A 72,089-nucleotide genomic window follows, 5' to 3' on the forward strand; every position below is an offset into this window, starting at 1 on the left:
GCAGACTTCTAGTAGACTGGCCACAAGGTTTGCCATCAACCTCTGCTGCAGTAGGGTCCAGCTGAGTAGCACTACGTAGATTAAATCAATAATTTTAACATCAGATTCGAGTTATTCAGAAAATTATCTTTCGTTTGATATGCATCTCGAGTAGATTAAATTGTTATTTAAAAATTCATCATAACGAATCTATAATTGTTCGTTATCAAATGAATTTTTCCCGACGATTTGAGATCACCCCCGGCTTGCCTGCCAGCGGATTACGGACTCGTGGAGGCGGACGAATTATCTGGGTCCTTAATTAATTCTCCTTAATTAATTCTACCGTAATGCAAGATGGCGAAAACAGGCAGAGTCTAGCCAGCCATTAGTTTCGAAATCGGGCCGCGAATACTTGCCGAGGAAGGACACGAGAAAGCCCGTCGTTTTCGCGGAAGTTGCGGCCTCTTCGGCAGTCCCAAACCCTGGGCCGTGGTTTCTGACCGGTGCACAGGGGAGGTAACAGTAACAGCAGTGCTGGTTATTGACGAGAGACGCCATGATCGGGCCAGTGGTGATTATTGATCGAGCTGAAGGGAGGTGAGCAATCAACGACGGTCTTGAGTTCGGGATCGGCAGCCATCTTAGTGTCGGTGTGCATGCTTAGAGCGCCGATTGCCGCCATGGGCCGTTCTGCTCGCGAGGTTGCGCAAGGTTAACATCCAGTAGCGTTCGCTGTTATGCTGTTAATAGTTCAATACGCAATGGACCGGCCGCTAGTAAAGGTGCTACGACAACAGTTGCCCCTACCGTGGCTGCCGTTGCCTTTCATAGTAGTGAACAAAGCTCTCCATATTTTGCTCTCTTAGCATTCTCTCGTAGTTCAAGGGTCGGACCGTTTTAATTCAGCGCCTTTGATACGATTAAATGGTTTATATTTTATATTCGTGCCCTGCAGCAAGAAGCAATAGAACCTGGCTTTCATTAATTTACGGTTATACTCGTGTATCATGCTCCCTCGTCAGTTCATTATCTGGAGCAACTCTACAGTAGATTTTAGCAAAACAGAAGCATTTTCACTTGTCCGTAGCTTCCCTATGTTGTCCCATCTATTATGTTAACCAGCAAATGAACCCCCTCCTAGGTTAGTTCGATGCCAGCCACACTCGGGACAGCAACCGATGGGTAGGCGAACGACAACTTCAGCACTTACAGGGAAACACAGAAATCGTCTTCACAACTTATAATTTTGCCACTTCTCTTCTATCTGTAAGTAGGCGGGTTAGGTTTTTATGTTGGCAACGCCACGTAGCGCTCTGTATGAAAATCACTGACTGTACTGTGTGCAGTCTGTGGCTGGTTGGACTCATTGTTGGAATATTCGCTTGTGTAGTGTTGGGCAGTTGGATGTGAAGAGCGCGTAGCGTTGGGCAGTTGGAGGTGAGCCGCCAGCAGTGGTGGATGTGGGGAGAGAGATGCCAGAGTTTTTGAGAGCGGACGATCTGGACGTTTGTCCGTCAGAAAAAGGAAATTTGTAAAGATGGATGTCATGAATGATGACTTTTGAACATTATTGAGGTAAATACATTGTTTGTTCTCTATCAAAACCTTTCATTTCCTAACTATGCCTATCAATAGTTAGTGCCTTCAGTAGTTAGAATTTTTTATTTAGCTGGCAGTATTGGCGCTCGCTGTATTGCAGTAGTTCGAGTAACGAAGATTTTTGTGAGTGATTCATGAAAGGTATAGGTTATTGTTAGTCAGGGCCATTCTTTTGTATGGATTATTGAAAGTCAGATTGTGTTGCACTAAACATATTGTGTGTCAGTTTAGAGATGATCAGAATAAGTAAAGAGAAAACTGTTTGAGTACGCTGAGTTTTGCTCAGCTGTTTGAAAATCAAATAACGTAGAAGTTTACCAGCACAGTCATTCTTTAATTTTTCTAAGGGGACGTTTCAAAACTAACCTTCATTAGTATAGACGCCATCGTCTACAGCAGCCAACAACCGCTTCAACACGAACGTGATTCTCCGAAGCTGTCGCCCGACTTCATTTTTCAGCAAAAATGGAGCACCGCCACACTGGGATAACATCGTACGTAGTCCACTCAGCGGACGTGTTACACAGTGCTGAATGAGTTGGGCAGAGTCTAATGGTGTGCCGTTCTTGTTGTGAGCCCACCCTCCTCCCCCCTGCCCACAGGTCGCCTGAACTTACGGCATCGGCTTTTTCTTTTGGGAGAGTGAGAAGAACATCGTTTACGTATCTACATTTCCGCAGGACTTATAGCTGCTAAGGCACCGGATGCTCCGCGCTGGTTACTTCACTGATCGGACTACGTTGGAACGGGCGTGGCAGGAAATGTAGTGCCGGAGAGACATCTGTCGTGTCACAAATGGGGCCCACATGGAACATCTGTGACTGTCCATAGCAACTGCGAGAGTTAACCTTTCAGTCTATAAGTGTATTTCTGAAATAGTCATTACTGTAGTCGCCGACATTCTTTCTTTTTGCCCCATTCATTTGGAATTATCCTGTACTTTATTGTTATTCATCTACATCTACATATACATGGATACTCGGCAAATCACATTTAAGGGCCTGGCAGAGGGTTCATCGAACCACCTTCACAATTCGCGATTGTTCCAATCACGTATAGCGCGGAAAGAATGAACACCTATATCTTTCCGTACGAGCTCTGATTTCCCTTATTTTATCTTGGTGATCGTTCCTCCCTATGTAAGTAGGTGTCAACAAAATATTTTCTCATTTGGAGGAGAAAGTTGGTGATTGGAATTTCGTGAGAAGATTCCGTCGCAACAAAAAACGCCTTTCTTTTAATGATATCCAGCCCAAATCCTGTATCATTTCTGTGACACTCTCTCCCATATTTCGCGATAATACAAAACGTGTTGCCTTTCTTTGAACTTATTCGACGCACTCCGTCAGTTCTATCTGGTAAGGATCCCACACCTCGCAGCAGTATCCTAAAAGAGGACGGACAAGCATAGTGTAGGCAGTCTCCTTAGTAGGTCTGTTACATTTTCTAAGTGTCCTGCCAATAAAACGCAGTCTTTGGTTAGCCTTTCCCACAACATTTTCTATGTGTTCCTTCTAATTGAAGTAGTTCGCAAATGTAATACCCAGGTATTTAGTTGAATTTACGGCTTTTAGATTAGACTGATTTATCGTGTAACCGAAGTTTAACGAGTTCCTTTTAGCAATCATGAGGATGACCTCACACTTTTCGTTATTTAAGGTCAGCTGCCACTTTTCGCACCATTCCGATATTTCTTCTAAATCGTTTTGCAGTTTGTTTTGATCTTCTAATGACTTTATTAGTCGTTAAACGACAGCGTCATCTGCAAACAAACGAAGACGAGTACTGAGATTGTCTCCCAAATCGTTTATATAGATAAGGAACAGCAAAGGGCCTATAAAACTACCTTGGGGAACGCCTGAAATCACTGAGTACTCAGATTGTCTCCCAAATCGTTTATATAGATAAGGAACAGCAAAGGGCCTAAAAAACTACCTTGGGGAACGCCTGAAATCACTTCTGTTTTACTCGATTACTTTCCGTCAATTACTACGAACTGTGACCTCTCTGACAGGAAGTCACAGATCCAGTCACGTAACTGAGACGATATTCGATAAGCAGGCAATTTCACTAAGAGCTGCTTGTGTGCTACAGTGTCAAAAGCCTTCCGGAAAATGCGGAATCGATCTGAAATCCCTTGTCAATAGCACTCAGCTCTTCATGTGAATAAACAGCTAGTTGTGTATTAACGTGGTGGGCATCTAATCTGGAAATTAGAGTGACAGCAAGGAGGGGAGGGGGGAGATTTATAGTGAGAAAGAATGAGCCCCCCCACCCCCCCAGAACTGAAACCTACATTCTTGCTATATTCGAGTGGCAGAAAAATGTGATTATGCCTTTCCTGCTGCTTAGTTCGTTCCACATGCGCAGTTTCTCTTTGATTCCCGTCTTGTAGGTGCCTCAGCTGGGAGCGTTCGGCGTCGCCTGCTGGAATTTGGCGGCGGGCCGGCATGGCGGCGCGGATGTCCTGGGGGCGTGGCCGCCGCCCCCGCACCCACCCCCGCCGCCAGGCCGCCACTGGCCGCGCCCGGGGCCGGCGGTTGGCCGTAGCCCGCGGCCAAACACACGGCCCGGGCCACGCGGCACGCACGCACGGCTGGCGAGGGAAGGGCACTCCGTCACCGCAGTCACAGCCTCCTTTGTTCTCTGCGCCGGACGTCGCTCCCTACACACGGAGAGCGCGCAGACCGTGGCGCCACGTCGGACATACTGTAGGTAAAGGACGCAGTTCGACAACAGCTTCCTCCTTACGAGGAACATGCCGAATATTCGTAATCTGTAACTTGCGGGGCTCGCGTAATAAGGGGATCTGTTACGATTGTTTTTTGTTTTTTCCATTTTAAAGTATGTTTTTCACCAGAAGCGCTTCGCTTTAATTTATAAAGCATCCTCTATGACCGTTATGTAAATATGGATACATTATACCGGGTAATCAAAAAGTCAGTATAAATTTGAAAACTGAATAAATCACGGAATAATGTACAAGGGGTACAAATTGACACACATGCTTGGAATGACATGGGGTTTTATTAGAACCAAAAAAGGATGTCCGACAGATGGCGCTTCATCTGATCAGAGTAGCAGTAATTAGCATAACAAAGTAAGACAAAGCAAAGATGATGTTCTTTACGGGAAATGCTCAATATGTCGACCATCATTCCTCCACAATAGCTGTAGTCGAGGAATAATGTTGTGAACAACACTGTAAAGCATGTCCGGAGTTATGGTGAGGCATTGGCGTCGGATGTTGTCTTTCAGCATCCATAGAGATGTTGGTCGATCACGATACACTTGCGACTTCAGGGAACCCCAAAGCCAATAATCGCACGGACTGAGGTCTGGGGACCTGGGAGGCCAAGCACGACGAAAGTGGCGGCTGAGCGCACGGTCATCACCAAACGACGCGCGCAAGAGATCTTTCACGCGTCTAGCAATATCGGGTGGAGCGCTATCCTGCATAAACATCGTACGTTCCAGCAGGTGTTTATCAGCCAGGCTGGGGATGATGCGATTCTGTAACATATCGGCGTACCTCTCACCCGTCACAGTAGTAGTTTTGCTGTCCAGCGCCATCTGTCGGACATTTTGTGAACTGTTTTTTGTTCTAATAAAACTCCATGTCATTCAAAGCATGTGTGTCAATTTTTACCTCTCTATCTACATTATTCCGTGGTTTATTAAGTTTTCAAATTTATACTGACTTTTTGATCACCCTATATATCTGTACATTTAGATTTTTACAGATTAAAAACACTATTTTCTTATACACCGTCCAGCGACATTAATGTGACCACCTGTCCAAAGCCAGAATAACCACCTTCAGCAACGCACGAACACTGTCAGTGAGACTCTGGAAGGTACCGATAGGTATGTGGAGCCATTCCGACTGCAGTGGCCGGCCTTTGTGGCCTAGCGGTTCTAGGCGCTTCAGTCTGGAACCGCGCTGCTGATACGGTCGCAGGTTCGAATCCTGCCTCGGGCACGGATGTGTGCGATGTCTTTATGTTAGATAGGTTTAAGTAGTTCTAAGTTCTAAGGGACTGATGACCTCAGATGTTAAGTCGCATAATGCTGAGAGCCATTTGAACCGACTCCAGTGCTGTGGTCAGCTGCGCCAGGTTTCTCGGCTGAGGATCCACGGCGCGAACAGCCCGATCGCAGTGGTCCCACAGATTCTCGATTGAGTTTAAATCTCCGAGTACGGTAACTCATCCTGGTGTTCTTCGAAACATACACAAAGAAACTAAATGACATCTTGTATGGTCCTGCTGGAAGATGCCATCGTGCTAAGGAAAAACTAACTGCATGTAGGGGTGGATGTGGTCCCCAAGGGTAGATGCGTACAGTTTGCATGAAAATGCTGTGAGACGACGGGGCCATCTGGATGCACTTTTAACAGCTTTACTTATGTCTTGACCACAATTTTATTTTTCATTAACCTTACGTGTTTCGACTTTCCGTCGTTTTCAAAAGCATTCCTAAGTGAGTCATTTAAAACATTAGATACATTATATGCAGGGTTTATTTCAATAGTGGTACAAGTTCATTACCTCCACTTCTCTGATTATCGTGCTTCTGACATTAATGATCCAAACAAACAGAAAGAAAGGTTCATATCCAGCAAGAAGCCATATGCTTGAATATTTCTGGTATCTCTACTGCACATTTTTCAGCGCTCATTTAACTTTAGTACTCTGCATCTTAAAATGAACAAAAATGGACCTGTACCACTACTGAAATAAGCCCTTCATATCACGTCAACATTTAGAGAAGAGACAAGTGCAAACTGTTGATGTGATATAATATATCTAATGTTTTAATATGGCTGACGTAGCAATGCCTTTGAAAACGACGGAAAGTCGAAACGCGTAAGACTGATGAAAAATAAAGGTGTGGTGAAGTCATAAGTAATGTTATTAAAAGATAGATGCATACTTGTGTTGATCCATTGTGCCTTCCTAAATGACGAGATCATCCAAAGAATGCGCAAAAACATTCCCCAGACCATAATGCTCCCTCCTCCAGCTTTTTTGTTTACTTTCAGACGTTTCACGCCGTACACGCCAAAGGCTATCTGTCCGATGGAGCATAAAATGTGATTCCTCTGAACTGGCCATCTGTTGCCACTCACTGGACGTCCAGTTACGATACTGGCGAGCAAATTCCAACCTTCGTCGCCTATGAAACACAGTCTACAAGGGTGCTTGGACAAGGCACCTCTACTGAGGATTATACTCATCAACGTTTGGTGAACGGTCGTTGAGGAGACACTGTTGGTAATCCTGTGGTTCATCTGGGTGGTCAGTTCCTCAACAGCTGCACGTCTACTCACCAATACACGTATCTGCTGCGGTCGTACAAAAAAAAAAAAAAAAAAAAATGGTTCAAATGGTACTGAGCACTATGGGCCTTAACATCTGAGGTCATCAGTCCCCTAGAATTAGAACTACTTAAACCTAACTAACCTAGGACATCACACACATCCATGCCCGAGGCAGGATTCGGACCTGCGACCTTAGCAGCAGCGCGGTACCGGACTGAAGCGCCTAGAACTGCTCGGCCACAGTGGCCAGCTGCCGTCGTTCACCTCTGTCATTTATGGCTCGTGGTGCACCATAACTGCCACGCCGACAGCTTTGGATAGAGCCATTTTGTCACGCTTGGTATACTGTTAGCTCGGCAGTACCCTGTCAGTTTACAGACTCATCAGTTTCAGAAATGCTTTCACACTTGGTCCGAAAGCCAATGAGCACGCCCTTTCGTACGTTAGACAATTTGCTCCGTTTATGCACTTCGACAACGACTGCATTGGCGTCAGCGTCGACCCAGTCTCCCCTACACCTACCCAACACAGTTTCTATGCCCTCCACTGATAATGCTCACATCTCCAGTCTATGAATGGTTATTGCATGGTGCCATCTCATTAGTGGGCTGTACTGTATGAAATTAGCATACTATTTTCTTATGGTGTTTTTGTTTACATTCTGCAAACCGCTACGTCTTTCTTCGTTGTTAGCGTACGTTGAAGTCGAAAGAAACTTGGTTGCACATCCACTTTCTCAATATTCCACCCTTTATGAACCAACATTTTCTTACATTGCATTGGTCGTTTTTCCTCTTCACCTGACTTTTATCAAACTTGATAAGAGAAATACTACTGTAGTTTGAAATGTTCCACTCTCTGTACTCTGTTTATGTTTATTCATTTGTTCTTGTGTACTACGTGAGTTTTGTCAACCTGTGATGAGTGCAAATTAGTGCAGATGTGTTACAAATTCAGCAGAGAAGTGAGTGAGGATAGGACGGGGCCCAGAAAAGTCGTTAGATGCTGTTTGGTGGGGACAGTAGTTATAGGGAAAGCAACAGGGAGGAGATAGTTGTGGTGAATCGGAAGTAAGTGCGTGTTATGGCTTTATAAACGTAGTAGTTTTCTTGTAAGATGAGAAGATGTTTTCGGTTGTTAAACATCGTTATTTAGTTGTCTGTGTGCCTGGTGGTAAATTCATGCTGGAACGGTGTAAATGTTTGGCAAAACTTTTATGATCTGTGCTGTACTTCCATGCTTTTACAAGTCCTTTTTACCCAGTGTCAGACATTTTCCAGATCTGACCTATATATATTTCAACATATGTATTACGTTTTACTTGATGTATTTCTTACATAGATCTGTTTTTTTTTGTAATGCTTTTCGAAACGACTTTTTGAATTGAAATATGGGTGTGGTGATCTATTTTTATACCCTGTTTCCTGAAAATGTTAGACATTCAGGGTGTGTGTGTGTTTGTGTGTCACTGAAAACCATCTTCTGCTATCGTTCTCTTTCTCAATCTAATCTGTGTTGTTCCTGTTCTTGTGTCTTGTATGTTTTCCTTTGCGTGTGCGCCTTGTGTTTTTGCCAGCTGCGTGTTTGCTCTTTCCTGTTTCTCCACTCCACTGTTCAGCTTTGTTGCTAAGTTCTCTCTGTAATATGTACTTTTTTATCACCGGAAATATCGAACTTATTGAAATATGACGTGCAGCTATGCAGTGATCGGATCAATTTCATACAGAAGCCCAACATTTCGTCCCTTTTTCTGGAGAATATCTTGAAAGGGCGTTGCAATTTCTTTGAAGGTCCGATGCACACCCTGGCTCACTACTAACTGGATTGGAATTCGGTGAGAAGAAACGTTTTGAATACTCGAGCACAACTGACCGTTGTCGTTTGCTGTCAACCACCAGGGAGTGAAAGACGTGCGTTTGTTTCGCACCCTTCTCACATTTCAAGTCACTGGCCATCCCGTCTCGTTCAGGCTGTCTGCTAAAACAGCGACTAGCGTTCACGGCTCTCCTGCTCATGCTGACTGGCTGGTGGAGTGGGTGCCACCTTCCTGGAGGTCAACTTCGCTGGAGAGTTGTGTTCCAGCCTTTGGTTGGTAACCATGTGTGTTCCTAGTGGACACGAAGTTAGATTAATAAGCGACACGTTTAGTGAATTACAAAGTTAATGAAATCGAAAGCATCAGCGCTTTATCGCTCCCCTTTAAATATTTCCGTATTTTTATATTTATTGCCCCTCCCTCCGGAGGTTCGAGTCCTCCCTCGGGCATGTGCGTGTGTGTGTGTGTGTGTGTGTGTGTGTGTGTGTGTGTGTGTGTGTGTTGTCCGTAGCATAAGTTAGTTTAAGTAGTATGTAAGTCTAGGGACCGATTAAATGGTTCAAATGGCTCTGAGCACTATGGGACTTAACATCTGAGGTCATCAGTCCCCTAGAACTTAGAACTACTTAAACCTAACTAATCTAAGGACATCACAAACATCCATGCCCGAGGCAGCATTCGAACCTGCGACCGTAGCGGTCGCGCCGTTCCAGACTGAAGCGCCTAGAACCGCTCGGCCACAGCGGCCGGCGGGGAGCGATTACCTCAGCAGTTTGGTCCCTTAATAATTCACACACATTTAAACACTTTTGTATTTATTGTGTGTGAAGTTAACTGTACCGTATCAGCCTTTGTGTCTGTTAGTTTTCATGCATGTGGATTCACTTGGTTCCCACGTTATGTAACGCCTCTCGCACGAAATTTGCTTTTGCCCCTATCGATTTTCCATCCTGTTCTGTAATCCGTGTGCCAATTGAGTGTATTTGGGTAAGTAATTTCATGAGACAAAATCTTGTCGCTTTATGTGTGAGATGTTAAGACTGCGTCGCGAGTAGTTGACTTTATACTATACTGGAATTAATATTCATGCTCGCGATAATACTAAGTTTTGCTTCTAAATAATTCAAGAACAGTGTAATAAATGTTCTCGAAACTTACGTAAGATGCATAAGGGAGGCCATTTTGTTTTTTTTACCGCCCCGTATTGAGTTATTCCTCAGTGCATCTCCTATCAGTGTGGTGTGCAGTCTAACAGTTACCATCTCTTTGTAATCACTAGCATGATTTTAATTCCGAAACTTTCTTTTCCCGCCTAATCATTTTATCTGATTCTTTATTATGATATGCTACTGCTGAGATGTGTGTTAAACCCTGTTATAATAGGTTAAATTGTGAGAGAGTAGAGTGAATTTCATAAACTGGATTATTTATGCTTTCTGTATTTGAAAGTGAGGCACTTTAAATTGATCTGATGCAGTTTTCTTTTAATGAGGCACCACCCCTCAAGAATTAGTTTAATGTAGAATAATTTGGAAAGCACCTGTAAAGAATTCCAGAAACAGTGGTAAAGGGAATAATGTAATTGGCATTCTGGGTTCATATGGTCGGTCGGATCTTGCTTTTCCTTTGGGTTGTTGCTTTGCTGAATTAGATTCAGATGCCTGTGCTTAACTTTTCTCTGATCAATCACGATTCTTGCACACACGATAGACAGCATCTAGATGAATTATTTGTTCATTCTTCCATTCACAGAAAGTACCATGTCTCATTATTTGGCACTAAACGAAAATCCACTTGATGTGGTAAAAGAGGATTCTTTATTAGGAAGGGTACAATGAAATACATCTTAATTTAAATCATCCTAGGCATTTTCCTTGCTCTTTTCCCGTAAATCCTATACCCTTTCTGATCGAGCAGCATTATTAAGTGAATGTAACCTGTCCTAGAAATCCCATAATCCTACTTCCCACTACTAGGGAACTTTATGGTGATAACAATATCAGGCCAGCAGACAGTGGCCAATTGCCCTCGAGTATTCAAAACATATATCACGGAATTTTATTTCAGTTAGTAGCGAGCCATGGTGTGCATCGGGCCTTCAAAGACTCTACAACCTATTCTTGAAGATTTACTCGACAGATGGGGACGAAACGTTGGATTTCAATAACAAATTCATCCATCCACAGCATAATATCCCAGAATATTTTAATAAGTGTAAGTTTCCTTTGTATCCATTGCTTGTGGCTATTTGTACTGTGGTATTCATTTCTATTTGGCAGTTGTCTGTTTCTAATGATAAGCTATTATGTTTAGTCAGTGGAATATGTAGCTAAGTAGTGCTTCTTTGCGTGAGTTTGGGTGACTTTATGTTTGGTGTATTACTGAAAGAGGCAAAAACATCGTAAGTAAATATTATGGAAATTTTATGAGTAAGTACTGTTTTCAGTGCACAAATACCAAAATGTAGAGACATAACCTGCATCCACATTTACAGAATGACCATAGAGGATGATTTACAAATAAAAGCGAAACGCTTCTGATGGGACATACTCTTTAATTGCAGCCAATGCCAGCCGTGGAAGATAGCCATGCAAACTGACGTATCAGTCCGGGGTATTCAAAACGTTGAACCCACTTCAATAATTTTATCTTCATGGAATACAAATTGCATATGAATAATCTATATGCCGTTGGAAAGAAGAGAATCCAAAGCTTGGATAAACACCGTTGCAACGATAGTAACTGCACAGACGAACGGTATAGTACCGCGCCAACAGACAGCCGGTTATTCAGTTGAGTGTGAAGGTACTTTCCCACCTGGGGTGGCACACTAGCGTGAGCCACGTTTCCGTGGGCTTCAGTACAGCCCTTGTGTACGAAGCGTGTGGGAAGTCCTATGACATCAGAGGTAAGCGTGAGGATTCGCTCCGCGTATCAAACCTCTATGAATTTCAGTCGTGAATTTGGCCTTCGATATGTCAACAGGTCGAGTGATAAAATTACAAGAGAGTGAATCTCCGCTGTTTCTGGAACTGTGTGCAAGTGACTCAGGAACAGAGACATGAGAATGGCAGCGACAAAGGGCATTCGCAATATGGTCGCAGTTCCTTGTCTTGGACCAAAAGAGTGGGTTGCAAACTTTCAATTCTGTAGAATAATTATTGTCAGAAATAGAAGATATATAATCGATCGGTCAGGCGTCTCCACTGATGAAATTTTAGTACCAAATATCTTCGATAAAATGAGTCCTTACTTTCGTCCGTTTGTTCAGCAACGATCTACACAATCTAATTTAGTAGGCAAAAGAAACGTACTTATGTGTATACAAATTCTTTAAGTTCCTTTCTAATAGCTAGGCAGGTATCCAACACGAATTTACTTATTGTAGTTTTTAGACGACGAAGTAAATATTCGAGACTCTGTAAGCTGTGTACTTCTTTTTTTTTTAACTCAACTGAGTACTCATACAATAAAATTTCGTGTGCGAGTACCCCTTCTTTACAACATTTTGATCCAATAAATAATTTATAACGCTATCTGACCACGGGTTATAAACATAATCAAGAGTAGTAGATGCTTACAATGTGCAACAGGAAGAAGTTGTGGCCGGCCGAAGTGGCCGTGCGGTTAAAGGCGCTGCAGTCTGGAACCGCAAGACCGCTACGGTCGCAGGTTCGAATCCTGCCTCGGGCATTGATGTTTGTGATGTCCTTAGGTTAGTTAGGTTTAACTAGTTCTAAGTTCTAGGGGACTAATGACCTCAGCAGTTGAGTCCCATAGTGCTCAGAGCCATTTTGAAGAAGTTGTGGCGTTTATGAGCATCTGGATTGATTTAAAATAACAATTACTTCTACAACTTTCATAGCGTGATTTGGTGAGCGTGTAATGGATCTTACTTGTGGGTAGACGAAGTGCTATGAGGATGAGTGCTTCCGTCCGACAACCTAACGCCTGTCCGCACAGCGTGAAACATACTAGTCACGTCGAAAATAATCTGATAAACATTAAGTAGTCTCAGAGTCACAGCACGACCACTTGAGCCGTAAAGGCACGCAAACACATTGAAAAGAAACTTCTGCTAGTTGCGGGTTGACTTCGCATTGATTAATATTTTTGCTTAAATTATCTTTCACTGTTTCACAGTAAAGTTCGCACCCATAGTAAATGGAGAATGAGAGTGAAATAGACAATCGCGTGGGCTTTCGAATTTCAACATATATTTCAAGTGTCTTGCAATTACAATAAAAATCATAGGTATTCTACTTAGATTCGTGATTACTGAGATTCATTTAAAGCGCAATAACACATGAATCATTACACTTGCGCATGAAGATGGTGCACGTGGTATACAGGGCCACGGTAAATGAAAAGCTGAACATTGAGGAATTCTAGGCACATCAGCAAATCCTGAACACATTTTAATTAACGAGAGTGTGAAACAGTTAGTACGCCTATCGTACGGATGAACAAGTGGAAAACCGATACTGTACCAAGTGCTCGCTTGTAATGGAGTTTCTGGCGACTGAAATCTCTTCTGTAGGAAGCAACATGGGTTCCGAAAACAAAGATCGTCTGAAACCCAGCTTGCTCTGTCCGTCCACGAGAGCCAGAAAGCGGTAGGTATACGAGCGCTCAGGTAGGTGCCGTGTCCCGTGTCGTCCAGAAGCCATCGCTACAGTTCCGCACTGCCGCCCAATGAACTAAACGTGAACGTGCGGAATATGAAACCAGCTGTGTAACAGGGCTGAAGACTTCCTAGCAAAGAGAGCACAGTATGTCATTCTGAACAGGGAAAAGTCTTCAGACGTAAACGTAACGTCTGGCGTGCCGCAGAGAAGCGTTTAGGACTATTCCTTTCCACTGTATACAGAAATGACGTCTAAGATAAAGCAGGAAGATCCATGAGACTCTTATCCGATGATGCTGTTGCATATGAAGAGGTCGCGACGCTGAAAACTTACAGTGAAATGCAGGAAGACCTGCAGAGGATCGACTGTTGGTGTAGAGTGGCAACTGACCCTCAGTATAAACAAACATAATGTATTGCGAATACACAGACAGAAATACCCTTTATTTACGTTTACCCAAAGGTAGGACAATCAGTGGAGGCTGCTACTTCCACAAAATATCTAGAAGTATGCGTGCGGAGCGATTTAAAGTTCAACAATCACGTAAAATTAATCGTGACTATGACAGATACCAGAATGAGATTCACTGGAAGAATTACCAGAAATTGTAGTCCATCAACAAAGGAAGTAGCTAATGAAAAACTCGTTCGACAAATACTTGAAAATTCCTCGTTAGTGTGGGATCTATACCAGAGCAGCACGTTTCGTTACAGGTTCACTTGGCAAGCGCAAAAGCGTCAAGGAGATGCTGAGACACCTCCTGTGGCAGATGCTGCAAGAGAGGCGTTCTGAATCGTGGTGCGGTCTACTGCTAAAGCTCCGAGAGAGCGCATTTCTAAAAGAATCAATTATATTGAGTCTTAATACGTAAACTGGAGGCGGGAGAAAAGAAAGGGAAGGGCTGTTGATGTCAACTGCATCGGGACTTAATGCGGAATCAGCGGCGACCAGTTAAAAAGTGTGTGCCGGTCCGCCCTTCGATCCCAGGATCTCCTACTAGGAAGTTGCGTTAACCACTGCGCCATCTGGAGGCAATGTTAATCGAAAATGCAGTGACTGTCTCGGCATTGTCCCCAGCCGACACACATTTCCTCCTAACGCCAACTATCCACAGTCCTCGGGCATGTCCTCCAAGTTTGCTAATGTTAGATTCCCCCTGGAAGCCGAACGATATTGTGCTTCTGTGGTGAAGGTTGTGGAATCATTGCCCATCGAGGCGAATCAGTTATATGAATGCTTTCTGTCTGTTATTTCGGACATGTCCGAAAAACCAGGCATCACGCATTCATATAACATAATGAGTCAATTACATTGCTTCCTCCTACGTATACCTGGCGAAAAGACGATCTTGATTTAAATTAGAGAGATTCGAGCCCACACGGAGGCTTTCTTGGTGCGAACACCGAAAAGTGGGAAGTGACACTGTTAGCCAAACATTTCAGTAGGCAATAGGGCGGATACTGGGGTGTTTTTGAGCAAAATAGAAGTAAAAAAGTGTTTGAACCACACCCAGAAGAGAATTGGAATAACAAGAAGCAGCATAAAATTTGCTTTCAATGATGTAACTGTATACTGACTGTGACTTAAAAATGTATTACGCCAACTGAAGCTGGTTGAAAGCTCTAAACGCGTGTTAAATAAAACTGCATAACAAAGTTGCTGATTGCTGTATTTAATAAAATAATAAGTTGAGTACTGATATTTATATTTCAGAAATAGAAAAGTAACTTTATTACACAATGTTTCCTTGTCATTTCGTACTAAAATAAATGGATATAAGAATCGTAACTACACTGCGCAGGCCAGAAAAAGCATCACATTTTCGAAACCCCGTAAATGACTCCCAATGTGACGTATAAATCTGAAATTCGGATCAACGGAGCCTGGAACATTACGCTGTAATGTTGCAAAACCCTGGCAACTTGCGAGGTAGCCCTCGGGATCGGCGACGCTTCGAAGAGTAAGGTTTCAGAAATACGAAAAGCAGTCCAAAGCTCAGAAGTTCATGTGAGCTGGAAGGCAGGTTAATGATGTCACATTGGCACCAAATTTCATCGCAGTTCTGCCCAATGCCACCGTGGTTGTGTCCTATGGCAGTCAGGCAGTCTGACCCCCTCTTACCCATATTTCACCCCTTCTTTTGAAGCATCTACGAAGAAGGGCAGAATAGTAAAATCCCTCGGTTTTCTTGTGAGCAGCCGAGGAAAACATGTGACATAAATCGCCGCTCAGAATCGACACGGAAAGGCCACAGGGGATGGCATAAAAGGCATCAATTAAATCACCCCTTTCCTTGGGGCTTTCATTCTCACACATTTCGCGGTCGGAAACGACAGTTCGCAGTGCGATGAACAGCAGGATTATGCCCTCGACAACCTCTGATGCCGATGATGGTCCTGGACGTTTCAACCCTTTTCTAAGGACATTGTCGGGTAGCATCCCAATGGAACGAGATCACACCATTTTGGAGAGCAGAGCGAACGCACTTTTGGCTCTCCTGTACAGGTTGGAACCACTATGGACCGTTCAAAATCATTAGACGAAATTTGAAGGTGATCGGAAACACCAAAGGGTGCTTATGCTTTTTCGGCCCTCTTGTTCCACGCCATCCTGTGGCATTATCACGGAGACGCACAACACTGATACAAGAGTGAATAAAACAGCAAAAGGTCCCTCTAAGTTCCTCTCTCCCTCTATTCTTTAACTGCCACCCTCGGCGGCATAGTCCATATTTATTGAGAATTTTTGCCTTTATAGAGAAAACTTGCGGAGTAATCCTAGACGCCTATAGGCTGGCAACTAGGATTGGGGGGGGATCAGAATGAAAACTTTAATGACTTCATCTTTTAAAATTCACTTTAGGAAACTTTTCAGAGAAGAAGGAAGTTAGTTATTCTTTCCAGATTGAACTGACTTTGGTCTTGAGGAACTGAGCAAATGAGTTTAATCAAGCACTGTTACAATTCGATCCGTCAACGAAGTTGAGTGTCTCCACTTTCTTACGTATATGAAGCACAGAAATATAGCCTTAAATGCAGTTACTTTTCCACTTAACAAATAATTTTTAGGTAGGATATATTATTATTTTTCATTACTTTTATTAATTGAGAATTTCCTCTATACATAGGTTTTTCTCCAACATAACAAATATCCAGAAGTTATCACATCTTTTACATAAGATCTTAATTTATCTCAGGATGTCCGTCCGGGTGTTTCGGTGTTGTATATCTTCTTCCTCTGCCCCAAGTCTTCTCATTGTTAATCACACATTTTGGAGCCAGGTGGTCATAGGGTGTTCTCTTCTCTTCTTTCCCTCTGGCTCCCATTCCAGGATCATTTTCGAAATTCTGGCTTCTACCATTCTTCTTACATGCCCGTACCATTGTAACTTCCTTCTATCCACCAAGTCATGTGTTCTTTGTCTTACTTCCATTCTCTTTATTATTTCGTCGTTTCTTATTTTTTCTTCTCTAGAAATTCTTGCTGATCTTCTCCAGAAGTCCATTTCTACTGTTCGTAGTTCTTTTAGGTGTTACAGATTTGTTGCCCAAGTCTTCACTCCACACGTAACTACGGTCTCTAGTATCGATTTATATATGAGTTTTTTGATTCGGTTTATTACATTGCTGCTCCATAAGACTGAGATGAGCATCCCAATGACCTTCCTTCCACTGCAAATTCTTTTATTAATTCCTTCCTCTGATTCTCCCTGCAACTCTAAAATGGATCTCAAATAACAGAATGTATTGGCCTTCTCAGTTTTGTTTACATCTATATATAAGTAATCTGGAACATTAGTAAGGTATTCTGTTTTCTAGTAATTAATTTTCAATTCCCAGTTTCTGTATTCCTTTGCTAATTCATTACACATATAATTTGCATCCTCTATGTCTTGTGCTATAACTACTCGATCATCAGAAAATAGTAGTTGATGTAAATAAACTCCATCTTTAATTTCTAGCCCTATCCCATTACATTTACGAGACCATGTCTTAAGACTGTATCTATGTAGATTTTAAATAATGTTGGTGACACGAGGCAGCCTTTGTTACAGACCCTTGCTTGTTCTAAATTTCTGTGAAAATGTACTACCAATTTTCACTTGACATATGTTATCTTTACATGTTTCTTGTATTATTTTAATTAAAGAACCCTTTATGTTTGCCAAATGTAATGCTCTCCAAAGTATTTTTCTCGGAACAGTATCATACGCTTTTTCTGAATGTATGAAAACTGATCCTAAGCTTCTTTGATTTTTCCCTATGTTTCTCTAAGATATGTCGTAATGTGAAAATACGGTCTACGCATGATCTAGCAGCTGTGAAGCCACATTGTTCTTCCTGGGTTTTTGAATGTTTATTTCCAGCTTATTTTTCCCAAAAATTCTCATCAATGTGTTTATAAGACAAATTCCTCCGTAGTACGAGCAGCTTTTGCGATACCCCTTCTTAAATAAAGTATTAATATAGTCCAGTTTCATTTCCTTGGGCATTGATTCTCCATGTAACATTCTATTGAATAACCGTGTTATTAGTCTCACAATTTTTCACCATCATATTTTAAGAGCTCCAGATTGATATTCCCTGGTCCCGGTGATTTACCATTCTTCCCTGTTCTTAATACGTTACTGACCTCTCTTTCTAAAACTTAGGTTCCTCCCCTACCTGCTCCATTTCTTCCACTGTTCCTTCCTCCAATTACTCTCCTCTATCCTCATTTAAACATTTCCGGAAATATTCTTCGCATTGTTTTGGTGTTATCAGTTGAAGATTGGTTTTGGATTTTGTCTCCTGTCGAAGTCTTTTTCATAGTGCCCACGCTTGTTTCGCTCTCCAAAATCCTAGTTTGCCACTGACATTGGCACATGTCCTTTCCCATGCTTCATTCTTTGCTATCCTCATTTTTTTATCACTTCATTCTTCTTTTCCTTAAAAACTGTTCTTGTTACTTCCTATTTATCATTCAGCCATCGGTTGAATGCGTTCCTCTCTTCTTTAATTGCCACCTCCATTTCCTCCGACCACCATTCTGCTGTAAGGCTGTGGTTGTTTCCCCTAATGCCCATCACCTCTGTTGCTATACTTATAACATTGGATTTTATGTAATCATACATTTCCTCTGTACTTCCTTCAAATGACTTTACCAGTGTTTCTTCCATTCTGGCAGCAAAGAACGTTCGTATACTTTCATCTTGTAAGCTGTCAATACTGAAGTATAGAGTTTGAGCTTTGTCAGCACAATTTGTTTTAATGTTCTTTGCATTCTTCAATCCATACTGTCTAACTTTTGTAACTATTCTGGAAGTAAGATGGTGATTTCAACGCTGGATGTTGCGATTTTCACTTTCATCGTAAAGCCGTCAAAAGAAGGCGTGAAATGTGGGTAAGAGGGGGCTGTGACGGTGTTCTCATCCTGTGACACATTCACGGTGGCTTTGGAGAGAATTGTGGTGAAATAATTTGGTGCTATTGTGATATCATTAACCTACCTTACAGCTCACATGAGCTTCCTAGCTCTGCTCTGGCATTTTCTCCGCATTGTTGGCACCTTGCTGTTTGAAGCGTCGCCGAGCCCAAGGTTCATATCACAGGGCGCCATTCTTTTGAACCATTACAGAGGAAGGTGGCAAGCACCTTTGAGCCAGATTTCGATCTTATCCTTCGCAATGGAGTCAATTAAGGGGTTTCGAAAAAGGGATCGTTTAATTCTGTCGTGCAGTGTAGAAAAAGGAATGAAATCTATCTATTGCTTGAAAACAACTAGACTTTCTTACGTATTATTGAAAGTACTATTTTAATGTAGACCTTACGGTGTGAAATCTTTTACTAATTCGTTGCAACTGTAACACTAACGCTAAGAGTAATTGTAATGCAAATTCAACACAAAACGTGCCTGGATATTTTGAGTTTCCCTGCAGGTGAAAGATAAATAAAGTCTTGCATGAAACAGCTCTGGAGCAAGCAAAGTAGTCATAGGGAGAAACATGGCAGTTCCAATACACTCCATAGTACTTAATAGACTGTAACCGTGATTTACTAATTTTCATCCATGATTATGATTCTTAATGAAAAATGCAGTCTCTTAACGTTAAAAGAGAGACATCCGTCTGATATCGACTATTTCATCCTTTCCTGTTAAGACTGCCCCTTCATTTGAATTGTCCAGCACCTTCTCTACGTACAGTCTTGGTAATTTGAGGATCCGTAGTGAAATAATTGGGTTCAAAAATGGCTCCGAGCACTATGGGACTTAACTTCTGAGGTCATCAGCCCCCAAGAACTTAGAACTACTTAAACCTAACTAACCTAAGGACGTGACACACATCCATGCCCGAGGCAGGATTCGAACCTGTGACCGTAGCGATCGCACAGTTCCAGACTGCAGCGCCTAGAAATAATTGGGGATCCCACTTTAAGCAAAGGGTCATTTGATGGCAACAGGATGAAGGGGAATTTTTTTTCTGTTGTAGTTCCATCTTCCACTACTATTCCCTCTCTCTAAAAGTTCCCTGACGTCTATTGACGTCCTACTGTAATGGGCGCTCCCAGCTACTGTTTCACGGATAATTGGACTTCAAATACGTTTACTTTACTATTATTCAACAGAGATTGCATAACTTATTCCATATGGAGCTCATACGCAATTAGAGGCTGTGTGGAGTTTTCTTGAGGAATGGTATGAACGCTGTTGACTCTGTATTCCTTTGGGATCCAAAGTTTATTGATATTAGCGTTTATATACGAGACCGTTCGGGTTGTCTGCACCAGCTATTACGAAAGTCTGCTATTGGCTATTCCTTTTGCCTTTCTGACTGGCATCCGCTCATATTTTACTTTAAACGTTCAAATCAGCCTTCTCGCAGTGTTCACCATTTGCGAGCTTTCGGAAGTATTTCCTTACTTGGTCATCTAGAGACGACACAGCACTAATTGGCTTATACTCCAGAACATAGTGCAATACATCACCACCGAAAATATGACATTTTTTCATTCACTAAATGAAACATAATCGTAACATATTTCTTCACGTAATTAATAAATAACGGACGGGAATATGCTCAGGACACCTAACAGAACCTTTACGTTCATATTTCAAAAATAACAGAACACTACTTCTTATCCAATAGACAAATCAAGGGTCTCTGACTGATTTACAGATAATGGTTAAGGCATTCTTTCACAATAGTGTGTGGATCTTTTTCTCCAAAAGCAGTACACCATTACTAAGTTTTTTGATTTTCTGTTATAAATTGAATCCATTTTGCCCAAAAGTCATAACTTACCCAAACAAGATCACGCTCACAAATTTTTCAAATCTGAGAGTACTCCTTTTCCAAAAAAAGGACTTACCATTACTTAAAACTATAAAAGTGCTTAGCGCAATCTAGACGCAGAGTATCAGAAAAAGCCAGGTATTAACTAAAATTAAGAAGACGGAAAGCTGCGTATTGATTACAGCCCAGAAAATTAGTCGGTATGGTGTTAATTAAACATAGAAGAACTGAAAAATAAATATTAATTAAACCTGAGAATGAATAGAAAAGCTAGGTATTTAGGTATTAATTAAGATCAAACATCCACACCCACTTAAAAAATTACTTCCTGCTAGTCGGAGTTTTCTTCCATAAGGTCTCATTGTTAAATAATGACAAATAATTTTATCTCTGTCACATTGGGATCTGCACGACAGTTATACAGTTGGACCAAAGTTTTGTGTGGTGTACAACATAGTCTATGTACTATTAGTTTAATTATTTTTCATCCCATTACACTGCTACCTCTACCTGCCCACTGGGTAATCTTTAGCTTTCATTTATCCTATTTGATTTCGAGAGTAATTTAAACAGCTTCGAGAAGGTATTGTTAAATATTACAATGCACAGAAACAGTCTCAGGCTAAAGAAATAAATGCATGACTTGGAGTATAGTAGACATCGTACGAAACACTACTTACCTATGAACACTTCACAGTCTCCCTTAACAAAACAAAACACTCAGGTCATTCTTTGACCAAATCTCGGAATGCTTACTGCAAATTAAAGTTGCCATACCTTCATACTTTATTTTAGCTTAGCCATTTTAACTACTGTTCCCTGTGGAGGGATTACTTTAAGTATCGGTGTTTTGGACTCCTAAGATTCAGATTGTCGACTATTCTGTCGCTTTTAGATCTGTACATTTAATCTCGACTGGTTTCTAGTACTAGTTCACACTGCTTTTGGTGTGGTTCTCCCATTATTCACGTTAACGTTTGTTTACATCGATGTTTGTTAATAACTATCTATTCAATGGCTATTTTCCATGGATATCACTGCAATTGTTACCAACTGTATAATTTCCACCAAATATACGTTCTGAAAGGTATCCTCTGCGATTATTTTTTCTTTGTCTTGTGGAAACTCAACTACTCTTTTTAACCTTATTTTACCTCTGCAGATCATATCCTCTTTTGATTATCTTCCGATATCCTCAGGGATTCGGTTTTCGTTACTCGGTATTTACCTGTCCCTTTTTTACGTGTTATTCCTCTTTTCTCTTCTTCTTCTTCTTTCGAATTATTCGAACTTCCTCTCTAACTCTCACTATCCTCCCTTCGTATCTCTTGTTCTCCTCAATAACTCCTTTTTTCACGTTTCATTACCACATGTTTATTGGTTAAGTTCCTTTGACTTTTCCCATAACAAACTTTTTTCTTCCTAAGACTGACGTTAATGTGCATTTTCACCTTTATTTTCCTTTAACATTTGTTTTGTGAGTAAGGTTCCCCATTTATCTTTTCTTACCAAGTTACAACACCTTTTCTGATTTACATCACGCAGCCATTATCTAACTTCTTTCTTGCATTTTCTGTGAGACCTTTCCCCTCCGCCTTCCCCCCCCCCCCCCCCACTCTAGTCCAGAAGTTATCGACTTTATTTTTTCCTCTGTTAATTCATAGTCGATCCTTTATTACTCTTATTCTCCTCCAAGTTACTATTATGACAATTCTTGGGATAGTTTCTATAATAGCAGTGGAGTCAAGAGACTGCAGTTCGGAAAACTACAATGAAGGATATCTGCAAACAGCCTGGGAAGGCACGTGTCCTCCACACGTGTTCACTTATGTGGTGAACCCTCTTACCCCATATTTCTCTTATTCTCATTAGATGACTCATCAGCAACTAATGCTGCTCTCAACTTTTTATCTGGTGGCTTTTTCCTCTTTCCCTTAATTACATCTGCTTCAGTATCCTTCCTTTCGCGATAATATTCTGTATATCCCACCACATCACGCTTTCCAGTCATCTTCATCACAATCCTCATCCGAATATAGCTCACGTAACTCATTTCTGCTGTAATAATTACTGTCTTCCTCTTTTTCCTCTGTTTCTGTTTCTTTTGCCAATGTCTTATTATAACATCTTTCCTTTTAATATTTCCACCTGATCGTCGTTTTCTGGTCTAATAACAGTATCAAAATCTGCTTTGTTTATCTGCCACTCCAACTCAGTTGATGTATCAACGTATTCATCAAACTTGTTTTTAGTTTGTCTCTCCCAGTTAACACCATCCTTTAACCTAATCTGTTCTCATTTTGTTTACGCACACCTTGAAAGAATTAAAACAAGCATTAATAAACTTCACTACGTCTGCTCTCAGAGAACTGCTGTCTGATTTTATTTGTGACATCATAGACTTATAATTTTATCTCAAGGAACCTATTTCTGATTTCTACTCTCCTATCAGACTCGTTGTTTAACCTTAGCTCTGATTTCGAAAATTTCTTTCTGATTCCAAAGACTATGTTGTTGCTTTCCAAGATTCTGAAAGTGCTTTCATTTCTGATTTCAAAGATGCTTTCACTTCTAGTTAGAAGACCCTGTGTTTACTTTCATTCACAATTTCTGAGCTGCTGTGTTTGCTTTCATTGCTGATTTCAAAGCTTCTTTCTTTGCTTTCACTGCTTATAAGCATGATTGGAAAAACGTTGACACCCATTTTTGATTCTTAGTTCTCTTTTGACATCAGAATTATACTCAACTTAAATTTTAGTAAGTCTCTTGCAGTCACTCAAGATCATTAAATACGTGTCACTTACTGGTGATGTCTAGTTTAAGCAGGAAAATTTCTATAGGTAAGCAGTAGATTGCCCTGTCACCTGGTCACCACATGGAACAATCGCTGCCAGCTACTCTTTCACATCTAATCCAACTTCAAACATTAACTTTACTATCATACAACCGAGATTCTGTCACTCTTCCCACCTGAACCTCGTACGTAATTATAGATCGCGTAGAGATGTAAATGGTGCTGCTCTAGTACAGGATATCCTTTCTTACATGCAGATGAATTATATATAATCACTGTCTCTAATTTTTTCCATTTTCATATCTAAGACAACTTAAATACTCAAATCAACCTGTTTGCTTTATGGGCCACTCAGAGGGGTATTTAGAACATCTCCTTACTTGGTTATCCAGCGGAGGACACAGCACTGCTACGCTTAGATGACACTGCATGGAGCAACACTTAGCCATCACAGCTAAAAATACATTTCTTTTCATGCACTGAATGAAGCACAATCGTTACACTATAATCCTTTTCCATCTTCTGCTTAGTGTCTTGCACCTATCCGTTCCTCACTCATTCTGCGTACGGCCTCCTCATTTGTTATCTTAGCATATCAGTTAATTTTAAGCACTGTTGTATAATACCACATCTCAAACACTTCGAATCTTTTCTTTTATGGTTTTCTCATACGCCATGAGTCATTTCTCTAAAATGGGCTCCAGGCAGTTTTTTTTCCAAACTGAGGCCTCTGTTTGATACCAGTAGACTTCTCTTAGCGAAAAATGTTATGTTCGTGCTTGCTAGTGTGTTTCTTGTATCCTCCTTGCTTCGTCCGTTATGGGTTGTTTTCCTTCAAAGGTAGCACAATTCATTCAGTTCGTCTACTACGCCTTCCTTAATATAGATTTCAGTTTTATTGCTAATGTCATTTATACTACTACTCATTACTTTCGTCTTTCCTTGGCATACTCTCCCTACACATTCTGCTAATTAAACAGTAAATTCTATTTAACAGTTCATGTAATTCTGCTTCTTTCACTGAGGGTAACATAATGTATTTTCACACAGAATTTCTACCCCACTCTTGAGTTTTCCTTTTACTTCCTTCAATGGTTTTTCGATGTACGAGTATACACTGAACAATAGCAGAGAAATTCTGTATCCCTATCTTACATCCTTGTTTATTCGAATACTTCGTTCTTTGTCTTCCAGTCTTATTATTCTCTTCTTTCCCCATGGCTAACATATAATTTCCTCCGAATTTCAAACATCTTGCCCCATATTACGTATCAGAATGCTTTTTCTTGGTCGACAAATGCTATGAAAGTGTCCCTATTTTTCTTAAGTCTTGGCTCTATCATCAAGTGCTATGTCGGAACTGCCTCTCTGGTAATTTCACCTTTTCTGAAGCGAAATATGTTGATATCTAACTGATCCTCAATATTCTTTTCCAGTTTCCTCTATTTTATTCTTGTCAGTAACATTTAAGCTGTTAAGCATTTATCTGTCTTTGGTATCTTCGGTATTGTGTGGATGATATTCTTTTGTAAGTCGTATGGTATGTCTCCAGTCTCTTAGATATAGCTTATTAACTAGAGTGGTGTTCTAGTTGCGACTTCATCCAATGATTTTTGAAATTCCAAAGGAATGTTATTTTAAGTTCTACTATAATTACAAGTCTTCGTAAGCTCTTTCAGACTCTATGTCTTCCAAGCCGACACTCATTTAATTTTCTATCAAGTTGGGAGATAGTTCCTCCCCTCGTAGAGAACCTCATTGTACTTTTTCCACCTATTCCTTTTGCACTGTTGTACCTTGCTTTTCATTTCATCGATAGTTATTTTGGCTTCTTTATGGACAGAATCTATTCTTCCTATGACTTTCCTTTTCAGTTTGTTTATATTTTTCTTCGCAGTCATTCAGCATTTTCTTCGCTGCGGTATTGATTTCATTCCTAAGTGACATATATTACTGCATTTCTTCTTTTTCCTCGATATTTTTGTGTATTCATGTTTCGTATATCAGTTGAAGTGTTTCTTGGTCATCCTAGATTTCTTAGCACTTAACTTCCATGTACCACATTTGTCTGTTCAACATTTACCATCGCCCTTTTTAATGATGTCGACGGCGCTTCGACTGAACTGTCTTCTGTAATACTGACTGATGATCGGAGCATCAGCATTGATCAATTTTTATGTGTTTTTTTATTGATAAATGATAAACCGCAACAGCTGTTAAATGACCCTTTATTGAAACGACCGGTTCCGCAGCTTGTAGCTGCATCCTCATGAATTGATTATGTATACCTGAGGATGCAGCCATAAGCTGCAAAACCGGCCGTCTCAAGACAGGATCATTTACCAGCTGTTGCGGTACTTCACTATCAAGATATATTTCCACAGCTTGCCTGGCCGGAGTATAAATTGTTTCATATTTTCATATTTATTTATTTGGGGCAACACGAGAGTGTGTCCAGAGTGTTACATATCGTCTCAGCAAGCAAGGTACTGAAATATTCGTGCACTGGCGCGCAATGTTGCTTTAACTGTGATAATTGTTCTTAAATGGGATGAATTAACAAAAATGTAGCAGTGAGCTTAAGTCTACGGGTTTTTCTGACTCTACTGATATGTTACGTTTGGCAAAAATTTCGTTCTCAGTTTAATAATTACGATTTTTACAAATCGTGTATGAGAACCTGATTAACTGGGTGCTAGTTATACAACGAAGTAGGTATGCAAACAACTGCTTCAGCATCACATTCATACTGAAATAATAACTTCGCTTTGCGTAAATTTTCCTATAATCATTTAAAAACATCAAAATTCCAGTAACGATCACATGACCATTTTCGTGTTAAATTTTATAGTGCAGAATATGCAGCTTTTCCGGCAAGATTTAAAATACTACTTTTGTATACGTATTGTGGACTGAATTAAGATCATTTCACAAATACTAAAATATTTTTTTAAAAATGCTTATAAAGTTTGTATAGTCAGAGATTTCGAAGGCTGGCAGTACATGATCGACAAGCACTACGAATGCGAGAAAGACATAAAATACCACCGTAGTCAAATAAAGAAATGAAGAAGCTTCAACGAGGAATCGTTATAAGGAATAATTAGCTGTTTCTTTTCAAACTATTATTCTGAAACACACAAAAGCAAAAATATTTTATGTGTTATTTAAGCTTTAAATATTACTGCGAAAATTACAAAATTAAAAATATTTTTAAACTTAATTTAGCAATTTTTATGATAAAAGTATGTTAAGGACTTACAAGCTGTAACCAATCGTCTGTTAATGAAATGAGCAAAGATTGTAAGCTAGTGCACGATATGTGAATTTTGTTGTTTGGAATTGCAATGTAAAAATTAGATTTGCGTAATGGCTACGAATGGCCAAGTACACTAAAACAGAAGATTGCTCCAAAAAGATAAGTAATATTACGTGACATCGTTTTGAATTTCGAGGAAATGTTTTTTTGACAGGACTCATTAAATTGTTCACAAGTGTAAGAAGACTAATAACGTATTAGTTGGAAAGTCGTGATGTGTATGTAGTGACAACTCATCCACTCGTGTCACATGACACTTGTTACAACCTTACTTGTCTAGCATCCGAAACAAAATTCCAAGATCACGACTGGGCCAGGTGTTGCATTGGTTACCACATTAGACTAGCATCGGTGCTGAGCAGGGATCACGTCAATGTAAATCCATTCTGATACAGGTTTTCGCTGGTTTTCCTAACTCACGTGGGGTGAATGTTACGAGTATAATGCCCCTTGGCTCCAAACGATTTCCTTCCTTAACGTAGTTGACATTTATTCCGCCTTTCAAGATTGCATTCCTCTGCAGGAAACTAGCAACGCAATAGAACTGGATAAGTAAGCACTGGACACTTCTGGTAGAACGCAGTGATTTACGCAGTATGAATATAGATGCAGACATTCATGCATAGCAACTGCTAATGTATGAGGCACGCACACATAAAAATGTATGTTCGATCATATTTTAGAGAAATGTCAATGAGCCTGGAAAACGAAGACGAAATGCGCATTTAAGAGTTGCTCAGATCGTTCATATGAATGAAACATTCTTCAGCTCAGTGTTCACACGAGTGGCGGGAAGTGTAAGCACCAAATACGGCTACAGCAACTCTTAACTCTTTCCGTACGCTCTGCATGCTCGACAGGAAAATTATAAGCTTGTAATTAATATTCAGCGTTTAGTTTATTACTTAAATTACCCGCCATTCCTCGACGATACGTTCACTTTCATCAACATTCTGTTATATCAGCATGCGGCGTAAAAGAATTTTCGCGTATAGACACCTCAAGAGGCTACTGAATGATCTCAACCGGTAATGGTATTAAATATCAGTCATAAATCAGCAGTGACAGACTACAATTAATTAACAATTACTATTGAATATCGCTGTTGAGATACAACATCTGTGTATCACTGTGTACCGCTACGGCTCCAGTCCGGACACCGTCTCAAGTATACTTACGGTGAACTCAACGAATGTGACGAAAAGAGTGTAAGAAGATCTTACCGCCTAACTTTACTGATATTTACGCCTGGCAAGAGCGTGAATAGAGCACTTACTTGGCCGAGCAGACACAAGAAAGAATGATGATGATATGGGGGACCGGAATCAATAATTTCGTAAAATAATTCTCTGAGCTCCAGTTACTTAACAGCGCGCGTCTCACAGCCTTGTTAATATAGGATTGCGTAAGATGCTTTTAGAATTTGTTAAAACTGATGTCTACGTGGAGCGTTCATACTGACAAAAAAACGTAAACATAATCTCAGGGATTGTATTTCGTGTCATTAAAATATTGCTGCAGGATATCTTTGCTGTATAGAAATTTAGCTGAAAGAAACCTTTGAATTAAAGTAAGTTCTTCCCTCTTTGAAACGAAAGCGGCCAATATCTGAACTGAACTGAATGTTCTTAGTTTTTACCTTAATACGACGAAAATTAATATATTCACTTTCTTTTACTTAATAATTATGGTGTGAGTCTATTAAAGCGTCCGTTGATGATTGATCCTGATCTATATTAACGACATAGGAGACAATCTGAGTAGCCGTCTTAGATTGTTTGCAGATGATGCTGTCATTTACCGTCTTGTAGTCATCAGATGATCAAAACGACTAGCAACATGATTTAGATAAGATATCTGTATGGTGCGAAAAGTGGCAATTGACCCTGAATAAAGAAAAGTGCGCAGTTATTCACATGAGTGCTAAAAGAAATCAGCTAAATTTCGATTACGCGATAAGTCATACAAATCTGAGGGCTGTAAATTCAATTAAATACTTAAGGATTACAATTACAAATAACCTAAATTGGAACGATCACATAGATAATATTGTGGGTAGAGCAAACCAAAGACTGCGAAACATTGGCAGAACACTTGGAAGGTGCAACAGGTCTACCAAAGAGTGCTTACACTACGCTTGTCCGCCCAGTTTTGGAGTATTGCTGTGCGGTGTGGGATCCGCATCAGGTGGGACTGTCGGATGACATCGAAAAAGTACAAAGAAGGGCCGCTCGTTTTGTATTATCGCGAAATAGGGGAGATAGTGTGACAGACATGATACGTGAATTGGAGTGGCAATCATTAAAACAAAGGCGTTTTCGTTGCGACGGGATCTTCTCATGAAATTTCAATCACCAGTTTTCTCCTCCGATTGAGAAAACATTCTGTTGGCACCCACCTACATAGGGAGAAATGATCATCACGATAAATAAGAGAAATCAGGGCTCGCACGGAAAAATTTAAGTGCTCGTTTTTCCCGCGTGCCGTTCGAGAGTGGAACGGTAGAGAGACAGCATGAAGGTGGTTCATTGAACCCTCTGCCAGGCACTTCATTGTGAACAACAGAGTAAGCACGTAGATGAAGATGTAGAACGCAATGAAAATATAATGAAATTATTCCTACGCAAGATGTCTGCCAAGAATGGTCGATTGTTCGAGCATTCTTGGTGTTAATCCCACGTGCTGAAAACCTTACAAAAATAATTTTACTTCTGCTTGGAGGTCACTAGGCATATGAAAGAAAAATGCACAATAGCACAAATTACCATATATTATTTAAAATTCAGAACTTACAATGCGAAATGGCCGTCGTAGCGTGCGCTATCTTCAAGACTAGAAGAGAGAGTGAGTAATTACGCTGGTCTGTTTAGTTTCTTTTGCTAGCGAGTAAAATAACAATTAATTACCAAAAAGATCCTATACGGTTATCTTATAGAGTCTGTTTGTACCATTATTATTTTACTTCATTATAAATTACCGTTATAACAGCTAATTGCACGCGCATTTTCAGAGTTCTTTTTTTACCATTTTCATTTTACTTTGTTTTGTGTCCGACTTGGCGTCGCACGATTTACTATTTTGTACCGTGTATCGGTACAACTGTATAAGAACCACATTAGCCAATAACAAAATGAAAAGGACACCGTAAAGGCCATTTGATGGTCGGCGCTGTATTCGGCTTGCAACAGACAATCTAAGGGCGCCAACAGTATGATTTTGGGAAGACACATTGCACTCAACGGACATACAAAATCATTCGTTAGAATTGTAGGACAAAATTTGTAGGAAATACTTTCTGAAAAGCGCCTTAAGCTATATCATGGAAGATATAAAAATAAGTACAAATGCTCCGCAAGTTTAATCGACAACAACATTGACACGTTGTATACTGACGAGATGTTTCGAGCACCGGCAGCAGAAGTACCCTTTGAGATTCAGCTTAGTCATCAGAAAACCCTCTTACTTGCAGTTGACGAAGACGTTTTTGTCACTACGAGACATTCACCTGCTAAACAAAATTTCTGTAAGATGTAATCACAAAACGTCCAAAAAAATAAGAAAAAAGGTTTGGAATTTTGAGGGATAAGCTCTATACTACAGTATTAAAAATCTATATCAACAATACGATATTCGAAAACTTCAAATATCTAGAAAGTAATAACACGCAAAAGTATGACATTCACTGAAGATACCGTTTGTGATTTTCTCTAAAAGTGTGGCACAATATCTAGGGCTCTGGTAAACTACTGCAGAAAAAAACACAAGGAAATTTCTATGAAACAGAAGCTGGCTGGGATCGAGAAATGGGTGATAAAACGGGGAGATGAATCCCAGATCCAAGCAGCAGAAATGAGATGCTATGTGGTCCTAACGCCTGGTATAAAAAGAAACCGAGCAACAATGGAGAGTACCAGGAAGAATTGCATATTTCTTCCGTCCGTAGAGGCCAAAACTAATAAGTATATAAATAAACAGTTCGAACCTGAAATGAGAATGGATGAAAATCATGTACAACAGTTATCGCTACTTAATAACCCTTCAACAAGACGAGTATGTGACTTCCCAGACAGAGATGGACTGTTAAACCGTAAAAGGTAAGAGGTCCTGCCCCCTCAGGTTGATGATGAGATGATGATGACGATGATCATGATCATGATCATGAAAACGACGACGGAAATGAAAAAGAAGAAGAAGTTGATGATGATGATCTCTGACTTATGATATTCTGGGATACTTTGTAATTTTCTTTCGTTTTCATGAATTACAATCACCGCGTCCGCTTGTTCCCTCGTGACGTTAACATAATTTAGCTATTTCAGTTTTGAGAAAACTAGTATACGCAGCCCTGACATGCGTGTATTCTGATAGGAGTCATTAATGTACCTTTCGGGGACTCTCAACTCATCTTAAGCTAAGTTATGAGGAACTCAAAATTGCATGAAAGATACTCATTAATGAGTAAAAGTCAGTCAGTGAAGGGAAGAAATAAAAACAAAATTTTAACTGAGTGAAAATTTGATTTCGAATCTCATCACTTTTCCTTTTTTTTTTTACAAAAAAAGAAAAAAATAGAGCAAAGACATATGAAAGTTATATGGGTCAGGTTTCTTTTGATAAGTTAGTATTTCATGTACTTAATTACTTCGTCGTTTGTGTTACTTTTCTTTTAATGATATGATACCGATAGTGCAGACATAATTTTCAGGACTTCTATTTACTTTGTGACTGCCAAGTGCCACCATTATGGCACTCTTGTCAAAATTACATAATAAATGTGCAATAATTATTTCATTGCGTGCTCTTCATCCATTTACAATGTTCGCAGTTTACCTCAGATTAGCAAATGAGTAACCAGTAAGACAGGTACGTGTTTCAGTTTGTCTCAAATTATGTTCGTGAGAGCTTCCTGAATTTGTGTTCATGCAAAGAGTTACTTGTTCCCCATTAGTAAGCAAAAGTTAAGAGATGTCTCCATTTCGCCTCAGGATTGACTGCAACAGGTGAAAATGTAGCTTTTTTTTCCTAAAGTGAATACTAGTAATAGATTTTACGAGATGTCATTTTAACGAATGTGACGGAAATTCAGAAGTATCGATCCTTAATGTACGCCTACGTTTGTGTCCCACGAGTCACCGTGCATTGTTTAGGGGAGGGAACATTTTCGAGGTTCTACCCGAAATTTCCGAGAATCTTAATATTGCGTCCAAATAATCAGCGGTACAAACTTTCGCCGTTTCTCGCCTCTAGTTGTGTCTTTCAGCAGCCAGTCTACCATGTGGCATCATTATGAGCTCGCTGACGTGAATGTTGTCGATTTCACTGTGTTCTACTGTGTCTACGAATTTAGAAATGGCCGACTTGAATGAACTTTCTTTCAAGCTTCGCAAAACTGTAGCTGAAACCCAAAACATGCAAAGGAAGACTTTTGCTAAGCAAGCTTTCAAGAAGGCAAGAATATCTGTGTGGTTGAAATGATTTCAACATGCCCGGAAGATTCTGTGGAGGATGGAAAACACTCTGACAGGCCGCTATCATGCACTGCTCTGAAAACGATCGCCAAAGTGAGAGAATTCACAAGAGCAGTCTGCAGACAATCCATGTTGTCTGTGATATCGATGGAATTTCATACGGAACATACCAGTGTATTCTCGCTGATGAGTTAAACATGAGACGAATTGCAGCGAGGTTTGTTCCTGATCTTCTGACCACCGAACAATGAGATTGTCAAAAGTTCAGGTGTGCACTGAACTACAAAACAACGATCCGAGATTGCTCAAATTTTATGTACAGGGAAACAGCTGCCGATGAATTATGACTGTACTGTTAAGATATTAGGTCAATAGAAAAACAGTGAACACGATTCAGCCAGCAGACTTCACTACAGCTCCAAAAACGTGCATTACATAGAACACGAATAGCTGGGGCTGCGTGGAGTGGACTGGGCAATCTTTCGGTTGGAGGGTCTGGGAAAAGAGCGAAGTGAGGGGTACATTCTCAAAGGGTTCAGGTCAAACACAAGACAAGGATAGACCTACCAACTATAAGTATTGTAGTAAACAGTCGTAGCTCTGTTGGGAAAGAACCAGAGCTTCAAGCGCTGATAGAAAGCACTGAAGCACAAATCGTTAGAGGCACTGAAAGCTGCTAAACCCGGGGATAAGTTCAGGGGTGATTTTTTTCAAAGGACGGAACGGTAACCCGAATGGATGGATTAAATACAGTTGGTGGCGGCGCTTTTGTTGCTGTTAGAAGTAGTTTATTTTGTAGCGAAACTGAGGTAGATAGTTCCAGTGAATTACTATGGGTAGAGGTTGTACTCGATAACTTTTACCGACCCCCTCAGTCAGATGACATAACAGCTGAAAGACTCAAAGAAAACTTAAATATTATCTCAAATAAGTAGCCCTCTTCAACAGTTATAGCTGATGGCCTACTCTGGCGATAATACAGGTACAAAGCCAGTTGTAGCCATAATACGTCGTCCGAAATTGTAATAAATGCTTTACCCGAAAATTATTTAGAGCAATTAGTTCAGGAGCCCATTCGAAATGTAAATGGTTGAGAAAATATACCCACGTATATTTTAGCCATAAATAAATAATAAATTTTAGCCATAAATAATCCAGAGGAAATAGGGAGCATCATCATGGGTAAAGGGATTAGTGAGAACAAGGTCGTCAATAAAATACCAAAAATAAACGCAAAATATATCTATTAGAAAAAAACAGATAATAATTCACTTAATGTCTTCCAGAGAGACAGTTTCCATTCCTTCCGAACTAATTATGCGAGTGATGACTAGATGTGGCTTAAATTCAGAGGATAGCGAGTGAGAGATTTATATCAAAAAATCATAAGAGACGGAACTTATACCCCATGGTACATAAAACAGGCCACAACACTGTTGCAGAAGCAAGGAAAAACGCATGCCAAATTTAATAGAACGAAAAATCGCTAACATTGGTGGTGGTTTACAGAAGCTCGAAGTGTGGCACGGACTTCAGTATGAGATTTTTTTAATAGATCCCACAAAGAAACTCCGTCTCGAAATCTGGTAGAAAATCCAAAGAGATTCTGGTAGAATGTAAAGTATATCAGCCGCAAGACACAATCAATATCTTCACTGCGGAACAGCGACGGTAATGTTATTGATGACAGTGGTACTAAAGATAGTTTATAAATACTAAATATCGACAGGGGATCGCAAATTGATTCCATGTTTCTAGACATCCAGAAGACTTCTGATACCGTTCCTCCCAAGCGACTTGTAATCAAACTGGGTGCCTATGGAATATTGTCTCAATTGTGCGACTGCATTCTTGATATTCTGTCATAAAGATAACAGCTCATAGTAACGGCGGAAAGTCATCGAGTAAAACAGAAGTGATGTGTGACATCCCACAAGCAAGTGTTATGGACCCTCTATATAAATAATTTAGTAGCACCAATCTGAACAGCCATCTTACATTATTTATAGGTGCTGCTGTCATTTCCCACACAGTAAAGTCATCAGAAGCTCAAAATCAATTGCAAAATTATTTTTACAAGATAAGTGTATGGTGTGAAAAGTGGAAATTCATCCCAGTCATCCACGTGGCTGCTCAAAGAAATCTGTTAAATTTCAGTTACAAAGGCCGAATAAAAAGTAATAGCAGTACCATTATCGTTCATACGATATTTTATAAACAGGCGTTTACCTGTAAGTGTACTGTCATACCGCTGGTGTAGTTGTGGAGTATCTTTGCGGGCAACCGCGTCTAGAGAGTCGAGCGCGGGACACTGAACTGTTATGTTGTGTAGTGTGTAGCTCTGCATGTGAGAGGCATTGTTAGTGTGGTGTCACCGCCAGACACCACACTTGCTAGGTGGTAGCCTTTAAATCGGCCACGGTCCGTTAGTATACGTCGGACCCGCGTGTCGCCACTATCAGTGATTGCTGACCGAGCGCCGCCACACGGCAGGTCTAGAGAGACTTCCTAGCACTCGCCCCAGTTGTACAACCGACTTTGCTAGCGATGGTTCACTGACAAAATACGCTCTCATTTGCCGAGACGATAGTTAGCATAGCCTTCAGCTACGTCATTTGCTACGACCTAGCAAGGCGCCATTACCAGTTACTATTGAGATTATGAATAATGTACCGTCAAGAGCGATGTTCACCACTTATGGATTAAAGTTAAGTATTCTACCAGCTACGTCCGTTTTTTCTAAAGTCTAATTTCCTTGTCCTGTTCCAGACCTCACGCCAGCCTGCATGAGCTAAAACGCGTGCCTTTCGGCTTCCTCTAGTAAACCGGTGTTGGCTCTCCTGCCAACCCACAACAGTTAGCATGGAAGTTGAAGTGTTGCTACAAGTGCTATTACAGTAAAGTGATAAAATAAGTAAATAATTCAGAGGAAAGTGCGTCAGGAAGTAATTTAAAAATGAGTAGGGCTGCTGATAACGTATTTGTGTATCCTCTCGTTGCGTGTCGTACCGTACAGTATCAGTCAGTCGCCCAGTGTTCGGTCTCCCGGAAGGAACTAATGTGAATCAGTAGAAATTAGTTACCCTGAAAGAGTGCAGTCAAGTGCCCGTGTCTTGTAGCGAGCGTGACAACGTGCTTTCGGTCATTGAGTTTCTGCATTATCAATAATCAGCCGCGCCGCGACGGTTACGCGCACGCTCGTACAAGTGAGAACTGAGAACTGAAAAACTAACTTTACGAACAGTGTGAAAATGTCATTACTACTGTCAAGGAGGACTGGTACCAAATATCTGTGTATGCGTGACGAGCGTAAGAACTTTCGTGCTATCGTTCGGCTTCCGCATCATCAACAATTACCCGCGTCGGGTCGGTTTCGCGTACGCTCGTCCGAATGATGTTGTGCACTGTTAATCATCCATTAACTGGGATAACACTTCTGAGTTAGAATGTAAACAGTGCAACCTGTGAGTTTCGTTTACGTCTCAGAATATAGTTGTTCATACCAGATGTCGAACAGTGTTGTGTTTTAACACTGAGTGGCTCCCCTAAGCCCGCTTGCATAATTCGACAGATAATTTCAGGCAAGCCAGCAGCATTGTGGAGCAGAACAGTACGACCGCCGCGGGATTATAAGGTACGTGATGTGGAGAGGGAGCGCGGTCAAGAAACGGTCACGAAACGACAACAGTTTAAAAAGTACCATCCCACCCATTCGTACTCAACGGGCGTGTTACACACCGTATTATATACCGTCAATATGATTGTCCCGCATCTCGATCACCTTCTTCCACAAACAAGGAAGGCGTCGTACGCCGTCAGCGCGACCATCTCTGTCAACATCTCGTAAGGTCCGCCGTACGCCATGTACCATGTCTTCTCTTGTGTTTTAGCATATACCATGAGGAGGGTCCTCCATTTTGGCGAACAGTTCGTAGTCTCACGGAATCACGTCGGGTGAACACTGTGATGTTACAGTCTCTCTCACACCAGGAGATCCTGCACGACGTTCATGTGGAATCGTGTATTGTCGTAAGGATGATCAGATGCAGTGTAAGAAGGTCCCGTCGCTTTCTTCTCAGTGCGGAAAGAACGTGATGTCACAAGAAATTGCAGTATTATGGTGCAGTGATCGTCTGCCCCTGCGGTACAATGTGATGGAGGTAAGCCACAATAACCGTCGCTTTGGTACCATCTGGTTCACGGCACGTTCTGGATGGGGAGGACCAGGGCGTTCCCGTTGGTTGTGCCGGTCTTGAATGACATTCCTGCCATCCCGAAACATTTTCATCCACCCCGCCGCCGTACGACATGGCGATGCTGCATTACCACACGCCTCATGCAGTCGCTGAAAACACTACTGCGCACTCAGACCACGTGTCAATTCAGTCTTGATCCAGACGCGGTTTTCGCGTTTCCTAAACATACTGTTAGGGCGCTTGAACTGGTCTCCCACACTTTCAGCCAGTACACACCGCAAATGGCTCAAACACAGCCGTTGCCGCACATTGCAGTGCTTCAACTGACCTGTTATCAGCTACACATAGTGTGCATGCTACTGGACGCACATTTTTCATATTACGGCAGTGTTGACACTACTACTTACCCAACCACAGTTCACGATAAATCACACAAATCTACAAGCTGTCAATGCAACTAAATACCTATGGATTACATTTATGAACAAACTAAGGTGAAACGATCACACAGATAAGGTTATGGGGAAGGCATACGAAAGATTGCGTTGTACTGGCAGGACACTTAGAAGATTCAACAGGATGCATTAAAGAGAATGACAAAAGTATGCTTGTCCGTCCTCTGCTAGAGCATTCCTTTGCGGTATGTGACCCTTACCAGACTTGCAGAAAGTTCAGAGAAGGGCAGCTCGTTTTATGTTACCGTGAAATAGGGAAGAGAGTGTCAGAGATATGATACGCGAGTCGGGGTGGCAATCATTAAAGCAAAGGCTTTTTCCGTCACAGCGAGATCTGTTCATGCAATTTCAGTCTCCAGTTTTCTTCTTCGAATACGAAAGTATTTTGTTGACGTCTATCTACGTGGGGCGAAACGATCATCGTAATAAAATAAGAGGCCCCAGAACCTGCACGAGAAGATCTAAGTATTCCATTTTTTTCCCCCACGCAGTTTGAGAGTGGAACGGCAGAGAAATAATGAGAAAGTGGTTCGATGAACCCTCTACTAGCCACGTAAGTGTGAATGTGCGGAAGCCATGTAAATATAAATAGAAACGCGAAGGGACTACTTTGAAGACGACGGTGGAAATTAAGATCTAAGGTAAGCAGCACCAGGTACAGCAGAATTATTTTCTCCTTTCGCAATCAGTCTACAGATGTTACCTGCGTACAAGGATTGTTGGGATACCTCCGTGTGAGGTATAATTTTTAGAATTTTACTATCATAGTCACCGCTGGAGATTTATGTCGTAAATAATAAAGTGTTTAGCATCACAGCAATGTGCCTCCTAAAATTCTTTGTCCCGGCAGTGAAACAAGTGAGTTCGCTACGATATTGGAATACCTGTGCGCTTGTCCGAAGGAACATTGCGTCGTATTTCTTAACAACACAGGCACTGCAAGGTCGTATTTACCTGCTGATACGAGACAGCGACTTTCAGTTGAAACGTTCTATCCCTGTACGGGAATTACATAATGTGCACGAGTGCAGGTTGAGACGCATGAACGACGACGTACGGAGGTTTGGGTCTGGCCGTGACTTATGCACGGATAACCAAAGCGGTTAAGGCGACCGCTTTGTAAAGCGGTAAATCCGGGTTCGAGTATCGGTCCGGCACAAATTTCCATTTTCGGCATTCCATTATTCAGCTGATGGTTGTATTCGCAACTGCGAATGCATGTCACGTAAGTAAGGAAGTAACTGGGACTTACAAGTTTTGCAACCCCCCCCCCCCTCCCCCCTTACCACGGTTGTGATTAGCCAGCCAGGGAGGGCGCACCTATTTGTCGCAGAGCGCTGTTAATGAAGTACCCACTTCTGGTATCGATGTCGGCCGGCCTAATAACCATCCCCGAGCCAAGAGCGAGAGCTGTGCCTGCCAAACATTGGCGACAGCTGCGGTCGCTGCGTGACTAATGGTGCGTCTCTGCTGTCGCCAGGGATGGGACGGCCACGGGCTCCTAATTGGCCAGCGATTGTCTTCCAACACAGGACGCTATCGACTCTCCGCTTGAACCAGCTATTGCTGCGCTGCGAAGCTATTTGTTCACTCATGTCGCATTCAGAGCTCATCACCTCAGTTAATATGGGCGCCCGTCATTCCACGCACCATGGAAAACCATTGTGTAGATCGTCACAGGCCGCTGTTGTCATTTTCTTCCCCAAACTGGGCTGGTGCTATGAAACTAAACTTTTGGAGCCTTCTCCATTGACAGAAATAGACTTATACATTCACAAAACATTCGAAAATATCCCACTTAAAAGTTGTTTTCACCTTTACCTTTACACATGCAGTTAAAAAAGTTTCAAAAGTTGCTACAACGATGTCACATGGAAAGCTATTTTGTGGAATGCACCCGCAAAATATCCAAATTCACAAGATTCAGATTAGAGACCCAGCCTCGATCTGCGCAGTTAATTGATCTTACATGTACGAGTGATCATTATTTGCAAGAGTACAAAAAAGGACTTGCACGCTCTTGGGTAATAAGGAAATGTTTTGATGCAAACTGGGCATACGCCAGTAAACCCAACGCAGGGACAGCCAGGCGGCTGGTTCTGCTTCTTCTGAGAAGCGACGGTGGGGTAGTGGTCACGTAATTGCCGAAGGCCGCTAGAGATTTCTCTGATGCTCTGCGTCCCAGCCGTGCAAAAGGGAGAGCTTCCTGCAGCGACCACTTGCGAGAACGCTTTACGAAGGGAGTCAGTAGGAACCCTACCAGAAAGCGTTATTTTCAGCCGAACGTAGACAAGATTTGTGGGAAGGGCACGTGCAAAGAAAGCCCTCAATCTCTGAAAACTGTGAGGTGCTGCTGAATGCGAAGCTCATACACAAGAAACTTAGTTTAGGAACATAAGTAGGATGTTGGTTCATCTGGAACTTTTCCCAGAGTGACCGAGAGCATAGCAATGATCCTTTAGCTCCTTTGTGGCTGCAGGAAGAGACAGAAAGAGCGAGGAACGGCTTTTTTCCCCTACGAAAATTTTAGGAAGAATTTAACTGGTTCACGAAATTAAACAGGGCATAGGGAAGGGAACCAGAACTCTCAGAGATGCGTTTCTAGCAATCAGACATCGCAAGAAAAAGAATTCCGCCAGTCAGGTCCAAACGGTTCCAAGCTTCCTACTTTCAGTTCTTTAATGAAAATTACAAACGTAATGTTAATCAGAACACTGGGAGGAGTTGTGGTCTAAATAGCAATAGATTTATTCATTCTTAACATCACAAGACAAAAAAAAATGGCTAGAGAAAAGGCACACAAACATTTTTTTACTGGACAAACGCTTTCAGTGATATGCGGTCTATGATGAACAAAGTGATCAGCTGAGGATCAACACACGACACTAACCAGAACACTAATCGCTTTACCTGACTTCATACATTTGAATCCGTGGTACAGCCCAAAACCTACGCTACTATCAAGCATCTTTACTCTTTTTTTTTTGGTCATCAGTCTACTGACTGGTTTGATGCGGCCCGCCACAAATTCCTTTCCTGTGCTAACCTCTTCGTCTCAGAGTAGCACTTGCAACCTACGTCCTCAATTATTTGCTTGACGTATTCCAATCTCTGTCTTCCTCTACAGTTTTTGCCCTCTACAGCTCCCTCTAGTACCATGGAAGTCATTCCCTCATGTCTTAGCAGATGTCCTATCATCCTGTCCCTTCTCCTTGTCAGTGTTTTCCACATATTCCTTTCCTCTCCGATTCTGCGCAGAACCTCCTCATTCCTTACCTTATCAGTCCACCTAATTTTCAACATTCGTCTATAGCACCACATCTCAAATGCTTCGATTCTCTTCTGTTCCGGTTTTCCCACAGTCCATGTTTCACTACCATACAATGCTGTACTCCAGACGTACATCCTCAGAAGTTTCTTCCTCAAATTAAGGCCGGTATTTGATATTAGTAGACTTCTCTTGGCCAGAAATGCCTTTTTGCCATAGCGAGTCTGCTTTTGATGTCCTCTTTGCTCCGTCCGTCATTGGTTATTTTACTGCCTAGGTAGCAGAATTCCTTAACTTCATTAACTTCGTGATCATCAATCCTGATGTTAAGTTTTTCGCTGTTCTCATTACCTTCGTCTTTCTCCGATTTACTCTCAAACCATACTGTGTACTCATTAGACTGTTCATTCCGTTCAGCAGATCACTTAATTCTTCTTCACTTTCACTCAGGATAGCAATGTCATCAGCGAATCGTATCATTGATATCCTTTCACCTTGTATTTTAATTCCACTCCTGAACCTTTCTTTTATTTCCATCACTGCTTCCTCGATGTACAGATTGAAGAGTAGGGGCGAAAGGCTACAGCCTTGTCTTACACCCTTCTTAATACGAGCACTTCGTTCTTGATCGTCCACTCTTATTATTCCCTCTTGGTTGTTGTACATATTGTATATGACACGTCTCTCCCTATAGCTTACCCCTACATTTTTCAGAATCTCGAACAGCTTCCACCATTTTATATTGTCGAACGCTTTTTCCAGTTCGACAAATCCTACGAAAGTGTCTTGATTTTTCTGTAGCCTTGCTTCCATTATTAGCCGTAACGTCAGAATTGCCTCTCTCGTCCCTTTACTTTTCCTAAAGCCAAACTGATCGTCACCTAGCGCATTCTCAATTTTCCTTTCCATTCTTCTGTATATTATTCTTGTAAGCAGCTTCGATGCTTGAGCTGTTAAGCTGATTGTGCGATAATTCTCGCACTTGTCAGCTCTTGCCGTCTTCGGAATTGTGTGGATGATGCTTTTCCGAAAGTCAGATGGTATATCGCCAGACTCATATATTCTACACACCAACGTGAATAGTCGTTTTGTTGCCACTTCCCCCAATGATTTTAGAAATTCTGATGGAATGTTATCTATCCCTTCTGCCTTATTTGACCGTAAGTCCTCCAAAGCTCTTTTAAATTCCGATTCTACTACTGGATCCCCTATCTCTTCTAAATCGACTCCTGTTTCTTCTTCTATCACATCAGACAAATCTTCACCCTCGTAGAGGCTTTCAATGTATTCTTTCCACCTATCTGCTCTCTCCTCTGCATTTAACAGTGGAATTCCCGTTGCACTCTTAATGTTACCACCGTTGCTTTTAATGTCACCAAAGGTTGTTTTGACTTTCCTGGATGCTGTGTCTGTCCTTCCGACAATCATATCTTTTTCGATGTCTTCACATTTTTCCTGCAGCCATTTCGTCTCAGCTTCCCTGCACTTCCTATTTATTTCACTCCTCAGCGACTTGTATTTCTGTATTCCTGATTTTCCCGGAACATGTTTGTACTTCCTCCTTTCATCAATCAACTGAAGTATTTCTTCTGTTACCTATGGTTTCTTCGCAGCTACCTGCTTTGTACCTACGTTTTCCTTCCCAACTTCTGTGATGGCCCTTTTTAGAGATGTCCATTCCTCTTCAACTGTACTGCCTACTGCGCTATTCCTTATTGCTGTATCTATAGCGTTAGAGAACTTCAAACGTATCTCGTCATTCCTTAGTACTTCCGTATCCCACTTCTTTGCATTTTGATTCTTCTTGACTAATGTCTTGAACTTCAGCCTACTCTTCATCACTACTATATTGTGATCTGAGTTTATATCTGCTCCTGGGTACGCCTTACAATCCAGTATCTGATTTCGGGATCTCTGTCTGACCATGATGTAATCTAATTGAAATCTTCCCGTATCTCCGGCCTTTTCCAAGTATACCTCCTCCTCTTGTGATTCTTGAACAGGGTATTCGCTATTACTAGCTGAAATTCGTAGCAGCGAACACTTTACCATCCTACTGCAGGGCAGCACACCATGAGGCGTTCGGCGACTGAAGTCATGGACGGCAGCAAACTGTTATTAAAGGCACGCCCAAAAAAATGCAAGTACGCAGTCTTACGTTCGGCTAATTCGGAATGTAGGTATTTCCCTATGACCCTCTGAAACCCATGTGCATTCCAGTGTGCAGGTGGACCCGTTTGCTAGTCTGCCAAACCAATTTGACACCGTGTCACAACTATGCATAGCAGAATATGTCAAATGTTTAGACAGCGGGCTCAAGATAAATAAGTACACCCACACATCACTCGTTGTGTGTGTGATACTAGAAGCAGTACCTCTGATGGTTCAGATGGTGACTGGCACAGGCTGTAAGTGGCACACTGGCAAAGGACACAAGTCTCACCGTTTAGGTAAAGACATGCAGTTCTTTACTAGTGAAACGCCAGTACAAGAGTGTCCTCTTCTCTTCCTCTCAGCATTCCCCGCCTGCTCGGTAGCCTAGCACATTTACATTTTATGCTGCTCCCAGCACTAGCCAATCACAATCTGGAGCGCAGCATTCAAAGCTGGGAGACCACCCCCTGCTCTGCATACACAGATTTGACCAATTAGCGACTTTAAAAATTAATTCGGAGAAAAGGAAAAAAGATTCAGCTTCACAGCCTCTTCCCCCACGCATTTACGCCGTGTCTTTTGCTAGTAGCATGACCTGGATGGAACCACAGCCCTCCATAAAAAGATGAGACCAAGGGACTGGACAGTCCGCAAATCTCTTCATCCAGATTCCACGCTACCCTCGCTTTTACGGCAGTCGTTTGAATTGACACCCTCTTCCTTTGAACGCAGGTAAAGCTTACCGCTATTCTGTCAGTAGTGAACACAAGCAAAAGCGTTAACCACTGCTAACCATTTCAGCATATTAATGCAGTCAGATAGTATCCAGTATAGCAAGCAAGCAATAGAGATCAACTTCCCTAAGAACATTATGCAGCATAACACCGTATCAGAAGTGCGAGTGCCCTGCACTCCCTCACGGTAATGAAAAATGCGGTAAAACAAAGCTTCTTGATGGATGCAGTCGCACAGTAAAATCACTATTCATCTTATTCTCCCCTCCTCCTTGTCCTCTCATAGAGCATCTCGGCAGGGCATCTACTTATATCTCCATCACTTATTTACATTCAGTATACAGTCACGGTTCTAAAATATCCGTAATGGATAAACATAATATTCAACTTGTGATGCCAACTTAGAAGGAAGAACCCGAACGCTGCCACAGATTGAGGTCACAGTATTTCTGCCACAAACAGCTGCAAAAAAAAAAAAAAAAAAAAAAAGAAAATGGCTCTGAGCACTATGCGACTTAACATCTATGGTCATCAGTCCCCTAGAACTTAAACCTAACTAACCTAAAGACATCACACAACACCCAGTTATCACGAGGTAGAGAAAATCCCTGACCCCGCCGAGAATCGAACCAGGGAACACTGGAGCGGGAAACGAGAACGCTACCGCACGACCACGAGCTGTGGGCCCAACAGCTACAGTGTGTTGAGAGTGAGCTACTTCTGCATGAGTTGTAGGGAAAGTCAAATCAGTTTACAACTTTAACATCTTGGAGGTTCATTCTAATGATTTGTCTTGAACATCATGAAACGTTTGCTTCGAAATTCTACAACAGGTGCAAGGCACTATCATCCGTAATTCTGTGTGTTTTTCTTTGCTAACTCATTCCACGATGGTCACTCAGTAATTAAACGAATTATTTTCAGTTTCGCTCGCCCCTGAACCCCATGTCAGATTACTATATCTGAGTTCGCAGAAGTCGCCTTAATTAACTGTTAGTCGACATGTTGTCACAGGATGCCTTTGTGAAATATTATTGAGCATTAACCACTTCTGTTATAATTGTGAATTGTTGAGATGATAGCCGGCCTGTGCGGCCAAGCGGTTCTAGCCGCTACAGTCTGGAACCGTGCGACCGCTACGGTCGCAGATTCGAATCCTGCCTCGGGTATGGATGTTTCTGATGTCCTTAGGTTAGTTAGGTTTAAGTAGTTCTAAGTTATAGTTGACTGATGACCTCAGCAATTAAGTCCCATAGTGCTCAGAGCCATTTGTTGAGATGATAAGCTAGTCACAGAAACCACAGTGAAAATCAAAATTTATTTACTTGCAACTCTTAGCTACACCTCCCAGCTATATCTCTACAAAGTCGCCACACCGACTTAGACATCTGTCGCAGCATTGTACAAACTATCCAATGCCCTTGTTACAGAAAGCAGCCTCGTGTGCTCTCTAACAATTTTTACGCTGGACTGCAGCTTGTTGTCTGTGTCAAAATGTCTTCAGAGCCAGAGGTTCATTTGAGCAGAGATGAAAACCACAGGAGCCACGTCTGAGCTGTGTGGTGGGTGATCACTTCCACTGAAGACGCTGCAAGAAGCGTCCTCATTGACCTTGTAGTGTGCGGCCGAGAACTGCCATGAAGAAGAAAATGCATGATGGTTATGTTGTGTGGGGCTGGATGAATTCAGTCACCCATACTTGGAGGAAGACACGGTTTCCTAGGCATCTTCACGCACAGATTGTGCCCTCAGTGAGAAAAGCGCCGTGACGCTTTGTAGGGGCACAATAAAGACATTGCCCAGCATAAGTGTGCAAAGCTTCATCCGATTTTCACTGTCGTTTCCATTTCGCAACCGATCGTTCCTTACTTTCCGAAAAGCCCTCGTACATCCAAGTTCATTCAATTCCACATATTTAGTAATAAGAAAATCATTTACACTACATACTAGCTTAAAAAGCAGAAAAGTAAAGAAATAATAAAATGTGTAAACAATACGAGGTGCATTCAAGTTCTAAGGCCTCCGATGTTTTTTTCTAATTAACTACTCACCCGAAATCGATGAAACTGGCGTTACTTCTCGACGTAATCGCCCTGCAGACGTACACATTTTTCACAACGCTGACGCCATGATTCCATGGCAGCGGCGAAGACTTCTTTAGGAGTCTGTTTTGACCACTGGAAAATCGCTGAGCCAATAGCAGCACGGCTGGTGAATGTGCGGCCACGGAGAGTGTCTTTCATTGTTGGAAAAAGCCAAAAGTCACTAGGAGCCAGGTCAGGTGAGTAGGGAGCATGAGGAATCACTTAAAAGTTGTTATCACGAAGAAACTTTTGCGTAACGTTAGCTCGATGTGTGGGTGTGTTGTCTTGGTGAAACAGCACACGCGCAGCCCTTCCCGGCCGGTTTTGTTTCAGTACAGGAAGGAATTTGTTCTTCAAAACATTTTCGTAGGATGCACCTGTTACCGTAGTGCCCTTTAGAACGCAATGGGTAAGGATTACGCCTTCGCGGTCCCAGAACATGGACACCATCATTTTGTCAACGCTGGCGGTTACCCGAAATTTTTTTGGTGGCGGTGAATCTGTGTGTTTCCATTGAGCTGACTGGCGGTTTGTTTCTGGATTGAAAAATGGCATCCACGTCTCATCCATTGTCACAACCGACGAAAAGAAAGTCCCATTCATGCTGTCGTTGCGCGTTAACATTGCTTGGCAACATGCCACACGGGCAACCATGTGGTCGTCCATCAGCATTCGTGGCACCCACCTGGATGACACTTTTCGCATTTTCAGGTCGTCATGCAGGATTGTGTGCACATAACCCACAGAAATGCCAACTCTGGAGGCGATCTGTTCAACTGTCATTCGGCGATCCCCCAAAACAATTCTCTCCACTTTCTCGATCATGACGTCAGACCGGCTTGTGCGAGCCCGAGGTTTTTTCGGTTTGTTGTCACACGATTTTCTGCCTTCATTAAACTGTCGCACCCACGAACGCACTTTCGACAAATACATAGCTCCATCACCACATGTCTCCTTCAACTGTCGATGAATTTCAATTGGTTTCACACCACGCAGATTCAGAAAACGAATGATTGCACGCTGTTCAAGTAAGGAGAACGTCGCCATTTTAAGTATTTAAAACAGTTCTCATTCTCGCCGCTGGCGGTAAAATTCCATCTGCCGTACGGTGCTGCCATCTCTGGGACGTATTGACAATGAACGCGGCCTCATTTTAAAACAATGCGCATGTTTCTATCTCTTTCCAGTCTGGAGAAAAGAAAAACGGAGGCCTTAGAACTTGAATGCACCTCGTAGAACTAGACAAGTTGAGGTGGTTCAGTGCAACGTGCAACACAGTGACAAGTGCGCCTGCAAGTAGCATCAGCCACTGGAAGGGTGGGACAACATCAAGCGAAGGAATGGGGGGGGGGGGGGGAGGAAGTTGCTGCCCATAGGCGGATGCTGACTAGTGTCGGAGACGGGTAGAGACGTCGATCATCCTGTGCCAGGGTGTGAGGGGACATCGCATCATCAGTAGGAGGGTCATCATCCTGTGCACATGCCCGATGGAGGCTGTTAAGAGAAAGGTCCCGTTTCGGGTTGCGGACTGCTGTCGTCCGACACGCGGCCAGACTGAGTCAACGACCGTAGGGTCGGGACAGACGGCTTACGTCTGCTCGCGGCAATCGTACGTTGGCACTGCCTCCGGCGGCATTGTAGGAGTGACAGGAAAAACGACCATCACGTCATCGAGAGGAGTCGACGCCGGTGATAACTGATTCAGAAGGGGCGCGGCAGGCAGCTCCTACTCCTAGGATACAGACAACACAGTGGGAGCTGTAAGGGGAGCGACGTCTTCTATCGGCGTGTGAACCAGTCTAGGTCGGAGCCAATGAAATTGGTTCCGTACTTCTGGATTTCCGGAAGGCTTTTGACACTGTACCACACAAGCGGCTTGTTGTGAAATTGCGTGCTTACGGAATATCGTCTCAGTTATGTGACTGGATTCGTGATTTCCTGTCAGCGAGGTCACAGTTCGTAGCAACTGACGGAAAGTCATCGAGTAAAAAAGAAGTGATTGCTGGCGTTCCCCTAGATAGAGTTATAGGCCCCTTGCTGTTCCTTATCTATATAAACGATTTGGGAAACAATCTGAGCAACCGTCTCAGGTTGTTTGCAGATGACGCTGTCGTTTATCGACTAGTAAAGTCATCAGAAGGTCAAAAAAATTGCAAAACGATTTAAAAAACCTATCTGCATGGTGCGAAAATTGGCAATTGACCCTAAATAACGAATAGTGTGAGGTCGTGCACATGACTGCTAGAAGGAATCCGTTAAACTTCTGTTACACGATAAATCAGTCAAATCTAAAGGCCGTAAATTCAATCAAATATCTACGAATTATAATTACGAACAACTTAAATTGGAAGGAACACACAGAAAGTGTTGTGGGGAAGGCTAACCGGAGACTGCATTTTATTGACAGGACACTTAGAACACGTAACAGATCTACTAAGGAGACTGCCTATCTACGCTTGTCCGTCCTCTTTTATAATACAGCTGCGCGGTGTGGGATCCTTACCAGATAGGACTGACGGAGTACATCGAAAAAATTCAAAGAAAGTCAGCACGTTTTGTATTACCGCGAAATATGGGAGAGAGTGTCACTGAAATGATACAGGATTTGGGATGGACATAATTAAAACAAAGGGGTTTATCGATGCGGAGAAAACTTATCAAGAAAATCCAATCACCAGCTTTCTCCTACCAATGCAAGAATATTTTGTTGACGCCGACGTACACCATGATAAAATAAGGGAAATAAGAGCTCGCACGGAAAGGTATAGGTGTTCGTTCTTTTCGCGCGCTATACGAGATTGGAGTAATAGAGAATTGTGAAGATGGTTCGATGAACCCTCTGCCAGTCACTAAGGTGTGATTTGCAGGGTATCCATGTAGATGTAGATGTAGATGTAGAACGGGCATGGGATTCCTGGCCGCACCCTGAACAAGTACGCTGCTGGCCATTGTAGATGACGTTAGCCCTGCAGCCAGCAATAGCCAAGTAGGGAGGCACGTGTTTCCTCAGTTCAGTTTTTGTCTGACGGGCACCATAGAGTTCGAAAATCCGCAACGTTCGGAGGCCAAACTAGCGTAATCGACAATGACAGTCCCGATATGGCCGTCAGAATATCGGAAATTAAGTTCGGTATAATGGCGCCGCACGACGTCGGCGTATAGCTCTTCATGCGCCAGCTTTATGTACACAGTGGTACTAAGGATCGGAAAATTAATTAAGGGAAAATCTTGCAGCGGGAGACTCATTTCGTCCCATATAAACCGTTCTAGTTAATGCCCTTTTGATCGTTCATAATACAAAATTTAATTTAGTCGTGGCTTGGGACAGGAGCCGGCCGCTGTGGCCGAGCGGTTCTAGGCCCTTCAGTCCGGAACTGCGCTGCTGCTGCGGTCGCAGGTTCGAATCCTATCTTGGGCATGGCTGTGTGTGATATCAGGTTAGTTAGGTTGAAGTGGTTCTAAGTCTACGGGACTGATGACCTCAGATGTTAAGTCCCATAGTGCTTAGAGCCATCTGAACCATCTGAGGACAGGAAAACGCCATGTTCGCCGATGAATTCGGATACGAAGACAAGCCGTTATGCGGGAGTAAACAAACGCGCACTCTCTCGTAAGCAGCGCAACAGACAAGGCGCAAGCAAGTCGTGCTCGTCTCGCCACTGTCGAAGGAAAAAAATGGCTCTGAGCACTATGGGACTCAACTGCTGAGGTCATTAGTCCCCTAGAACTTAGAACTAGTTAAACCTAACCTAAGGACATCACAAACATCCATGCCCGAGGCAGGATTCGAACCTGCGACCGTAGCGGTCTTGCGGTTCCAGACTGCAGCGCCTTTAACCGCACGGCCACTTCGGCCGGCTGTCGAAGGAAAAATGATGCATTGGGGCACGAACGGCACTCGTCCAATTTCATCAATACGTTGCGAGTCTCAGACGTAGTCGGAACAGTACTCTGTCTAGTTGTGAGTGCATTACGTCGCAGCTAAGTGCGTTCGAACGTGGGAAAGTGTCTGTGCTCATGAGGTGGGTTCTCTGTTAGTGGAGGGTGCCGAATAGTTTGGTGTTTCACGAGGCACCGTATCGAAGATTTATATCACATCCAACGAAATCGAGAAAAACATCATCCGATGGGACACAAACTTTCGAAAGTGTGTGCTGAATGATCGTTAAGAGTCGGTCATGGAAGAGGCTTGTGACAAGAAATAAGAGGACGACACGCACAAAAGTCATTGCAGAACTGAATGTCGAATTCGCGGAAACTGTCAGCACAAAAGCAACGCGAAGGGAGCTCCGTAGTTCCATAAGCAGGGAATTATAAAGCGAGCTGGAATCCAAAACCACTAATTAGTGATGGAAATGAGCGTAACGCGAAAACGCGGTGCCGAAGCCATAAAACCTGTACTGTGGAGCAATGGAATGTCATTTGGTCAGATGAATCTTGTTTCACACAGTTTCCAACCTCTGGCCCCGTTTACGTTCCAAGAGTGAAACTTGGAGGGGGATCGTTGATGATATCGGTAGCAATATCATGGTATTCCATGGGCCACGTACTTACTCTGGAAGGCCGCATTGCTGTGAAGGATTAAGTGACCATTTAGGCTGATCAGATTTCTTTGTTCCTGAATGATGACGCTGTTCACAGGTCTAGGACTGGTTTTGTGAGCACGAAGATGAACTGTATCTCCCCTGGCCATCAGTCACTAGATCTCAATATTATTGAGCCTTTGTGGTCTACTTTGGCGAGAAGGGTGCGTGGTTGCTATCCAGCTCCATATCCAGTACCTGGCCTTGCCACAGTTTTGCAGGAGGTGGAATAACATTCCCTTGAGAACCATATAGAACCTATGTTGGTCCGTCCCGAGACGAGTGGAAGCTATTTTGAATGCCAAAGTGTTTCGCACACAGTATTAGGCACGGTACTTAGCTGTGTTTTTGGTGTTTCTATATTTCTGTCCAACCTCTGTAATTATTAACTGCGTGCAGCGATATTACAGTACCAACGATACTTTTAGCACCTGCCGACTTCTACTGTCCCGCCCTACTGGCGGTGTCTTAGCTTACCCCGTACAAGTGGACTCCGAATGGACTTGTACGTGAAGCTCAATGCTGAATGCTCTCGTTCCCTAAGCACGGATATGAACCAGAGCTTTCGAAACAACACGCCGACAACACTCTGTTGTCAAGTACAACGGCAATCTCTTTAGTGTAAATTTTAGTGAATTTTCCGCACTCGTATAGGCAAATCCTGGGCTAATTCCCCATTTCCGCCTCATAAAACTGTACTCTGAGAGTTAAAACGCGAATATACACAGAACAAACTTCTCACGAGTCGCGGAGATTGTGCACATGACTTTGCTTCCTCAGGACAAGTGACCGCAGCCGCAACAAGAAAGGCATCACGTACCACAAATAAAGTAATATTAAGTAGGAAACACTTCCTGATGTTCTACAAAATTATATTTATTTGGTCACGAACCGGCATTCGACCTAGGCAATCTTCAGACAATAACTGAATATGCCAAACACATATTTAGTGCCTTGCGACTTACACATACTATTTACGCAGAAGATACAAATGATACAAAAATTATAACACGTAGAGTATATGCGAAAGTAGTACATTTTTTGTCTGACATTAATAAATAACATCAACTAAAATAAGGAGACTTTATAGTGCAGACACATTTAACAGGCGGTAAAAAATAATTTTGGAAGTAAAATTTCAAACTATTATTTGTAATTAAAATTTAATCTTAAAGAGGAAGAAAGGGAAACAGAGTTAATCATTTAATCATATAGTCGTTGATTCTCAGTATTTCCAGTAGCGTCCTGTTTTTACTTTTCTTTACGGAATGCAAAATTTCTCATTCTACAACATATGAGTGGTTTCCTGCTTCAAGGTATTCGGAAAAAGTTTAATCTTTCTTTCTTAATCTCCAGCTTCTGCCATGTTCAGATAACTTACTTGGTACAGCTCTGTTTAAATGGCTAATATACGCTTTTACACAGCGCTTGAATGTGATTTCAAACACACCACTCTGTGCCAAGGGTTACAGTTTGTCTTTACTGTTGAATAAGAACTTTGATATAGTGTTGGTAATATGAAATGCAGGTCTGTAGTTGGAAAAATTCAATTTTTCACTGAACGTATCTGAAATTTTGGCAGTATACGGGATGACGCACCAGCTTTTGCGGCTGCTGACCAGCTCCTGTTGCCCTGCACACAGGAGTGGCGTAATTTTACGAATTTTCTATTTTGGTAGTACATCATTTATTGGGGCAGAGCTGTAGCCGTTACTTGAAGCCTTGTGTCTGATATTCTGCAATTACGTTTGCAAGGTGGATGCAGGCAGTGGAACAGATACGCAACGATGCACAATTGTATGTTAAGCTGCATTTTTGTGCCTGTGTGGATGCTGGAAACTTGCAGGGATCATTGTATGTGTGTATTTATTGTTTTTATGTAAATTCTAATTAAGTGACTCTTTATGTTAATGGTTATATTAAGGTCCAAGAAATTTATAGCTCCACTGTGAACTGAATTTCTTGAGTTGGAAGTTTACCTGTTGTAGTAATAAATCTGTTTAATGACTCCAGTCCATAAACACTGCGCATCCTTCACTTATCTGAACCAATAATTAATTTGGCAAATTCATTGACTCTTCCTGTTGCCGGAAATGTTGTTGTGCTCTTCAGTCCGAAGACTGGTTTGGTGCAGCTCTCCATGCTACCCAATCTTATGCAACACTCTTCATCTCCGAGAAACTGCTGCAACCTACATCTTTCAGAATCTGCTTATTGTATTCATCTGTTCGCCTCCATCAACGATTTTTACCCGCACACTTCCCTCCAGTACCAAATTGGTGATCCCTTGATGTCTCAGATTGTATCCTACCAACCGATCCCTTCTTCTAGTCAGGTTGTGCCACAAATTTCTTTTCTCCTGATTCTATTCAGTACCTCCTCATTGGTTACGTGAACTACTCATCTAATCTTGAGTATACCTCTTTAGTACCACATTTTAAATGATTTTGTTACCTTCTGTCTAAACTGTTTATTGTCCAAGATTTACTTCCATACAAACACTTTCAGAAAAGACTTACTGATTCCTAAATCTATAAGCGATTTTAACAAATTTCTCTTCTTCTGGAACGCCTTTCTTGCCATTGCCAGTCTACATTTTACGTGCTCTCTACTTCAACCATCATCGGTTATTTTGTTGCCCGAATAGTAGATCTCATCTACTACTTTCAGTGTCTCATTTCCTTATCTAATTCCCTCAGCATCACCTGATTTAATTCGACAACATTCCACTGTCCTTGCTTTGCTTTTGTTGATGTTCATCTTCGATCCTCCTTTCAAGATACTATCCATTCCGTTCAACTGCTCTTCCAAGCCCTTTGCCGTCTCTTCCAGAGTTACAGTGTCATCGGCAGATCTCAAAGTTTTTGTTTCTTAACCTTTAACCCTTAATTTAAAATTTTCTTTCGTTTCCTTTGCTGCAAAGATTGAATAACATCGCGGACGGGATGCAGTCATGTCTCACTCCCTTCTCAATCACTGCTTTCGTTTCATGCCCCTCGCCTCTTATAACTGCCGTCTGGTTTCTGTACAAGTTGTCAATAGCGTTTCATTTCCTATATTTTACACCTGCCACCTTTAGAATTTGAGACAGAGAGTGTTCTAGTCAACATTGTCAAAAGCTTTCCCCAAGTCTATAAATACTGCAACCGTAGGTTTGCCCTTCCTTAACCTATCTTCTACGAGAAATCAAAGAGTCAGTATTGCCTCGTGTGTTACTATATTTCTCCGGAATCCAAACTAATGTTCTCCGAGATCGGATTCTAATAGTTTTTCTATTCTTCTGTAAAAAATTCGTGGTAGAATTTTGCAACCGTGACTTATTGAACTGATGGTTCGGTAATTTTCACATCTGACAACACCTGCTTTCTTTGGGATTGGAATTATTATAATCTCCTTGAAGTCTGAGGGAATTTCGCCTGTCTCATACATCTTGCTCACCAGATGGTAGAGTTTTGAACTGCCTTGCTCTCTCGAGGCTATCAGAATTTCTAACGGGATATTGGCGATTCTCGGGGCCTCATTGCGACTTAGGTCTTTAAGTGCTCTGTCAAATTCTTCATGCAGTATCATATGCCCCATCTCACCTTCATCTACGTCTTCTTCCATTTCATAATATTGCCCTCAAGTATATCTTCCTTGTATAGGCCCTCTTATAAATCCTTAAGCAGTTCTGCTTTCCCTTCTTTGCTTGGGACTGGTTTTCCGTCTCTTGACATTCGTACAGGTGGTTCTCTTTTCTCCAGGGTCTCTTTAATTTTCCTGTAGGAGGCATCTATCTTCCCCCTAGTGATACGTGCATCTAAGTAGTTACATCAGTCATCTGGCCATTCCTGCTTAACCATTTAGCACTTCCTATCAGTCTCATTTTTTAGACGTTTGAATTTCCTTTCGCTTGGTTCATTTACTGCATTTTCATATTTTCTCCTTTCATCAGTTAAATTCAATATCTCTTGTATTATCCAATGATTTCTACTAGCTCTCGTCTTTTTGCCTACTTGATCCTTTGCTGCCTTCACTATTTAATCTCCCAAAGCTATCCATTCTTCATCTACTGTATTCCTTTCCCCTGTTTTTATCAATGGTTCTCTAATGCTCCCTCTAAAACCTTCTACAACCTCTGCTTCTTTCAGTTTATCCACGTCACATCTCCTTAAATTCCTACCTTTTTGTCGTTTCTTCAGTTTTAATTTACAGTTCATAACCAATAAATTGCAGTCAGAGTCCACATCTGCCCCTGAAAATGTCTTGCAATTTAAAATCTGGTCCCGAAGTTGCTGCCTTACTATTATATAATCAATTTGATACTTTCCTGGCTCTCCAGTTCTCTTCATGATTCTTAAAGCAACTGTTAGTGATGATTAAATTACGCTCTGTGCAAAATTCTACCAGGTGGCTTCCTCTTTCATTCCTTTCCCGCAGTGTATACTCACCAACTACTTTTCCTTATTTTCCTTTTCCTGCTATCGAAATACAGGTCCCCACGACTATTAAATTTTCGTCTCTCTTAACTATCTCTCATATTTCATCACACTTTTCTCTAATCCTTTCGTCATCTACGGATCTAGTTGGCATATATACTTGTACCACTGTGGTATGTGAGGACTCGTGTCTAACTTGGCTACAACAGTGCGCTCACTATGCTGTTCATAGTAGCTCATCCGTGTTCTTATTTTTTTGTTAATTATCAAACCTACTCCTGCATGACACCTATTTGACTTTGTATTTATAACCCTGTATTCACCTGACTAGCAGTCCCGTTCCTCCTGCCACCGAACTTCATTAACTCCTACTATATCTAGCTTTAATCTATCCATTTCCCTTTTTAAATTTTCTAACCTAACTGAAGGGATCTGACGATCCACGTTTCGATCCGTAAACTCCAGTTTTGTTTCTCCTGATAACGACATCCTATTGAGTAGTCTCCGCCCGGAGAGCTGGAATATTTTACCCAAGAGGATGTGATCATCACTTTAGATTAGATCTGCATGCTCTCGGGAAAAATTACGACTGTAGTTTCCCCTTGCCTTCAGCCGTTCGCAGTACTAGCACAGTAAGGCCGTCATGGTTGATGTTACAAGTAAATCACCTACACTGTGGCCTCCGCAGCTACTGAAAAGGCTGCTGACCCTCTTCAGGAATAACACGTTTGTCTGGCCTCTCAATGGATACCTCTCTATTGTGGTTGCACCTACGGTACGGCTATTTGTATCGCTGAGGCACGTTAGCCAACGACACAGGGGGCGTTTCAAAAACATAGGTTGTTATTATATTCTTGTTCAGAATATCCGTTTTGAAACTGTGAAACGAAATAGGAAAAACCTACAAATGCACAAGCAAAAGAAATCATGTATGCAAACGAACGTCACGAAATATGAAAACAATACAAACAAAGGAAATCGAATAAACATACAATATTAACAAAAAGTAGCACACAAATTACGCAAAACGATGGAATTGCTGTAGAACTCAAAATTGTACAGCCTTAATAGCTTTTTCTTTGACTTTCAGCAGACCGCCCAGAGTACAAGAGACCAACCTCCTGCAGAGAGGAACGTGTCACACATCTTGCAGTTACCCATCAGATGAAAATGGTTGAAAATATTAAGACTACTGCTCATCGCGAGACTGAATGCCGTCTATTGGCGATGCGGTAAGGAAAGTACACTGATTTCCCCAGGAGGAATGCGTAATATGAGGGGATATGACAGGAACGGTCGTCAGAATTAAAAATGTCTAGTAGCCATGGGCTCTAAAATGGATAACTGGAGAGCTATGAGCACATTTTCATGTTCGACACTGTGAGAAAAAGCTCTTCTACGTCAAGGTGTTTGCTTTCTATATTTTGAGAAGTATTAGTGTGGACCAAAACAAGAAAAAAATGTTTGGGCTCTAAAATGCATGCCTTAAGACCTTGAACACATGTTGATCTTCGCAGCTGTGTAACACAACTCTTCTACAAGTGGTCATGGCTATTAAGGTATGCATTTTAGAGTCTATGCTTACTAAACTTTTTTTTCTTGTTTTGGTCTATACTATCCCCTCTGAAAATATGGAAAGTGAAGTTCTCGCAGTAGAAGAGATTTGTTTCACAGTATCGAAGGTGTAGTAGTGCTCACAGCTCTTAAGGTATGCACTTTAGAAACCATGTTTACTACACTTTTTTGCTTGGAATGGTGGTTCCTGTCATATCCTCGAATACTAACTATTCCTTCTGCGACACTCTGTATAAGCATACAGGAGACGAGTAGGGATTCATTCTTAAGGGGAGCCGGAGGTGGTCAAATCCAAAGAATTACGATTTTTTTTTTGCTACCGAAGATTAATTGGAACATTCCTCTTTAATGTAAACTTTGAATTATTGTTCTACTCGCCCTAGAAGTGGAGTTATTACCATTTCCCCCCACGCCTGCAGAGGAAATGGGCGGCCGCTGAATGCATCTAACACCCTCTCGTGACTTCCTGGTGAACTGCTTGGGATTTTCTCGGCCTGTTACGCATACAGCGCCTTATGTTACGCATACAGCGAGTGTGCAAGGGTTGGCTACATTGTTTTCTGTGATAAATGAAGCGCTAAGAGCGCGGAACATCGTCTCTTTGCTGTTTACCGTTTCGAATTAGTTCAGTGTTGCACCTGTTGTTGGTAGTATTATACTTCTAGTGTAAAGCGTTGTTCCGGTTACGATGCCACGTTTTAGTAACCGTGTATATAAGAAGAGGAAGAACGTAGGGAAAAGAAAATTAACACTAATACCAAGTTGCGATACTACAATTACTGAAACAGTGAGTTCTTCTGCTAAGCAACACATGGCCGGCCATAGCCCTGTGACATCTTCTAGCAAGAAGCTGACTGGTGGAAGTGACAGATTTCGTGAATATGTTAGTGACAGTGATGATATTAACGAAGTACTGAATATTCGATTATTATCTTCTGTGCTGAAAGAAAGTGTTCTGTGCAAAATGTGTGCAAGTGTAGGAGTGGGACTAGAGATAACAATGCACTCTGGTTTAGCTTGTGAGATGAAGATAATCTGTGCATGTTGCAAGTATCAAGTGACTTTCTACAACTCACATGCCAGTCTCTTTGGTGAAAATGGACGATCTAGGGTGTTTGATGTGAATGTTCGACTTGTGTATGGTCTTCGATCCATTGGAAAAGGGTCTGCTGCTGGTAAACTGTTTTGTGGTATTATGAACTTGCCATCGCCTCCAAGCAAATTTGGGTACTACTGTGAACTGGTCGGATCCTCTGTTGAAGATGTCGCTTTGAAAACCATGAAGGAAGCAGTGGAGGAATCTGTAGAAATGAACGGTGGTTCTAGGGATTTGGTAGTGGCATTAGATGGTTCCTGGCAAAAGAGGGGTCATAAATCCCTGAATGGGGTTGTAACTGCTACTTGTGGTGATAGTGCAAAAGTGATAGATGTTGCAATATTATCAAAACATTGTAGGTGCAAAAATAAAATCAAAGGAGAGCACAGTGGAACCTGTGAGGCAAATTTTAGTGGATCAAGTGGAGCAATGGAAATGGATGGAGTGAAACAAATTTTTGAACGTTCAGTTCCCAGATACAACGTTAGGTTCAAATACTACCTTGGGGATGGTGACTCCAAAGGTTTCAAGACTATAGAGGAACTGAAACCATATGGAAATGAATTTGTAGTTGAAAAGATGGAATGCATTGGGCATGTGCAAAAGCGTATGGGTGCACGGCTTTGAAGGCTCAAACAGACTTTGGGTTCAAGTAAGCTCAGTGATGGAAAGACAATAGGAGGGAGAGGCAGGCTTACTGATGAGGTGATTGAACGTCTACAGAGATACTATGGGTATGCTATAAGGCAAAATACTAGTAATGTTAGTGACATGCGAAAAGCCTTCGTACTGCCTCTTCCAATGAATACCCTCAACACAGCCTGTGCCCAAAAGATTCCTGGTGCAAATATAATGCAAAAAAGGACTATGATCACAAACATGGTTTGCCAGCAGCTGTGATAAATGCAATAAAACCAATTTTTCATGACTTAGCACAGCCAGAATTGTTACACAAATGTCTACACGGAAAGACGCAGAATCCTAATGAGAGCGTAAACAATTTGATTTGGAAAGTGATTCCTAAAAGGGTGTTTGTAAGCATAAAAACACTGCACTTTGGCATTTATGATGCAATAGCAACCTACAACCAAGGGAACAGTGTGAAGTGTGAAGTTCTGAAGGCATTAGGATTTACAGCTGGGGTGAACACTGTACGAGCACTAAGAATTATTGACAGAGAAAGGATAAGAGGAGCAGAAAGAAGAGAAAGGCATATGAAGTATGATGGAACAACAGGCCAGAAAAGAAGACAGAAGAGGAAGCTTTTGGAGGATGAAGAAGAAGACCCTGATAATCCATCCTATAGTGCAGAAATGTATTGTGAAACTTTGATAGCCATTTCCTGTAAATTAGAATTTTCTGAATATAAGGAACATTTTCTCAAAATCCACTCAAGCTAGAGAGATGAAATTTTTATACAGCACTCCTAGTGGTCAAACAAACATTGTAACACAGCCATTTGGCAATATGTTCAGTAGTTTCATTTCAGTTTAATTATAAAGCAATTATTTGTACAAAAATTTGGGTCATTAATAAAAAAAATAATTGGAAGGAAACTAGAAAAGATACTCCAAAATCCCTCTGTCATAACTGCAATACTAAACTACTCTATATGTAAAAAAAAAAAATCAAATTTTTCTATTTGGTAGTTTATCCATAAATGTTCCTCAAATTTAGTGATTTTAACATGTGCAGCATAGGCACCTCCGGCTCCCCTTAAGAGGATACGGACCGCAATAGGGAAATCCACTGACATATACTACTCTGAGAAAGGGCTTAATGTTTGGGAACGAGGATATCGGAAATGGCGATGCTGGTCCGCTGTTCGCGTGCTGCTCACGTGAGCCTCTGTAGAAAGTGGTTGAATGACGGTTAAACCAAGAATAGGTGACAAGGTGTCGGACTTTGATACGCCTAATTATAGAAAGTGGATGTCGGTGGCTCGTCCGTTCTGTGAAGTACTATGTACAACGATCTGTGGCAGATATGAGGACAGAGTACAGTGCTCGTGCTCGTGCAGGCACAAGTGTTTCTGAACACATCTTTCAGCGGATATTGCGAAGCAAGGGCCCCCTTGAATTGATGGTACAAGACAAAGGCCTGGGATATTACTATTATGAAAACTTTTTCCAATACGTCATGGCAAATGAAAAACTGATTATTATGCAGTGCCGTGACGGGTGAGAGAAACGGGTGAAAGACTGCAAACCGGAGCAAAAAATATAGATAAATTATATTATGTCTTCACGTAGTTATCAGTTTACCGCCTATTAATATAAAGCCACGGACGCGACTACCGATGTCATTGTTAGAAGGTAATTGATCGAGCAACTTAACATGATTCCTAAGTAAAAAACACATGAAAGGAATGAGCAGAAATGATTGGCCACTCGATCTCAGGGTGGTTCTGCTTAGCGGTAGTGAACAGGTAACGAGTGAGCACTTAAGGTGTGCGGTTGTTCTACCTCTGAACAATTCGTCACCAATCTGAAAAGAAAGTTACAAATATTCATGCAAAGTTATGGTTGTTATCGTGGGACATTATCAGGACTGGTACTATAATTAAATTTCACTTACACACTTCCAAGAAATATTCATATTTTATTTAAAGACACGATACATAGAGACATGTGTGCTCACTCTCCAACAGCCAAGTACACAGAGACGCCACAAAGCGGCGAGAATAAACGAAATGCTGTGTCATTTGTTTTACAGCAAAAGATACACAGAGTTCAATTCCGTTTGGCTTCTTTAGCAAAAGTCTCTGACCAAACGTTTTTATTATGATTTTAATTACAAGAAATATTTTTAGATAGTTATGAAGCTACATTGGGGCAATGTATATTTGTATTTCGTGGCTAGCATATATTACCCCTGCCACGTGTTCTCATTTTTATCCAACGACATCGTAAATTATGATGAAAGAGGGCAAGAGGGCACGGGATCATCGAGATTTGACCTTGGATCCACGGAAACGCGTCGCCTGCTCGAATGAATCACGTGTCTTGTTACACCAAATCGACAGTCGTGTCAGGATACGTCGTCATCCAAACGAACGACTGCTCTGAACATAAACCGCGTCACGACCACAGGCCCGTGTGCGCAGTTTTGTGCCATGGGGCACATTCTACCGGGTTTCTGTGGGACCTATTGTAGCAGTCAAGGGCACCATGGAAGCAGTAGACTACGTGGAAGTAACTGCGTACCACCTGCATCCTTTAATTCTTGATGTTTGATGATGGTTGCAACTTCCAGCAGAGTGTCTGTATCCCAGGTCCACTAGTTTGAGGAACATGATGGTGAACTCCCGTTGGTGCCTTGTTCACCAAATTTGCCTGATGTGTACACGACGGAGCACATCCTGAACACTATCGGGTGCTACGACGCCACTATAGTAGTGTCTTCCACATATAATAAATCATACTGTAGCCAAGAGCAAGTAGTCTTTCTCCTACAAAGAAGCGTCAAACAGTTAAGTTTGCACAAAATTCCTAAAAAAAGTAAAAAATAAATGTGATTAGACACAAAAGAAGCAGGACACGAGTTCCATAACATCAGGTGCACGTAAAACTAAAATTTTACGTGACAGATGAAAATATATGGCGATCCGACTTGTGAAAACAAACTTTGACTCCGAGGCTGATCTATATGCAAATTAATCACTGCAGGCAATGTGTTGGTACCGGTTGCCGTCATGAGCAGAAATGTGGGTATTAAGATACCTTTCAGGTCTTACAAATGAGCTCCAGTAGACGTGATGAAGGCACATACAAAAAAGTAAAATACACTTGTTTGAACATGAATTTGCTGTTCATTACAGAACAACATGACAGATCTTTCAAGAGAGATCTCTTAAACGAAAAACCAGTCGCACCCGTTGAATAACGCGCTTAGACTTCACTTGGGGAGTCCTTCTCACCACAACTGTTTACTGCTGCTCTGTGCTACCTTCATTTCGAAGGCATCACCCTCCGGACACGACAACCATATATCTTCACAGTTCCCTATTCAGAGCTCTTACTTCTGCAGCCATTACATATGCATCTCAGCCTGTTTCATTAGCGGCGCCGTGCATTCCGGTGTCACCGCACCCTTTATAAGTGGTCCATTAGTCTCACTCACTGGCATGTCTCTCTTAGTGCTGTCTAGTTCGTGTACGTAGTCTATTTAGCTGTCAGCAGCGACTATGACCTTTTTTATAGGGAACGGGGGAGGGAGAGGGGGTTGGAATGAAGCGATGAAGCGTTGATCATTTATTCGATAGTGAAGAAAACGTTCCTTACACTAAAGTGCATCCATCAAGACGTATCATATTACTGACATTTATTTACATTCGTCAGTGGTCTGTGGAGTAAGATGTTATTTCAGTCTTTTACTTTGGATGACAAGAGGCAGATGGAAAGCAGGCTTCTTCCAGCATGTAGTACGGTTTTAACGAGATGGGCTTTGATTTAGTTCAGGACAGTCATACCACAAATTCTGTTAAGAATATCTGTTATAAGGAGCCCACTGGACTCTAAATGGAATCTCAGGAAAGAAACATAACATTTTTCTCAGAAAAAGATTGAGAAAAATATAAAAAATACCGTCGACTACCCAAACGTATTAACGTTTAATACGTCTGACGGCGAAATCAGCACTACTGCCCATCCCATGGGTAGCTTATAATTCTTTAAAAACCTATTCCAGAACGTCATATACTAGATAGCATAAGGGTAATAACCACTCGCAGCACACGTAAGAGGTGGAGGGAATTGAAAATCATTGCAGTATAAAAAGAAAACCTGGAAAGAATGTAGAGAGACCTAAAGATTACAGATCATTTCTCTACTCTGTACAGTGTATCCTGTATCGGTCAAAGGAATGACAGAATAGCTAAAACGATGGCAGCGGGAATCCACAGGCAGAACAATTCAAAGCTCCCCTAAATGTGGAACGCGAAAAAAATGACATAAAACAGTGGAGATAAAACTGGAATGCCTTGAGAAAGGTAGGCGAGATGTACACCGAAGGCAGGAAGCCTAGCCAAGTTACGCCTGACGGGTTCAATAACAACTTTCTAAAATCATCTTAGATAACTGTGGCAACACACTATAAGGAAACAATACGGAAAAAAATGGCCAAATTCTTAAAACTCACTTCTAAAAGATCAGTGACAGGATTAAAAGAGACTGAAGCTGTTGAAATAGGAGTCTGACTTAGATTTGTAGAATTTGTCTATAGTAAAAGAAGCCACGATAGTTTTTCTTGATTTTATAGTAGTGCAGACAAACAGCCTTTTCCTGAAACAGACAAACATAGAAAATGCAAGGAAATAATGATTCTGTCCCCAAATGTACTAAAAAAACTACTCTTAACCGTCCGCATAGATGGAAAAAAGAGGAAGGAAATGTTTATTGATAAACAGTCAAAGCCAGGTTCAAATGGTTCAAATGGCTCTGAGCACTATGGGACTTAACATCTGAGGTCATCAGTCTCCTTGAACTTAGAACTACTTAAACCTAACTAACCTAAAGACATCACACACATCCATGCCCGAGGCAGGACTCGAACCTGCGACCGAAGCGGTCGCGCGGTTCCAGGCTGAAGCGCCTAGAACCGCTCGGCCACACTGGCCGGCTCTAAGCCAGGTATTGTCACCTGTGCTCTTTAACCTATACACAGGTTGCAACAGATATAAGTTTAAATATTTGAATCGAGTTTTTTTAAAGGGGCGTAACTCATCATTTCACCGACTTTCAGTTTTTTGTTGTTTCGGAAACCCGATAGATATGTCTATCGATTAGTTCTAAAAGAGCATTTCTATTGCCTCACATTGAGCTAGAATCCCAGACCAAAGATAGCAGGTTTGTTTTTAATTGGCATATGTCACTGACTTCCACCTCAAAAAAAAAAAAAAAATCAGTTGGCAGCATTGTAAACAGCTGTTTCAGTTTGAAGCTTATTTTCTAACCTGTGATATACAGCCTTTGTTCCATTGCTGTTCAGTTGACAATTAGTTCACATCAAACGATAAAATGAGTGACATTGATAGCGTGTGTAGTGGTGATTACGCTGACAAATCATGCAAAAGAAAACGTGGTGGAAATCCTTCAAGGGCAGCTACAGCAGAAATATTAATACATAAACACAGGTGTAGGAAGTTTTATTCTGCTCTAAAGCATGAATTATCTGTAGAGGGGCAAAAAGAAAGCCATGTTTTGTCCATCTCAATTCACTACATGCAGTATATAACCCTACCAAAGATTCCAGTTCAGGAGCTTTTCTATTTAAGGCAGCATACTGTTACTATATTCTGCATCAGGAACATTAAAGAAAAGAAGAGTACATTGTACGTTTACTGTGAATGGAATGGCAGAAAATCCCCAGATGAAGTCTGTTCTTTTTTATCAGATTTTATAAAAGAGGTGCCTCAAAATAAAACTTAGCTCCGTTTATTTTCAGATAACTGCGCAGGCCAAAACAAAAATCAGGCACTTCGATATCTTCTCTCACTCACAGAGACAGGTCGATTTTAGAAAATACAACAGTTTTTCCCTGTGAGAGGTACAGTTTTTTACCTTGTCACCGTGATTTTGGAATCATCGCAAAACATCTAAAAAAAATTGACAGAAGCTATTCAGTGCACGAGATTGCTCGTATTATTAAAGAGAGCTCTGTAACAGGAAAATGTGTGGTGAAAGAAGTGGCAACCACAGAAATTCTGGATTTCAAAAGCTGGTGGCCATTGCACTACAAAAAGTATGCTATCTCTGAAGGCACTAACAGCAAACCTGGAAATGAAAGAATTATGTTTTCAATCAGTACTCTTTATCACTTTGTGTATTCCCATGAAAGAAAGGGTTACATTAAGGGGTATTCGACAATAAGTGGTCTGGTCTGCCACACTTTCTTCATGGCTCTCAGTTCAATGACACCTGCTCCGCCATCATCACCATCGTACTCTTCCCATCAGAAGAGCAGAGACTGAAGACCTGAAGAAAATCGTACCCTACATTCCTCAAGAGCACAAGTATTTCAACATAGAACTATTTTCTTTGCCAGCTGAACCTGAAAATGCCGCAGAATAAGAAGAATGCATTTTATGTAATCTAGTTGATGACAGTACTGCTGTTATATTTTTTTTAGTAATTATTGTGATTTGTATCATAAACCATTGCTCTTAATAGTATTTTGTATACCTTTGAAAAACAATTAAACGAAATTTTTAAAAAAGTTTGCTTAATTCTGACATGAGTTTTTTAATTTAGGATGTATTTTCTTAAAAGGGCGTAAATCAATTAAATTTATAGTTCAATTACACATAGCATAATTATTTAAGGAGAAAATCCTTCTCACATAAACTCGGATATTATTGTACTAATCACATAAAACCACCAAAAAGCATCTATGTTTTGTAGTTTGGAGTTGACACAGTTTTTTGTGTGTTCTCAAAAATTTACTCAGCATGAGATATGGCCTTCTAAAAAAATTCCATTCATTTTTATACGTGGTGACTTCATATATGCACACGTCAGAGTGTCGCTTGTTTTTTCTCTGCACTGCACGGTCCTCTCACAAACACGCCATACAATTTACTATGTTATGTTTTCTGCACGGTCATAACTGTACTACTATGTGTGACCGCCTGTTAGCATAGCAGAAACATTTTACACCCACGTATCCTCACTTCAACGTGTGACCTGGCGCCCAGGGGAAAACAAGTACTAATGGCTTGCTTTTGGCACAGGTACTTGAAGGTACTACCAAACCTAAAAACGTACTACTGGTAATAGTGATAATTATTAGTCTGCAAATGACGTAAATACTGTTGTAATGTTATCCGTCTTGATGGAAAAAGCTGTACTGCTTTTATTTTCTTTTAACTGAGACAAGACTTTCTAGAAAATTTGATGATGAACGTCTGTGTTTTCAGAGCAAATCAGGCAAATAACGTGACTACTCGAAATCACGTGCCAAATTTTACCTCTCTTATAGTGAAAAGGAATTCGATTCACATTTGACGCTTTTCAGTGGGCATTAGGCTGGTTATTCACGTTCTCAGAAGGGTGAAATCAAGCATCGTCATCCAATAAATTGAACTGGATTGCCCTCCTTATCTTTCTTGGTCTCTCTTTAACCTACCTTTAACACACGTGTGACGAGCTTAGTACAATACATGTAAATCATTAGTCATGACCAAAGTTCAAAGTATTCTCACATTTAATATTAAAAAAAAAGATTGGCACCTGCTTTGCAATAGATCACCGTCATAGACAAACAAATTGGGAATTCAGATGTTATATTTGTTTTTACATGCTTGCCTAACCATGATCAGTAATAGAACAATAGTTTGGATCTGAAGTTCAAATGAAGTCTGACAGAGAGTAAGTTCCCAACTAAAGGAAGTCTCATAACATTGACTGAGAAATTGCTACAACACAAGGAGCACAAAGTGACCTACGATATTGAAACGTAGAACTCTCTAGAAGCTCAGTTTATTTATGAATATCCTGCTGTTTATTTGTGAGAATGTATGTTTGGAGCACAGTACTATGTGATAGTGAAAGATGGACTGTGGAAAAACCGGATCAGAGGATAATTCAGGTATCTGAAATGTGGTGTAAAGAAGAATGTTGGAAATTAAGTGGACTGAAGGTAAGGAATGAGGAGGTTCCCGGCAGAATGGAAGGTGTATATGAAAACACTGACAGTAATAAGGAATGAGATGGAACGACATCTGTTAAGATCTCAGGGAATAATTTCCATGGTACTTGAGGGAACTGTAGATCTGAATACATCGAGCAAGTAACTGAAGATGTAGGCAGCAATTGCTTCTCTGGGATGAAAACGCTGACACAGGAGAGAAATTTTTATCCGTATTAAACCGGTCAGAAGGCTGAAGACAAAAAACCCTGCTAACTCTGTTGGGAAGTACCTCATCCATTTGGAAAACTCCTTGGGAAACGTTACAAGTTTCCGCAATTTATGCAGCTAGAAAATGAAAAGTAAAGATTCTGGGACCCATGAAACTCCTGTCATCCAAGCAGGCCTCGGAAGGCCCATCGTTACCGACTACCTCCATGACACCCTCAGCCTATAGGCGACACTGGATGCGGATGTGGACGGGCATGTGGTCAGCACACCGCACTGTCGGCCGTTGTCAGTTTTCTTGACTTGGAGCCACTACTCCTCAGTCAAGTTGTCCCTCAATTGGCCCCACATGGACTGAGTGCACCCTGCTTGCCAACAGCGATCCTCAGACCCGGTCGGTCACCCACTCAAGTGCTAGCCCAGCCCGAAAGTGCTTAACGTCGGTAATCAGATTGGGTTTTACCACTGCGGCAGGGCCACTTTGTCAAGACCCATGAAACAATACAATTAATCATGCAACAGCAGTTGCGTAGCAAATCCCGTAAATTCTGAGGTGCTCAGAAAGTGGATAGCGCGAATGCTACATTTCCTCAAAAAGCGACAGACGTGTGTCAAAATAGGTGCCAGAACCAGAAGTCTCTCTCCCTCCATGGCCGGACGTCAAAACTCTGTCCATCCACTGCAGGAAGGCAAATGTCCCAAAATTATCTTCTCTGAAGCAAATTCTACGTGGGGGGAACAACTTCCATCCATTGGCATAGTTACCAGCGAGAATTTCGCTTTATACACTTGAATACAGGAGGACCCTGCAGAAATTTCCTATTCTTGATTTACAAATGGTTCAAATGGCTCTGAGCACTATGGGACAACATCTGAGGTCATCAGTCCCCTAGAACGTAGAACTACTTATACCTAACTAAACTAAGGACATCACACACATCCATGCCCGAGGCAGGATTCGAACCTGCGACCGTAGAAGTCACACGGTTCCGGACTGAAGCGCCTAGAACTGCTTGACCACCGCGGCCGGCTTGACTTACAGAATGCATCTTAACATGCGAGCCTTGTTCCATTCAGTGGTGAGCCCTTTTTGCCTGAGCACAGTGGCAGACAAGATTCAACTGACTGGATAACCAGATCTGGAGAGAGTGGAAACAAATACTCTCACAGCGACCGAGCAGCACCGTAGCGGTAGATTTCTTGCGCTGCCCAGGTCAGTGAGTCGGCCAATCCCCCCACCCCATCCCTGCTCATGGGTCGTCGATCCGTCTGTGTGTGGGCACACTGCGACCTTGTGGCGGACCCTACCTGTGCCCAGCCATGTGGCAGTTTTCACCATGCCTAAACAGAAGGGGAAAGGATGGAGTGTGGTACAGCAGGTAGAAGTCATATTGGTAGGTAGCAGCGCACTGGTGGACTCGATGCACTCAGACCCTGGACCCGACTATGAAATGGTACACCGCAACGTGTCGGGGCAAACGAGCTTGGCAACGGTGGTAGTCCGCCGACTGATCGGCCTGTAAATGGGCGATTTTATATCTGCATTCATGAAGGTGAACTTGTCACACAGTATTATACTCTTGGTACTTTCTGTGGCCTAGCTGCAGCTGCCTTCAAAGAAGGAGACAGCAGTCGGCTTCAAAGCATGGTGCAGCGGCTTACCACAACTGCTTCTGCGAACTATAGTGCCCAGGTGACCCAGTATCCCTCTGAAGAGCTCCTGTGGTCGGAACGAACACCGTTAAAACAAGATAATTTGTAGGTTTCTTCCTGAGTTAGCAAACCTTGTACACTCCTCAAAAAAGCCAAGAAATGAGCAGAAAAATAACCAAATATCACTCAGTAATTTGTGACTGTCAGTTTACAAAATGAAGTCTCGAGACAATTTTGTCATGAACAGTTTTTTTTTAATCACTAACTATACTTAAACTTGTATTCTTTGTGAGCTGGAAATAGTGCTTGAACACATGAAATATGGTAAGATTTCAAGTGTAAGGCAGTAAGTAAAAGTATGACAGATATATAACACCTGTTGTGAAAGACGCCTGTCTGATATTTTTCGGGTAAGCAGTGATTTTCTGCAAAATATTAGCTACCTGAAGGCTTATGATTACTTTTAGAACTGGACACATTGACACTGGACTGCCATTTTACTACCAACTTCTGGAACACTACTTTTTGGCAGGAATAGATACTAGAGTAAATGAAAAATTTCAAGAGGCTTCTTAAATGGACTAGTACAGTTTAAAGATTTAACTCTATACACTCTGCCAGTCACATTGTGCGCGCCCTGATGGTCTAGTGGTAAAGCGGATGCATACGAACTGAGAGGTCATGTGATCGTATCACCGCCGAACCAAGGAAATTTTCAGTCTACCCTTAATCTAGCCTTCACTTTTCAATTACGTGTTACGCCTCCAGGAGCAACACCCGATTTGGGATACACGTAAAAACGTAGGTCTTTTCACAGGTTGGATAGCTGGGATGGATCAGCGACACACTTGCTGAAGAGGCATCCAAATGAAACACTTGTATCTGGTCAGTCATCTATACGAAATTATTACAGTTATATACAGAATAAGAAACAGAACAACGAAAGTCCTCTCACAGCGTTATCAACCATCACCTAGAGTTACGAAATTAACCAAGCTATTCATATGATCAGAAGAATGGAAGCCAGGGAAACAACACAAACGTGTTGAGTTGCTGATGACAGCATCCACTTTTCTCTTAGGGATACTGATTTATTATCCAGCACAATACTTACTTGGTTTGCATTGGCCCGAAAACTTTTACAACTGTATAGAACTGAAGTTGATCCAGTATGTGACTGACTGTAAGGAAATACTGACAATGGACCAGTATATGACATGTATAAAATTCGTTTGAACAGATATGATGTAAAGGACTACATAACAGACAGTGCAGAAGAAGAGTTGATGACATAAATGGATGCAGTTGATCAGACGTGTAACCTACCAGAGTCGTATCTTGACGTATCAGGGGTCCCATATCACTCCAACTGCACACGCCCAACACCATTACAGAGCCTCCATCACCTTGAGCAGCCCCCTACTGACATGCAGGGTCCATCGTACCTGTACACGTACCCGTACATGTCCGTCCATTCGATACAATTTGAAACGAGACTCGTCCCACCAGGCAACATGTTTCCAGTCATCAACAGTCAAATGTCGCCCAGGCGAGGCATAAAGCTTTTTGTTGTGCAATCATCAAGGGCACACTAGCGGGCCTTCGCCTCCGAAAGTCCATATCGATGATGTTTTGTTGAATGGTTCGCACGCTGCACATGTTCATGGCCCAGCATTGAAATCTGTATCAATTTGCGGAAGGTTTGCACTTCTGTCACGCTGAACGATTCTCTTTAGTCGTCGTTGGTCCCGTTCTTGCAGGATCATTTTCTGGCAGCAGCGACGTCGGAGATTTGACGTTTTACTGGTGAACTTTAGGGTAAGGCTGAGTTTACGTAGTGATTTTCAGTAATTCCGACATTCATGTCAATGGCTTATTTGCAGAAGTTCAAGATTCTTTCAATTCCGGCAGTAGACGCACATTATTATCCGTCTGTACTATTTCCGATCGCTGTGTGCTATCCTACAGCAGTCACATTACGACCTCCGCGGATGTAAATTTTTTGTTCAGATACGCATTTTCCTTGAATTATCGGTCCAAATCCTTTATACAAGTTTGCGAAGGCATTAGTTTATTGATGTCAGATATTCCTAAAACAGTTTCTTGGAACACTTGATTATTTGAGAATAATAAACTGAATCCACTGTATTCACAGTTCGATTCAGCAGTCAGGTGCATTACTTCATCATTGATTTCATCTGTAATTATTCACTTGTGTCAAATATTGCAGGGCCATATTCATTTATTTTAGTAAAGAGATCCACCCACTCAATGGGCAAAATACAACTAACAGTGTATCCGTATAGTAGACAGTTACAGGGTGTTCTTTGCTGTGTTCCAGTTGTAAGTAGGCTGTTTAGGTTTTTATGTTCGTAACGCCACGTGGCGCCCTGTATGAAAATCACTAACTGTGCTGTGTGCAGTCTGTGGCTGGTTGGACTCGTTGTTGGAATATTCACTTGTGTAGTGTTGGACAGTTGGCTGTTAACAGCACATAGCGTTGTGCAATTGGAGGTGAGCCGCCAGCAGTGCTGGATGTGGAGAGAGAGATGCCAGAGTTTTGAGCGGACGATCTGGATGTGTGTCCGTCAGGAAAAGGAAGTTTGTTTAATTGGATGTCATATATATATCAGTCGTTAGTGCCTTCAGTAGTTAGAATCTTTTATTTAGGTGGCAGTATTTGCGAGATTTAAGTGATTCATGAAAGGTATAGGTTATTGTTAGTCAGGCCATTCTTTTGTAGGGATTATTAAAAGTCAGATTGCGTTGCGCTAAAAAAATATTATGTGTCAGTTTAGTGATGATCAGAATAATTAAAGAGAAAACTGTTTCAGTACGTTGAGTTTTGCTCAGTTGTTTGTAAATCAAATAACGTAGAAGTTTACCAGCACAGTAATTCATAATTTTTCTAAGGGGTGTTTCATATGCTGACCCTTAGCCGAGGATACTTCACTTGAATCTGCTTACTTTTTTCTTGTAGTTTGAGTAATTAGTGTAGTTATTGTTTATTGCTAGGGCATCATTGTAGAGAGAATCCCTTTTGTAGTTGTAGTTTTTCATTGTTGTACTGTAAAACAGTTGTGGCATACATGTAGATTTGCACCAAGTATTTCGCAGTCGGGCTTCCAATTAATTGGATGTTATTTTCAGTGCTATTTTAATGTGTTCACTTATTTTGCTCTTCAAATTGTGCTTTTCTGTGTTATCGTGTGAAATATTGTGACAATTATGACGTGTGAAAAACGTAATACTAGGCTCCAAAGTAAACTAAGAAATGACAGTGAAGAGAGTAGTGTGTTAACAAATATTCAGAATAGTAATTTGGTAATTGTGCATAGGGAAATGGATCAGGCAATAAATAATCGTGTAGACAGTGAAACAGCTAGTGAACAGGGTAGTATTGTCGATCGATCGGTCGGCAACAGCTCACCCCAGCAACCCGAAATTACAGGACACAATCTTGCAAATACCGTAGATTCAGTTTTTGCGTCCTCATCTTTTTCTCAATTAAGCAAGACACATTTTCTGCTTTTCAAAATATGAATGCTGCCGGTGCAAATGCACTGCCGATAGGCACAAAGGAACATGTTCCAGACACTAATACATTATTATTGCAATTAACTCAACAAATGAAACAAAATCAAAAACAAATGGAACAAAATCAAAACCAATCACAGCAACAAATCTAACAAAATCAGAAACAAATTACGGAAACACCTCAACAAACGAGTGAAGGTTTAACTGCTAATTTACTTAAAATTGAATCTAAACGTCAAAAAGTCTGTAATGACGTAAAAACACAAATTTGTGAGTATTTTCAACCTATTTTTTCTCGCCATGAAAAAGCATTACAGAATCACGAAGCAGCAAACTATTGTTCATGAAAATCACGACGCCTTGCAAGCTAAAATTGACTCAGTTGCATCTACCGATTCGGTTACGCAACTTGAAAAACTCGGGAAAACTTAAAGGACACAGTAGATACTCTGAAACTTGGTTCAGAGAAACACATGGAGGAAATCAGTTCATTATTCGAGAACGTAGCCGAACTTTCGGATCAGTTCACTATCTTGTCTACAAAGGTAGATGATGATCTGAATGACACAAGACCAGTAGCCTTGACTGACACAGAAGGGTACGAACAAATTAGGAAAGTCAAACAAAATCAGAATCAAATTAATACGCAACACAAAAGAGAAATCCAGGAAGTACAAGATCAGTTGGCACAAGTAATACAAGAATTACAGATTTCAGAGGACATTCGCACTCCAATACGGGAAGAGGGACTTAGAAATACTGGAAAAGTCACAAAGGAATAATACAGGGCATTTCGGAAATTATGATAGAAATTGGCAAGATGCACCGAATTTGGAGATGGAACCGCCGACATGTCGTAACAATGACCGATATGCCACTCGCCGACATGATGATGAATTCAAAACATTCAAGAATTCTGGCAATGACTTTCATCCACAAGCGTGGCTTCGTCAGTTCTCTCATTGTTCTCCTCCCAACTGGTCATTAGAGCACATATTAGAATTTATGTGTGGCTACTTAAAGAATAAACCAGCTGTAAGAATGCGTTCGGTCATTCACGATTGTCACAGTGAAGGAGAATTTTGTCACGCCTTCCTCTCAGCATATTGGTCTCAAGCTACTCAATATCGCGTAAAACATAGCATCATGATGATGAAACACTTTGAACAATCTGAATTCTCCAGTCTTGTTAAATATTTTGAAGACATGTTGCACAAGAATCTGTACCTGTCAAACCCATGCAGCCCCTCAGAACTCTTCCGCGTTTGCTTAATCAAATTG

The sequence above is a fragment of the Schistocerca serialis genome, chromosome 6 (genome assembly GCF_023864345.2).
Source record: "Schistocerca serialis cubense isolate TAMUIC-IGC-003099 chromosome 6, iqSchSeri2.2, whole genome shotgun sequence".
Lineage (NCBI taxonomy): Eukaryota > Metazoa > Arthropoda > Insecta > Orthoptera > Acrididae > Schistocerca > Schistocerca serialis.